This window comes from Mercenaria mercenaria, chromosome 4 (genome assembly GCF_021730395.1).
Source record: "Mercenaria mercenaria strain notata chromosome 4, MADL_Memer_1, whole genome shotgun sequence".
Lineage (NCBI taxonomy): Eukaryota > Metazoa > Mollusca > Bivalvia > Venerida > Veneridae > Mercenaria > Mercenaria mercenaria.
Window position 1 is genome coordinate 46,194,995 of NC_069364.1, and position 72,089 is coordinate 46,267,083.

The window sequence follows — 72,089 nt, forward strand, 5'->3', positions numbered from 1 at the left end:
GATTCTGTTTCACTGGTTATAGTGCAGATGGAATTCCTCTTCCCCCGTCTTCTTTTCCCTTTTCCGGCTTCGAGGGTAACTGTTTTAGTAGTAGCCGAGAGGCCGAGATTCCCCATCTGCAACCTATAACCAGTGACAGAATCTTTTTCTTTCCTCCCCCCGTTGCATAACACAACGATGAAGAAAGAATAATAAGAAAGAATATAAAAAAGCAATCGCATCGAATGGCTTCATCTTGTAATAGAACTAGTTTTAATTGTCTTATAGCAGTCACAAGGCACAGAGGCGTATAATTAAAAACAAGCGCTGCGGGAAAGCAACGTCCGTAAAACACAGGAAAGAGGGTCATGAGACGATTTCATAGAGAGACAAAATAATCAATGTTTAGTTCCGATGTTGTTTTAGCAGTTGCAAGAGCGTAAACGTTTGAATTTTGTGAGTAAAAAATGTCCTTTGAAATCGAAGAAATTTTTTATATATTATCAGGAACCAAGAGGAACTGTCAAGGTATTGGATTTTTATTTCGTTTTTGAAAGAAAATATAACTACATGAATATCTCCATATATGTAGTTCGTAATACGTCATTGAAAAGCACGAGAGTCATCTTACACCCCGGGTGTAAGATGGATTTTTCCAGCACTGGTAAAAATACCGGAAATCCCCGTCTGGTATGCAAGAATTACATTTTCTGCTTATTTCATTTGGACAAAAAATAGAAATAACGCATAATCGTACGAGAAAAAAACAACTTTTTTTTTTAAAGTATCTATGTTATATATAATGTTAATTTAATCTGACTTGTCTCCATTGATGATAATGTTTTTCTCATACCCTGTCTTTGTCTTGATTTTTCCTAACATACCGTAATATGCTAAAGGTTTGTTTAAACTTCATTCTATGTCATCTTTCAGTGTGTGCCCCATATACCAGATTAGTTTAATAAAATAAAAATACGGGATAGTGCATATACGGGAAAAATCTGGCCAACGTATATTTCAACAATACTGTTCCGTGTATTTCCCGTAAACGAAAAGAAAATTCAATCTGTATGTGACACAAATACGGGATCTGTATCCTACGTATATCTTGCATATACGGGAAAAACTCTGGCCCGTATATCAACAAAATACAGTTCCGTATATCCCCTTATATCAGATGCAAATAAATTCCGTATATGCCACATGTACGGGATCCGTATATTACGTATACCTTGCATATACGGGACAAGTCCGTAGCCCGTATATCAAAAAATACAGTTCCGTATATGCCCCGTATATGTCAAAAGTACGGGATCCGTATACTTAGTATATCATGCGTATACGGAAAAATATGATGCCCGTATATTAGAAAATACAGGTCCGTATATGTCCCGTATATTAGATGCAGTTGCAGTCCGTATATGTCAAAAATACGGGCTCCGTATACTACGTATATCCGGAATATACAGGCTCGTATACGTGTTCCGTATATTCTAAAATACGACAAGTATACGGGATAAATTTCAAAGACCCTTCGAATACATGGAAATAAAACCTATGTTAAAGCAGAACACTAATAAACACCATTTCTAATCGATTTTTTTTAAAAACTCGTATATTTAATATATACGGGAAATATACATGTATGTATATTCGGCGTATACGGGATCCCGTATATGCATGACAAATATACGGACTTCCCGTATACTAGATGTTCCGAATACGGGATTGTATACTAGGTCCGTATATTTGTAATATACACCCCGTATACGCCCGTATTTTCGAAATATACGGGACCGTACACTCCCGTATATTGACCCTTTTTTCGCAGTGAGTACTATCAGGCGGATAGCGCATTTATGCGATCCTCGGCATACACGCCTGCTATCTTTTGACGGATAAATACGACACGCGGTACTCGATAAGAGTTAAAATGAACGCATAAATGCGATCTGCGTCCTTAATGAGTTAAAAGGTATGTGCGATAATGCAAAAAGTTTCCTTCCAACATGGCCGCTTCAAATACAATGATTGCGTCTTTTTGTCCCGTGACTCAGCGTCTGTATTAGTACTCGTTTTATATTTTAATATGTTTTGGTTTTATACTTGTCTTGAATTAAAATTTGGTGACACTTAAAAAGACAGAGCTCCTTGAAAAATCGCCACTGCCTCTTAAATTTCAATGAAGTTCTGTTAATGAAATTGCTAGAAATATCTGTAATAACGGGTCCGTATTAGGAAGTTTTAGTTCTGTTATTCATCAAAATTTGACATCACATTATGATGTTTGTATCAATGATTATCCTTAACTTCTAAATGCAAATTACGTTCCTTTTGGAAGGAAGAATGGAACCAAATCTCGGTCAAGAAACACTGCTATGCTAGACTTCATGTATGTGAGAATGACAAACATTAACATGATCATTGTTGTTTTAAATTTAAAAATAGAACTTTTTCAAACGGTAGTTGATCAGAGTTTTGCACAAAGAAAAATATTGAACATAAATTTCGATAACCTATGTTTAATTCAACAAACTGTTAACAGTCAAGGGATTTTTTAAATGTTTATGTTTTTCATCTGTATAGAGTAGGGGATGGTAGTAAGAACATTTTGAACTTTAATTCTTATTTGTGTAGCCAACAGTTGTATCCAAAGTGTAAAACATTGGTCAATGATTTCTTAGATGTATGGATGAAATAATTGTGAAAAGAGAGAAAAGCATTTTTTTCCTCAAAACATACACGCCCCCTGTTTTATAGTTTGAAATACAGGAAGCACTTTGGAATCTGACATCAAGACAAAACTGTTTTTGAAGTTTTCGCACGAATGATTTTCGTGACATTTTTTTTGTCGAGGTGGGGGGGGGTGGGGGGGGGGTGAGGGGGGCAAAATTAATGTTAAATTCATGAACAAATATTAATACTGGTAATTAAAAAAAGGAAAATATTTCAGTAGAACTTGAACCCCCGTCCTCTCGATTGTGAAGCAAACAAACGTACCTTTAGCTTACACAGGAACAGTGACGCCACAACTTCTATCTACAAGTTACAGTTTTGGCGGCTTACATTGAAAATGTATTTTTTTTTCTACATAGAAGATATATCGGGCACTAATTTTTATTATCAACAATCTTTTACATTGTTTCTAACGGTTCAAAATTTATTTGTTTATTCTGTTGGGTTTAACGTCGCACCGACACATAAATAGGTCATATAGACACATTCCAGCTTTGATGTTGGAGGAAGACCCCAGGAGCCCCTCCGTGTATTATCACGAGCGGGCACCTGATTAGAACCATTGACCTTCCGTAAGTTAGTGGGAATGCTTCCTAACATGAAGAATTCAACGCCCCGAGTGAGGCTGGAACCCACATCGATGAGGGGCAAATTATCTGAAGTCAGCGACATTAACCTCTCCGCCACGGAATCCCCAAACTGTTCAAAGGAATAAGCGAGTCGATTTAAGCATCCGTCAAACTGCAAGCGTCTGCTAAGGTATGGATCTATTTTGTTCCGACGGAGTCACAGGATTTCTAAAAGAATCGAATAAGGATGTTTACCGAATATATATTTATTGGAGGAGGAGTGTTTGCACTGACCGGAATGTCTTCGACAACCATCTAAGAATAGCCAGGCTTTCCCTAAGGGAAGATAAACCTTGGTATTGAATGTTCATATAAAATCGTCCTAATCCTCAATGTAAAGAACTTGACTTTCGTATCGTAAGTTTACAAACAAAACATATTAAACCTATAACTATGAAGGTTAAAACAAAACACAACTGATTAGCACAGATAATTCTAGTGGAAGCGTCTTATTCCATTGATTAATCGATAAGTAATGTCCCATTCTATTCACACGTGATAGGCATGATTCCATTTGTTGAATGTCGCTTTCGCATAGGAAGACTTTTTTTTCTAATTCTGTAATTACAATATTTTAATAGCGAATTTCTTTTGGTCGATTTCTATTATATAAGTGATAACAATTCAAATCCATTTTCCAGCTTATATCGCAAATGCTTACTGCTGCTTTCTCTTTGTTACCCAATGACAACTCTCTTCATGCGAATTTGACGGTTCATCGAGGCATTCATCGGAATGTCCTCGGATTTAGCCTAGCAAAAGCAAGTTTTTCTGACGAGACTCTTGATAAAAAACTTTGTTTGATCAAATAACTAGGACATAAAAGTTAAAGTATTGTCAAAATGCTCACCAAAAGTACTGTTTTGTAGAATACTTTAAGCATGTTCACCAAAATTACAACAATACTTATCGCCATGTTTGAGATCTAACAAATCTTTTGAAACCTTTCAGCTGCTTCAAAGAATCTGATGACAGTCATTATTACGGAAGCGCGGGCTGTAATTAATGAAAATTAAAACATTATTTACCAATCACTTTTAGTTTGTGTTAATCACTAGAGTTTTCTTTTCACAAATATGATATCAGGAGCAACACCTACTCCTATAATTTCTTTCACAAAATCGTATCCTTTTGTTTCCATATAACGCTTCAAATCCTGTTTACCTCCTTCCCACTTATTGTGCTCTATTGAGAACATTTTAAGATTGAGTTTGTCCCATGGTATTGTACCAAGTGCACCACGTTCTGCGCCTTCAACATCCAGGCTGAAATAATCTATATTCATCAAGCCAGTTGCGAGCAATATTGTATAAAGGGGAAAACACTGTACTTCAACCAGTTGTTCTGCACTGTTTTTCATTTTATATCGATCGTCTACAACCCTTCCTCGAACAGGCTTCTTTCCAGTGGTAAATAATTCCTGAAAAACAAAAAAGAAAACGAAAAAAAAAAAAACAAAAACAAACAAGAAATTATCGTATGTAATTTGCACTGATTTCACCGATTACCACCAATAATTTAGACTTACCATTTGGATATTAGATAATTTAAAACCAATACTGTTTATGTAGACATTTTAATACATATATATAAATCAACTGAACTGAATTCCCTCTATCTTGCATCAATTTCAATAGCATGACTTTCGAGCGTTTGCAACTGTTTTACATATCTTCTTAATCACAAAATATGTTTGCTAGATAAAATGTTCTTAAAATACACAAACATCATTCCATAGTTTTGTCATATTGCAATTACTAACTATTCAAAGCATTTTGTAAAGTTTGGATATTTACATAAATCTGAAAGCGTACAATTTTTATTCAGATTCATTACTTGCAATGCCTTTGTGTTCACAAGTGACAGTTATTATGAGACAGAGTTTACTCTCGATTCTTTTAATATAATCTATCCATCTAATTGCAATTTTATTTGCGAAATACAAAATACATATTTTTATCTAGTAACTGTCTTGATATAATATATTTTACCTGTTAAAAGTGAGTAAAGGCTCAATGAATTTATTAGGAATGTATAGTTACCGCCCGGATTTAATATACTTGGGCTGCTAAAAGTGTGTGAAAGCCATTGAACAAATTATGAATATGCAGTTATACCATCTGGATGTAATAGACTTTGATTGTCAAAAGAATGAAAATGTAAAAATAATTAATTGTTATTATGTAGTTACACTCGGGATATGATATAGTCAGGATTATCAGGAGTGTGAGGATCAAAAGAATAAAATGTTATTTTGTACTAAATGTCGGGTATGGCGTGTATTTTGTTGCAATATCATTATTTTCTATAATTATTGTCTATGTTTATGAATATATTCATTGTCTTGAAATATTTATTGTGAAACAGAAATATTTGTTCAATTTTTCCATATATATTTGCAATAACTGATGTGAAACTAAATAATCTGCAATACGACTTAACATTAATTCAATGTTTTCAAATTAATTATTCGATCCTACAAAATTGTTTTGTAAAATAAAAGTATTTGTTCAATAAAAAACAATATCCATTGTATATCACTAAATATATATCTATATATTCAAACATTTAACATTTATATTAAAAAAATTAACATCTTACAAAAATGTGTTCGATACGACAATAATAATTTGGTGTAAAACGTAAACATTTATTATATCTGCTTAAATTATTTGTGCGAAACCGTTCAGGGTAAGCTGCTTTTTTGCAGACATCCCTATTCTGCGGCCACTAGCCAAATTTGCGTCCAATAGTTAGAGTTGATGATATTATTGATGTTAGTATGCTATTTTTGGATTTCATATAACTTTTATGTACCCTAACTTTCCATTCTCATATGCATATCATAGACATTGTAACTAAAAAATTAAAACCGGAATTTGTAACATTTTGACTCCAAATATATATTGTTAAGTGCATCAGATAATATATATACAATATTAAAATGCTGTGTGTTATTTTTTAAAAGAGATATTTACTCCAAAAAATTTAGTCCCCATAGCATTTTTGGAAATAGGATAGACAACTCCTGAATGACTATCTCATCAAATTTGCTGATATAAAAATAAACTTAGGTATTTTCCCGGGATACCCTCATTAAAGTCTGTTTCTTCATTTCATTCAGACATGGAATGTAAACAAATACAGGAACAACTTAACAGTTCAAGGACATCAAACAACCTATTTTATTTTCCTTCAGGACAGGTTCACATGTTAGGTCATACTTGTAATTAATAAACCAAAATGTAAAACAATTAATTAGCTCATCAAAGAAATGAAGACTAATAACTTCACAATATTTTATTACCTCCCTTCATTATATTTTTCATCTACATTCTACATATTTTTTTATGGAATTACCTCCCTTTATCTCAAATAAGCTTTCTTATATTGCAATTTAATCAGTCAGTATTTTACCTTAATTTTCAGACAAATAGATTTATATATTTTTAATCCATGGTAAGATGAAAAGCATAAATTATATTAAAGAATACCATAAAAGCATTTATCACACATGAATGCAAGGTATACACAACAAATAATTTTGAGCCTTGTTGCCAATGACAATGTTGAAAAATATTAAAGCTCAGATGGCATAACAGTGAGATAAAATCTTTTTAAGTTAAGTTAATAATTCCCATATTAACTTATGACCACAAAAATTTAAAGTATGTTGTTATTCCAATTTCAGTCCAACATATCTAAAGAAGTAAATACTACAAAGACTGTATATCAAATTTTTGAAAATAAAATTCCACCAACGTATTTTGTTCTTATTTCTTTTATATTGATTATGTAGTGTACTTATCTGGAATGATGAGATATTTTGAAATGTATATTTCTTTATTCTCCTGGATGGAAAAAAATAAAATATATAAACAAAACAACCATTTATACCAACCAAATTGTAAAATACTTAAGTTTCTTTGATGTTAGTAATTATATGTTGAGACATGAAAACAACATAAAATATCAACATAAACTATAACTAAAAAATTGTGGAACATCATATGTAGATTAGATTAGACTGTATTATACAAATATGTATATGAAAATATGTGACAACTCTGGTTAAATAGAATATTAGTTAACTTATGGTAAAATGTTGAACTGCTTTAACATTAATCTACAAGTGATGAATGAGTTCATCTTACCATAACTATGACATTTAATGTATTATTAAGAAAACTATAACATACAAGAAATGACACACAGACAGTATAAGTTGCTGAATGACTGGGTCAGTCTCCCACCACAAATACTATGAAACTTAAAAAAGTCCAATTAAATGTGTTTCTTTAAATTAGATTGATCACATTTTAACACTTCTATGAATGCAATTGTTAAATGCTTGCTTCTTACATGCATGCAATAATGGAAATAAAAAATGATTTAACAATATATGTATACAGTCTTGTCATGAACACATTCTGTACAGATGATAATACATAGAAAAGTCAACATATTTATTATATGGGTCCATCTCAGTTTACAGCTGGTGCATGGCTGTCTTGCACTTGAATATACATCTTGCAGCACAGTTGGGGTAAATTCCATTTCACATGACAACACACTTGTAGCACTTCTGGAAATACAAATGTAAAACTTTATTACTTAAAGAGAATAAAACATGATAGTTTTTAAAACAATTATAACATCATTTTAGACATTTGCAGATATTCTAATCTTAGAAATATATTATCAAGCAGCAAGTCAGGTAACTCTACAAATTGACATTTTGTCTAATTTCAACTTGTCTAAGGAATTACCTGTTTTAAGCAGCAAGATTGTGTTGCTACTTGGCTTGCTGCTTTATTTAAATTTTACATATACTTAGATCCACTAAATGACAAGTTATTTAATAGGACTGTCTGAAAAGATTGCACATTTTATAACATTCAATGTACATATTCAATAAAATGGTGAAAAAAATAAACAGATAAATCTGATGATGTTCACCTATGATCTCACTTAAAGCTCCAACAACAACCTACAACCTCTGATTAGTATATGATGTAATAATGATAAACTACCTAAAGTGTTTTTATATAGCATGCAAAAACAATGAACTTGAGAACTGCCAAAACTTCACCTTATGAGTAATACATGTTCACTTTTCCCCTTGTTGAAAGTGTTGTTTTTCTTAAAGCATTTGAAATCATAGATATTATAAGTACAATGCAACCTCTGTAGAGCAATACCCTGTGGGATATAAAAATATTTTAGTTATTTTGAGGTTGTTGTTCTGGAGAAGTAAATTTGATAGTTATATTTCAGCTTAGGGAAATTCTCATGATGTATTATAGAGAAGTTTTTGCTTCAGAGTGAGCTACTCTGGAAAGGTTGTACTGTGAAAATTGCTTCAAACTTCATCTCCTTCAACTGAGCTAAATGAAGAAAAACAACAAAGGATTTTCCAAATTTAGAATTTCCTTGTTTACAATTTGACATTTAATGTTAGGCAACTATGCAGACATATTTTTATGTGACACAATGCCGCCTTTAACTATCTTATTCCAATGAACAAATTGTCAGTCTTGACAAAATCATGTGAAAAAAAGATCACAGTAAAAAAATTAATCCTAATCATTTTATATATATTGCAAAATCAGCTTTACAGAACTCATAGGTGACAAAAAATTAAATTCAAATATTGCCTTTGTGATGTGCAGCACTGGCCATGTCTTTTTATCACAATAGTTTACCTTATTTATATCTGTTACTTTTGTCATAACTTTTATGTCCCTTCTGCACTAACCATTGTCTTCAAGTTCTGAAATATTGTAAAACATTAATTCATACACATTCTAGGAAATCAACATAAAATCAGTGTCAAAGCATTTGAATATAATTGTTTTAATTATCTTAATATAAAGATACAAATGTACTTCATGTTTTTTTCTGACTGATACAATATACTGAAATTTGTATTTTAATATTTATTATCAAAGTACATGTTCATTCTATTTTTGAAATGTTGACATTACAAAGCAATCACACATTTATTACTAAACCATATCTATTATCATTATTTTTAATGGAGATATGTACTTAGTAAATTGAGGGATACACAAAGCTACAGGAAAGAAATGTTTATGCCAGGCTGACATAAAGTCCAGAAGGTTCACATCTTGTCAGGAATATCAGTCTTATAGCTGTCTTGTACAGTTATTTCAGGAGCAAGAATGTAGCCATACAGCATATAAATGCTTTGAGACCTTTGTTTAACATACAAAAGCATAATACCTCCTGCATTTTTCATAATGGTAACATCTTCTTGGACTGCCACAGGGTAAGACAGGTCAAACAACTGTACATGTACATACTCAAACTTTTCCCTACCAAAACTGAAAATGAAAATTATACAACATTTTTTTTCCCTTTATTTTTGTGCAAAAGATGATCTATGCATTTAATACAGACTTTTTTACATTTATTAATCTAAATTTATTAAAATATCTCATAACTCATTGTATGATTAAAATTATAATCATTAATAAACTATATCAAACATGAACCTGAAGTGTTCTAATTTATAAAGCTGCAATTAATATTGAAAAAAATGCAACTATTGTATACAATGTATATTAAAAAAAAGTATCATGAACCTGATTATAAAACAGTCTCAGTTCAAATGTAATAACACATGATAACACATGACTGTCAGAAAATCAATGTATGTTGTACTTTAATGATATCATCATGACATGAATGCCATCAATAAACTTCATATATAACAAACTATACCACTATGTCAGCCTCTTTCTTGTTATTTCTACAGCTTCCAAAGACAGACTGCAACTACATGTATCAGACACTGTAAGTAAAATATACAAATAATCACTACACAAGAGAATTTTTCATGTTTGGGAGTTAATTAAATGCAATCTGAGAATTTTTGCTAAACATAAAGGGAAGTAATTATCAATAAGATGAATGAAGAAAAATGCATATATAAGGGAGGTAATTTAGAAAAAAACAACAACTTCAAATGTCAGTATAATGATAGTTGACATTGACAATGACCTATATCAAGTATGCACAACATAAGAAACAGCAAGCACTTGAAAAATGCATTATATTTCCTTGCAATATCAGAATATTTTGACTGTATGTAAGGGTTCTCTACATGCTGTTATACTGAAAAAAACTTTTAGTCTAAATATAGCTTAGATCTATTTATATCTTCAAAAAAAGGAAGTCCCAAATTCCACAGCTATTCACAGGCTGAAAATTTTTAGGTACTAATATCAGCAAAGAGGTTGATATCTATACTTTTTAATAACTATCGTCAAAGGTAGGGAAAAACTTACTGGAAAGGCATAAACTTCTGATCTAGTCATTTCAATACATTTTCAGCTCATTTGCATATAAGAAGAAATTTACAGAATTCGCCCTGTTTCTCTTCATTTTCAAATAAATCTGTAAGATGGATATAAACCAAAACATTCTCCTATGTGTCAGCTATCAGATATATATTTCAACAAAAACTGTCAACTTACCTTGTTTTTAGAAGAAGACAAAATTCCAAGGCAACTTTCGCTTCCCCGCAAAACTGTACCGGTGCACACATAAAAAAAAATCTCAACTGTGATTTTCAAAATAATACAGTCAGACCACAATTATTTCCCTTGACAATAAAATGCTCTAGGTAAATGCCTACATATCACTGATTACTAGTATGCATCAGTACAATACGTCTTTTGGTATAAATCACCGAGGACAGAAATATACAAAGTAATATCTCTGCCAACAGGGCAATATACACCCGAAAGATTATATCAGAGGAAGAGGAGGGCACAATTTAAAGAAAAAGCATATGTAAAGATTGTTTTTGGTTGGGCATGTTAAGGGATGGGAGGGTTGGGAGAAAAAGGTTTTTGAGCGAGGTGCTGGTAACTGGAGAAAGTTAAAGAACAAGAAATTAAATAAAAAGAAATGGTGGGGATGTGGGGGTAGGTGGGGTCGGTCTGATATAATACTAAGAGGCGAGGAGCTAAATAAAAACGAAAAGTCAAATTGGTGGTGCGAGGGAGTGGATGTGATGCAGGGGGCGGTTTGCAATATAGATTTAGTTTGGTTGTAAATTAAAATCATATTTTTGGCGGGGTAAGGAGCTGCAATGTAGATTATTACAGTCTGCATCAACACTGCCTATATTCCAAGTTTCAAATCAATATCTTTAATAGTTTTCAAAATATGCTCTGGACATGACGTATGATAGGCATATTTGACCTTGCTTTGACCTTGACCTACCTACCTGGTTCATGCATTCTGCACAACGTATCATCACCACATACCTACACCCAAAGTTTGAAGTCAATAACTTGAATGGTTAATTAGTTATGCTCTGGACATGAAATAAAACTTACAACTTAGATTTTTGAGCTAAATTTGTAACCTTGATTTTTCATTTACAGTGCCGGTTTAAGTCACTGGCACCAGACCAGAAAGATAATACCTCTGCAAGTGTTATACCTTACCCCTATGTATCATGTAAGAACCATGGTCATGAACGGGAAAATGCACTTACCTATTTCAAGCGCACATTTCTCACATAAAACGCGCAGTTCGATGAATGGATACCTAGCATATTGAACAAGCGGTAATTGATCTTCCATCGTGCACCCGTCACATTGTCTCAATATTTCATATTGCAGAGATACTTCGCATATTTTAGGCTTTCGTCAACGTTACAGAAAAACCTTGCGTGAACTTCCCTAATGAACATCCGAGGTCACAGCATCTGTAACGTTGATGAAACTATAAACTACGCATAGTTTCTCCAAGATAAGAAATACTGAAGAAGTGTGACCGGTACACAATGGAAGATAGATTATCACCTGTTCGATATCTATAGTACCCATTTATCGAACTGCACGTTTGAGAAATGAGCGATTGAAATGGGTTAGTGTATTTTCCCGTTCATGACCATGGTTCTTATATGATACCGAGGGGTAGGGTATAATATGTACAGAGGCATTTTCTTTCTGGTGTTGTGCCAGTGGTTTAAGTGATCTGGACATCGCCACCTACCTACATGCACAGTTCGAACACAATACTTTGTACGATTATTTTGCTATGATCCAGAAACGAAATATGTTTGTCAGATTTGACCTTAAAGCTCAGATTTGACCTTGACCTTTGACCTATAGAGCCTGATTAAGTAATCTGCACATTGTCACATCGCCATTAATCTATACGCCAAGTCAATACCTTTATAAGTTATGTGCCAGACACGAATTATGACGGACGGAGGGACAAAAAGACGGACGCATTCGCCAGCACATAATACGTCCGTTTTTTTCTCAAATTTGGCATACTGAAAAAATGTGCCGTAGTTGATCGACAGGCAATATATCATTTTGACCAGAATTCTTGTGCACAGATATTTTTAAACAGTTAGAAGAATTATTTACTTTTTATACAAAATTATTATTATAGCATGGTACTAAATATTTTGTATGATAAAATAAAAATATCAATTTTTTGATAAATATTTTCGAATTGCAATATTTTCATTTTATTGAACAAATATTTTTATTTTGCAAAAAAATATTTTGTAATATCGAGTAAATAAACTGAAACATTGAGTAAAACTTTTGTTAGCATTGCAGATTTCTTTTAGTTTTACATTAATTACATTTATTTAATTTAATGTATTTCAAGACAAAGAAAAAATATGTAAAAACATTGAAAAAAGCATTTCCATTTCTGAACAAATATTTTAAGACATTGAATAAATATAGTGTTATGTATAATAGATATTTTTTTTTCATTTTTTCTCTTAGGCAAAACATTGTTTACTGACCTTGTTTTAAGACATTATTCAGTATCTCAGTGTATGTCAGTTAGTTTTAGAAAAGACTGTCCGGAAAGTTCTTTTTATTCTTATTGTTACCTGAAAATTCTGGAATCTTCCATGATACAATATATAGTCAGATGTTTTAGATTGAAACAGAACCTAAGAACCTAAGAAGCTAAACTGTAGATATTGATGAAACTTTCCTGTATTTCTTAAAAACACATTATTACCAGTTTGGATATTTAATATTGGAAGGATTATTTGAAGGATTTATATTAAAAAGTTCTGTGTTTAAAAAAGTTATCTTTGAAGAGAGGAATTATAAATTTATGATATTACTTTTGAACTGTGTGAAACATTGTGGAATTCATTCTGACTGGATTCAAATTTGACCTGGACAGGACTTGGACTGTTTTACTTATTAGATTGGATTTTACAGTTTTTTTGTAATTCTCAAAGGTATTTGGAATTTTACTTAAATTCATGAAATAATTTTTGCTATTGTTATAGTAGCTTGTTTGTCTTTCTGTTACTTTTATTTACTGTAAAAGAAATTGTTACCCTCTGACGTAACAGGAATTGGGGGCTCGTCCGGGATCAATCATTGACAGCTATATTTTTAATTTAATATTTTGAATTTAATATCTTGAAACTTTTCAGCTAAATTTTACAGATTATTTTGTATTGGAAAAATTCTTAGACTTGTTTTTTATTTTTGGTACATTATACATACCAGCAGCTAGCAAAATGTCATTTGATTTTGATAAGTTTGTGGCTGAGCCACCCCAGGAGATGTTCAATTTAGCTAAAATATCTGATTTACTTCTGCTTGCCAAGCATTATAATATTTCTGAAGTAAAGTCTTCCATGCTCAAACAAGAAATTAAGCATATTGTTGTTCAGTATTTCATGGGGGAATACATTTTTATTCATCAGCTGAGTCACTCATTGTTGAGACTCAGTCAGATTTAAAATTAAGAGAGATGCAATTAAAGTTGGAATTTCAGTTAGAAGAGAAAAAGTTAGAAATGGAGACAGAAAGAGAGAGAGGGAGAGAGAGAGAGAAAGAAGAAAGAGAGAGAGAGAGAACAAAGAGAGAGGGAGAGAGAAAGAGAAAGAGAGAAAGAAGAAAAACGCATGCAAAATGAATTTGAAATGAAAAAGTTAGAATTGGCAAGTAGAAGTGCAGAACCTCCAAGTCCTTCTCACTTTGATGTCACCAAACATATTAGGTTAGTTCAACCTTTTCAAGAAAAAGAAGTTGACAAGTATTTCATGCATTTTTAGAAAATAGCTGAAAACCTTATATGACCTAAGGAAAGCTGGAGTCTTCTTTTACAAAGTGTTTGATTGGCAAAGCTCGTGAAATTTATATACAGCTGTCTGTAGAACAAAGTTCAAATTATGATTATGTCAAAAATTAAATCTTAAAAGGTTATGAACTTATTCCTGAAGCTTACACGCAAAAAATTCGAAATTGCAGAAAGGAGTCTGACCAGACTCATGTTGAATTTGCACGAGTTAAAGAGCAGTTATTTGATAGGTGGTGTACATCAAAGAAGATAGGTACTAGCTATGACAAACTTAGGCAGTTGATGTTAACTGAAGAATTCAGAAGTGTGTTGGCACTGAGGTCAAAACTTTCTTGGATGAAAAATAGGTTGAAAATTTAGGACAGGCTGCTAGATTGGCTGATGATTATACTTTAACTCATAAAATTTCCTTTAACAAACCAAATTATTTGAACAAGAAACCATATTTTCCACAAAATAATTCTAGGTTCTCATCTGGTAATAATTCTAATAAAGAAAGTTCTCAAAATGTTCAGGTAATACACCTGCTGAACATTCAGGTAATAAACCTGCTGAAAAAAACCTTGTCTCTACCTATTTGCAGTTACTGCAGGAAACCTGGACACATTATCTCTCAATGTTTTGCTCTAAAGAGGAAGCAGGGAAGAGACGAGGCAAGACCTACTGGCCTTACCTCTCTTAAGTCTAAACCCCAGCCTTGTTTTGATATTAATACTGTTATAGGGGTCAAGGACACCAGGTCTGATTCTATTATGGAGATTTATTAGCCATTCATATCTGATGGTTCTATATCACTTATCGGTGATTCTACCCGGTCTACTCCTATTAAAATCCTAATATTGATGAAACTTCCTGTTTTCTTAAAAACACATTATTACCAGTTTGGATATTTAATATTGGAAGGATTATTTGAAGGATTTATATTAAAAAGTTCTGGATTTAAAAAAAGTTATCTTTGAAGAGAGGAATTATAAATTTTGGATATTACTTTTGATCTGTGTGAAACATTGTGGAATTCATTCTGACCGGATTTAAATTTGACCTGGACAGGACTTGGACTGTTTTACTTATTAGATTGGATTTTACAGGTTTTGTTTATCATTTTCAAAGGTATTTGGATTTTTACCTAAATTCGTGAATAAAATTTTGCTATTGATATAGTTGCTGGTTTGTCTTTCTGTTACTTTTATTTACTGTTATTAGAAATTGTTACCCTCTGACGTAACAATAGAATTTGTTATAATTATAGAAGATATAATATTGCAACACATTACACTCAATAGTCGGGATATGATATACTTATATTGTAAAAAGTGTGTGATTGGTGAAGGAATAAATTGTGAATGTATAGTTACAATCTTTTACCAAAAAAAAAAACAGTCTGCTTACAGGAAAAACCATTCTTGCGAATCAGCATTGTTACGTCTAGTAAATAATTTACTGGATGCTATGGCGAAGAAAGAAGTTACGGCGCTAATTGCCATCGATCTCAGTGCCGCCTTTGATACTGTAGACCATGACATTCTTGTTGATGTGTTAAACAAGCAGTATGGCGTTTGCGGAACAGCACTGAGCTGGGTTGATTCCTATCTGTTCCTCAGAAGCTGCCGTGTAAGTGTCAATTCAGCCATGTCCTTTCCACGCCAATTAAATTGTAGCGTTCCACAAGGGAGCTGCTTAGGACCGTGGCTCTATTTGACATATACGGGGACACTGTTTGATGTTATTCCACCATCGATTTCAGTTTATGGCTTTGCGGATGACCACACTGCTAATAAACGCTTTAAAGCATATTCTCCAACAGTAGAATCCCAGACAATACAAGAACTTGAACAATGTGCTAAAACAATCAACAATTGGATGAATGAAAATAAGCTCAAAATGAACACTTCCAAAACCGAGTTCATCATGTTTGGTAGTAGGCAACAGCTCTCTAAGTGTGCAACTGACAAAATATGCATTGTAGGTGTTGAAGTGAAATTGAAATCAGTGAGTTTTATTTGATATCTAGTTGCATATCTTGATGAAAACTTGAATCTAAAAGAGCATGTAAAACGACAGTGTAGAACAGCAATGCTCAATTACTTCAGAATAAAATGTATCCGGAATTATCTTACCAAAGAGGCTACCGAAACCCTTGTGCTGTCATTGGTGATATCCCATTTAGATTATTGTAATGTCATTCTGTATGGTATTGCTCAAAGCGAGGTAAACAAAATGCAACGAATTCAGAACATGTGTGCAAAACTTGTCCTAAATCGAAGAAAATATGACAGTTCCAAGCAAGCGCTCTATGATCTTCACCGGCTATCCATCAAAGCCAGAATAACATTCAAAATGCTCACCTACATGTATAATTGTTCAGTTGGAAACTCTCCGGAATATCTTTCAGAACTTCTCATTAAACAAACACAGACTTGCGTTCTTCAAATTTCGTTACTGGGTGTTTCGTTGTTCCTTTCAACAAGCGCAAAACGTACAGCGACGTAAGTTTTGATACTGTTGGACCTAAACTTTGGAATGAATTGCCTCTCGAAATAAGGAACACAGACACAATAGATGTTTTCTAAAAGAAGTTGAAAACTCATTATTTTGGAAATTACTTTGCACTCTTTTAGAGACTGTGACTGTAATTTTTAAGATATTGTAGTAACATGAACTGGATGATTCTATTGTGTAAATACATTCGAATATGAACATTTTTATAACAAATACAAAAATACAGTTGTTTGTAATAACTTATGGACATGTCGCAATAACCCACTTCTACTTACTTAACCACAAAGCAGCTATCTTACTATATCTTAATATTCTAATATTTTATTAGTCTTATCTGATGCCTGATCTTTTGTTTAATGCTTACTAAACTGTTTATTCACAATGATATTTATGCTCATTTTTTTCATATATCATTTAAAATGTCTTAAATTTTAGACTAATTTTTATGTATTTGTAAAACGGCATTGAATATGTTTTACGTAAATATAGGCGTTTAATCAAATAAAGCTGTTTCAGTTTCAGTTTTTTTACCGTCTTGATATATTACATTTGGACTGTAAAAAGTGTAAGCAGGCAAACTGTAAAACTTCTTGTTATGTAGTTACCGTCTGGATATAACATATTTGGACTGTTAAAAGTGTATGAATGATAAAACAAAGAGAAAATGTTGGATTTTGTAGTTACCGCCTCGATATGATACATTTGGACTGTAAAAAAGTGTGTGTAGACAAAAAAAAAATGTTTGATTATGTAGCTACACTCTCGATGCGATACATTTGGACTGTTAAAAGTTTGCGAAGGCCGAATAAAAAATGTTTGAATATGTAGTTACTTTTTCGATATGAAACATTTAGACTATTAAAAGTGTAAGAAGGCCAAAGGAACACATGCTTGATTATGTAGTTACCGTCTCGATATGATACGTTTGGACTGGATTATGTAGTTACCGTCTCGATATGATACATTTGGACTTTAAAAAGTGTGTGATAGCCAGAGGAAAAAATGTTTGATTATGTAGTTACTATCTCCATATGATACATTTGGGCTGTTAAAAGTTTGCGAAGGCCAAATGAAAAAAAGTTTGAGTATGTAGTTACTTTTTCAATATGAAACTTTTGGACTATTTAAAGTGTATGAAGGCCGAAGGAACACATGCTTGATTATGTAGTTACCGTCTCGATATTGGACTATGAAAAGTATGTGAAGTCCAGAAAAGAAAAGTTTGATTATGTAGTTACCACCTCGACCATTTGGACTGTTTAAAATGTATGAAGGCCAAAGGAAAAAAATGTTTGAATTGACGACTTGATTGATTGGCAAATTTCACTGGTCACCGAACATCTTCCACTTTTAAGGTATCTGTTTTTTTTTTAACTGTGTTTCGGTATTTCAGTCAAACAAGTGGATAAATTGGTAAAAATCGTTCGCGACGCTTTCTTGTGTTAGCCCTAGGCGAATAGGTTTTACAAACATACATTCCACATCAACGCTAGATAAGTCAATATTTTTGACTTATACTGACTTATAGGGAGTCAATATTTAGGGCATAAGTTAAATTACAACTATAAGATTGACAATTTGGCATTTATTGTGTTTTTCTAAATAAAACAATGAATTAAGTAAATAGATAAACTAATAGACAATTAGACAAAGCGTCCCTTTCTTACGTACATAGGTGAAAACTCAAAGGCAAAACTATAAAATACACACAATACAATTAAAGCAAACGATGTGGCAGGTATTGTGCATTCCATTATTGTGCAAAATTTGATTAATTAAATAAGTTAAATAATAAGGGATAGCAGTTACATTAGTACATTAATAGCTGTATAAGCGTAAATCATTAATTCTATAATTGAACAATAATTTCGATGTAAGAAGCACACAGGAAAACAATGGTTACGAAATCTAGCAGAAAAACATGCCATATGGGGCATTACCCGGTATAACACGTAATGCCAAGGTTACAGGTACAGCTATAAAGCTGCTGCGTGTAGATTTCGCCCCAGTGTGTGGTTCTACACGGGTCAACGATATGGAATCGCTAGAGAAAATCACTGGGAGGAAAAGAACGAGGGAAACATCTTTAAATTCTTCATCACGTAGCACAGCAGGACAAGCCATATCAGATTCTGCTGATGGATCCCTGGAACTAACCGAAATAAGGATCCCCATAGTAATGTAACATACCCGGCACCTAGTCCGATGCATAGTGTTGGCCACTCAAACTCTAGCGGGAGCGCTGGGAGGTTTTCAATAGATCGTAACACATTTCCTTAACAGAGGACAACTGACATACCAACGACAGGAGGGGAGAGTAACCTGATAGGCCCCCAACACCCACTTCATCAAGGTTTAAGGTCCAACAAGTTCAATAACAAACTCAGGGAACATGTATAACTGACAAGTTTTCATCACCCTGTGCAACAGGTACTAATCAACCTGGGGAAATGTCATTTAATGATGATCATCCTGGTAAACCCATACCTGAAGGGTCTAAGTATTTAGAAATGTATATTGAACATCATTTAACATTGTGACATCATAAAAATGAGCTAGTAAATAGATGCGAAAAAATATAAACATCTTGAGACTAATATAAAGAAAAAACTGAGAAGCAAATTATAAAAGGAAATACTATTGTTATACAATTATATAATTTTGAACAAAATTAATTATGATAGGACAGCATATGCACAGTCTGTAGATCACAATTGAATGCTAGAAGCGGTACAAAGCAGGGCCGTACAAATTGTTATGATTTCATATAAAACGGCCCAGCTACCACTAGAACTAACAAGTGAAAGATGGACTTATACGCCCAAACAGTGGGCAATGTGAAACACTGTCCATTAATGATACAGTCAAAGCATTGAAAGACTGCCCCAGTACCATCGAAAGGCTTTAAGACCGTAACACTAAAAGAAAACAAATGTTAATACACAGTCGTTATCTCGAGAAGTTAACAGGTTACTAGATAAATACCAACTAAATGACATAAATCCACCAGCAAACTGGAAGTATTACTACAAAAGGCCGAGCTCTTATTTGATCTATCAAGAGAAGCCAATATGCTCAAATATTGGGCAAAGTCAAGCGCCTTAGTAAAACACTGCCCATAAATAATACAGTCAAAGCACTGAAAGACTTACCCAATACCATCGAAAGGCTTAAAGACCGTTACACTTAAAGAAAATATAACTCAATACCCATGCATATTCTTGAGAGGTTAACAGGTTACTAGATAAATTCCAAGTAAATGACATAAATGTGCAAGAGCCGGTCTTTAATATGATTCTGGTATTAAGGTCACGATGTCTGATATCAACCTTTAATGTTTCATTAACAAGGAGACAGCGCGCTCGACTATTTCGATGCAAGATAGTGAAACTGGGCACATGTGAGAAACTTGGACCTGTCACTGAAGTGTTTAATTAGTCGAATTGGACAAAAGCTTAAGTCAGTGTCAAATGTAACAGTTTGTGTCTTACAGGGATAAAGAAGTATCTCAAAAATAGATTAGTATAAAAAGGACGAAATTCGTGGAAATATCTGCAAAAGTAATGAACTAGAACATTGTGTAATCTCATGTGGCTACTAATGCGGAGTAACTATTTGAAGTTGTAATAAAACATGTGAGATAGAACGGAAGTGTATAACGGAAAGTTAAACCTGAAATCCTAGTAAAAAGGGAATATAACTGATATCGTTTTGGTACCAACCTTATGAACATTGTGTCATATGATGTTGGTGACAATGTGGAACCACCGTTTTAAGTTTGAGTAAAATTCATGAAGTAGCAACAGAAATGCAGAGGAAAAGCTTCAAAGTTAAACATAACATCTATAGTAAGTTAAGTGGCGTAAGCCGCTAAATATTTGTGCAACAACTATTGACCTTTTTGTCCTATGATGAGGACGACAATGTGGAAGAACCTTTGTAAGTTAGACTCAAAATCATTAAGTAATAATACAGATTAAGTGAAGGTGCACTGACATTTACCTGAAATTCTAAGTTACAAGATGGCCCTAGGTCGCTTACCTAACAAACACATCATAACAGTGTAAACATGTTTGACCTAGTGATTTCATGGAAACAAATATTCTATTTTCTCAGATATGACCTAGTGACCTACTTTTTTACCCAGATGACCCATAGTCAAACTTGACCTAGATTCACCAAGACAATTATTCTGACCAAATTTCATGAGGACAAATTGAAAAATATAGCATCTATCGCATACACAAGGTTTTTCTTTGATTTTATCTAGTGACCTGCTTTTTAACACCAGATGACCCATATTCAAACTCGACCTAGATTTTATCAAGGCAGTCATTCTGACATAAATTTATGAAGATCAGTTGAAAAATACAGCCTTATTCATACACATGATTTTTCTTTCATTTGACCTGGTGACCTAGTTTTCTTACCCAGATAGCCCATATTCGAACGTGGCCTAGATTTTATCAAGGTTATCATTCCCATTAAATTTCATGAAGATCAATTGAAAAGTACAGCTTTTATCTCACCAGCCATTTATCTAGGATAGGTATAAACGTTTCCTTACTAAGTATTCCGAGTCATATAGGCTTTAGAGGAAAGCAAGATCCCGAGAACGGACACCAGCACAATATCAAATTAGATGTATACTATCAGAAATAAGTAGTATAATAAAAACCAAATAAAGGGAGCTTTTAAGCAGAGGTGACTTCATCAAGATAAAATGTTATGCGTCCTCTCAGATCACATATCTGGTAAGGTGCAAATTTATTGCAATGACATTCGGCATGATAGGCTTTTAACCAAAAGTAGGCTTTGGTGGAACGGTCTTGACCTTGAGATCTTCTCGAACAACAATGTACGCCCACCCTGTCCAGAATACAAAACATTCAACCATTTTCTTTGACATACATAGAGTGTATTTCAAATGACAAACAGAGATTAGAATTTGAATGTCGACTCCTGGAACTCTGGTTGGTCTGTATTGACAGAAAAACGTTCCTCTTCCCTCCACAGGAAGTCCAGCAATAAGTCTACAGCCTCCTATTACAACTAATCACAAATATAGGATGTTTGAATAGAATATAAACAAAAACAAAAACAAACAAAAAAAGATAACAAATGGCGGGGACCCAACAGCGCAACACACGTTCTTATATTCAACATGGATATCACAAAGTACTAAGGGTTAGAATCTCAATATGCATCCCGTCTGGACATACATGTACAATATAAGTCTTTCAGCTTTGGTATCGACATTAGAAGTAATATAACCTCAAGAAAAAGTGCATAAACGTTTAAAATTCCAAATTTACAGGTAAAAGTGATAGCATTAATAATCGGAGGAGAGGAGTTGAACTCATGCATGCAGCCCGTCTTGAGGTAGGATGTAGGACTTGCGGCACTAGTAACAGCAATATATCCTCAGGGTGAATGGATCTGTCCATATAAGTTGAAGCGGTCGAGCCTCAGTTTGTGAACAAACACAGAGTATCAATTGCTGACTTAAATCATGAGCACAGCCTTTAAATTCTCGAAGAAGCTATAATAGACATAATAGTTTAACTATTGTTAAATCTATCAATATAACGGCAGTAACTGCATTTTAATACGTTCACTTTTTTAAAACAATAATCTAATTTTTAACTTATATATAATTTTACGTCATAAAATGACCGGTTTTAGACTAAAATTTTACAAATCAGGATACTTTTCAGTCCTCGCATACATTTAACATTTTGGCAAGGACGGGTGTCTTTTCCTTTTTTTGTTGCAAAATTAGTTATATATGTTTTGTGGGAACAGATTCTTATTACTAATTTGACAAAGTTTTCGTTTTTCGCCAATTTTTTATTTCATTTTATCCAATTATAACTTAATTAGAAAATTAAAACCTTAAGAACAAGTTTAGTATGACCTCAACAATAGCTTTCTAAATACAATAAGAAAATGTAAAATAGAATAAGCATCAAGGTTAGACCAGCAATCAATTATACAATTATGTATACTAGGGACTATTGGTGGTATACATCTGTTTGCATGTAAATGAAAGAGAAAACCAGCACACACACACACACACACACACATACACACACACACACGCACACGCACAAAACAAAACAAAAACAAAAACAAAAAAACGCGCGCGGTGCATTCATTATTTAGAACTATCGGTTCAAATTTTTAACACCGCATTGGAAGTATTACAGCTTGATCATTATAACAAAATATCATTATAATATAAGATATTACGGTGTTCCGTTTGGACAATCGTGACTTTTTATTTGATACTAAACCGCGATGCAAGATGGTACGATGACGAAAACGCGATGGCGCGATGGCACGATGATGAAACAACGATGGTACGATGGTGAAAACGCGATGGCACGATGATGAAATCGCGATGGTGCGATGGTACGATGGTGAAATGTCGATGTAATATCGCGTTTTCATCATCGTTCCATCGCGTTTTCACCATCGCACCATCGTGCCATCGCGTTTTCATCATCGTACCATCGTGCCATCGCGTTTTCACCATCGTACCATCGCATTTTCACCATCATGCCATTGCGTTATCATCATCGTACCATCGTGGTTTCACCATCGTACCATCGCGTTTTCGCCATCGTACCATCGCGTTTTCACCATCGTGCCATCGCGTTATCATCATCGTACCATCGTGGTTTCACCATCGTACCATCGCGTTTTCACCATCGTACCATCGCGTTTTCACCATCGTACCATCGCCTTCCGGTTAGAAATGCGTAGTCCCGTACACTTGTATTTTTGTCAACAATAGATGAATGTATCTCAATGTATTTTGTGAGACGAAATTTACCATTTAGATTCTGCTGTTTTGCAAAATGTTTTACAAAATGTTCAGTGCTCAGTTCATTAAAACTGTAAATCTTCAAGGCCACGTCCTTTGTATTTTATGTATGCATGAAAGTAAATAAAAAGCTGGGTGTAATAGTCACATGGTATTATTCAGTCTCAGCTTATTCTCGTTAGGATGTAGAAGGTACATAGAGCAATGTGAAAATGAGATTGTATAAAGCCTGTATTTTACTGACAATATACTGTACCACTGCGCATGACCACCGGAGGCGATGGTACGATGGGAAATGCGATGGTACATGGTGATAACGCGAGGTCGATGGTGATAACGCGATGGTACGATGATGAAAACGCGATGACACGATGGTGAAAACGCGATGGTACGATGATGAAAACGCGATGGTACGATGATACGATGGTGAAAACGCGATGGTACGATGATGAAAACGCGATATTACATCGTACCATCGCGTTTTCACCATCGTACCATCATTGTTTCATCATCGTGCCATCGCGCCATCGCGTTTTCGTCATCGTACCATCGTGCATCGCGGTTTAGTATTAAATAAAATGTCACGATTGTCCAAATGGAACACCGTAAGATATTAATAGAAATGTTTAGGAAACGCCTATAAAAACGGTCGATTTTTTCATAAAGTACCTGTACAATTATTTCATACAGCGCGATCGTAAAAATATAGTTCGTGCTAATCGTAAATACATGACCTACTTAAGGTATAGGTCCATGTTACGGAGAAAAAAGTTCGAACGTCTTCAATTCATAGAAAGAAAGCATTGTTTTACATGAAAATTTAACAGCATATATAACATTTATATTATTTTACATAACCATTGTCAATTTATGCATATATTTATTGAATTCCGGAAAGGGACTGCATGAAGGGGCCACACTTCTGGACAGTTCAGCGCCTTTAAAAACTCACCATTTTTAAAAAGCTGTTACATGTCTTCGTTTTGATGCATTTGCAACATCGTGCGAGAGTTTAAACTTTACATAAGTAGGTAAAACATCGTTTTTGACAATTTTTTACAGTTATTTCTTTACAAATTGCATTCTTATTTACAGGGGGGACAAATAAATTTTGAATAATTTTAAATATCCAACCCCTGTGGGACTGACAGTTAAAAACATGTATTGGACAGATAAGTTGTGTGTCAAGATGCTGTTCATTTATTCATTTACTAAAAAATCTGTTGTTTTGTGATATACTGCTAAACCTTAACGCGACTGATATCGGATTCAGACGTTTTTTGGGGTTTTTTTGGGGTTTTTTTCTTCTACATATTATGGGGAAATAAGGATTTTCATTTTAAATACCTCTTGATAAATCTTAAGATAAAAATCAATTTAGATATAACAGAAGCAAGAATCTTATTTTCAATTTTAGTTTATAGGACTGCGAATTTGTTAGATTAAATTTTCCTAAAAAGTTTTTTTTCTTTTTTAAATGTCATAACTTTTAAACCGTAGTAAAATGTTATAAATGGGGAAATCAAACTGTTAAGACACATAAAGATGTATATATCATATGTAAGTAAAGAAAAGCATATAGTACACCTAATTTCAAGGTTGTAAACATTATAAAATTAAGAACTTTAAAGTTTTTGATTGTAAAATATTAAATTACAGTCTTAAGTTCTTTGTTATTGAAGTATCAACACACTGGGGTCAAAAACACTTCTGTCCCAATAAAATCTGAAAGAAGGGGTTTGGTATTTAGACGCTTAAAAACACCCAATTAAACATACGATAAAGCCCAAAAGTTTGAAAATTTTCCGAATTTTAAAAGGTAAAGTAGGCGCTCCAGTACAGATTTTCCCAAAATTTTTAAGATACAAAAAACCCTATCTACGACGGAACAATACAAATTTAACTTTAGCTCTAAGCTTTTTTCCCCGACAAACATATATAAAACAAGTTTAACAATGGAAGAAGCAAAAAGGAAAACAAATAATGTTTTAAGCATGTTTAAACGCACACATTTTGATAAGATATTAAAGATTTGGTTTAAAACGAAAAGGGGGTAAATATAAGATAATATGTAAATTTGGCCCACTAAAAAATTTAAAAGTATGAAAAACCTATTGAAATTTTAAAAGTCTTAAACAAAACAAAGATCAGAATCGTTAAAATAGACCAAGTTTCTGGTACGACTCAGCCTTTAAAATATCGAGGTCCGTGTTTTTTTTTACCGTTTTTGACGGTTTTACACACTACATGTTCGTTTTTCTTTGGGGAGACGGACCGGTGCCCAAGCTGAAGTTTTGCTGAAAAATACGGTACTAAAATGTATTTTTCAGGGGAAAATCATCTTGAAACCCGTTCCGGCTCATTTTGAACCCCCCTTTTTTTCCCTAATATTTGACCTCACTTTTCTTTGAAGGAAACGGAATTGCGCGCTCATCTCTAACCAACAGTCATCAGACAGATACACAGGAGATTTTTTCTAATCATGAAACTGATAACTAAAAGTTTTTTACTATTAAATTCTTATTTTTCAAAAAAAATAAATGTTTGGGCCCGCTCTAAGCAAAAGCAAATTGAAAGGGGATCTAGACTTTTTTAATGATCATTAGATCTACATGTTTGACGGGAATGTATTTCGGGGATTTTATTCAAGTTGATTTTGATAATCGACATTTTTAAAAAAGAAAAATTGAAATCAATTTGTTTTAAAATTTTAATTTGTAAGTTTGCCAAATTAAAAGCAAGATAACTCATGCGCAACTAGTAGACACGTGTAGATATTTTGAAGTAAAAATTATGACGTAGTTCGTTTAAGTCTCTGTGACGCAATCAGTACGCGTGACGACTGAAATGAAATTATCTGCTGGGGTTTAGGGTAGCATACGAATCCCAACAAACCCCTTAAAAAGTTTATTTTTTATTCAGTAATGACAGAAAGTACTATTTTGACCATAATCATCATTGATGGTGAGTTGCAAACCATTTTTAGATTTTAGATTTTTAGCCGCGTGTTCAAATATTTTAAACAATTTATCCATGTTATTTCTATACTAATTAGTCAAACATTCAAATACTCCTTTTCATCGCCGTACGAAGTTTCTTAAGTATGCTGAGTCAATAAATGTCTTAAATGTCATTTCCCATTCAAAAGTTTTATGTAGAATAAAGAAAAAATATATATTGCCTTTTTTAAAACACAGTCGTAATCAAATTTTTGGGTTAAGAAAACTAAAAAATTTGAAAAATGCGTCATTTATCATCGAATTTGTTTTAAAATTTTAATGTGGTCGATTGTATTTGTTTTTTTTTTACGTTTTTTTTTCGTTTTGAATCCCAAACAGTAAAAAAACCCGTTTCGCAAATAATTTTCAAATTCCAACCCTTCTGAGAAGGGGACAAATGTAAGTCCAATACCCTTATTAAAAATGTCCACGTTTAATTAATTTTTTTTAAATTTTTTACGCGCCGTATTAGTATTTAAAACTTTGCACATTAGATAAAAAGAACCTTCTGAGCACATATCACTCGTCATGAGCTTTATATAGCGATCACTTATTAGCTATTACGTGCGCACCCGCGAAAATATTTCTTAGACTTATACGTGCGTACTGAGCAACTGTGTCCGTTCTTTATTACTGCAGCCGTTTTTTCTCGAATCTGTCTAGAAAGATTAAATTGCCTTTGGATTCTAGAAAGGAAAAAAGGGTAATCCGAAAGCCCGGGGCGCTGTTTCTCACTGTGCGACCATGACCTATTTTTATTTTGCAAACAATTGATACCTACCGCTCTAATGTATTCAGTGTTTAATAACATTAAAATAAAATGCGCGCAAAAAAAAATGTTATTACATGGATATTTCCCAGGTCGAATTACAAACTGATTATAATATAAACGCAATATACAATAGATGCAACAAATTTAATTGGGAAAAAAACATAATGGGTAAAATCAAATAACTTTCTTTCATCTTAACCCAAAACCTTCGCGGGGAATTTAGAAGCTTTTACGTTGAATATTTCATATTTGGCGGAAAAAATGCACGTGCCTCTCGTTAACTCCTTTTAATGATTTTCATACCTAATGTTTTTTCATTCTTTCATATCGATTCATTTTTCGTGAAAAAAAGGAAAAACTTCTTGTTTTAAAACCAAAAAATTAATTAAAAAAATTACTGATATGTTTTCCGTATTTATTAATGGACCCAAAATTCTTTTTCGGCGAGTTTCTGCAGGTAATGTTTCAGTTATGTGGTAAAGTTTTAAAAAAATATTCATCTCGTTATTTTTCATTCAAGAAGATAAACATTTTCTTTTTTTTTTAAACTTCTTGATAAAAATATTTCATTACATATTTAAAAAAAAAATTCCCAAAAAATTGAAAAAAGAAACTTGTAAACAAAGTACATCCTCTGATTTTTTCGATGAAAGTTTTGTTTTATACTAATATCTTTTCCAAAAGGGGCGTATGGTTGAACAAAAAATACAAAATTGAATATTTTTTTTTTTTTTTTTTTTTTTTTGGGGGGGGGGGGGGGGGTGTGGTTTAAGGGCCCGTTTTTTCAACAATTTGCCCGTCATGTACGGCGGACTTTTAACCAAAACCGGGTTTTGGGCATTAAAGTAACCTGTTCCCTGGTGTCGTACCATTAAAACCTATTCCCTCAAGTACGCCAACTTCCACATAAAATTTTAAAGGGGTGGAGGACAAATGATTTCAGATCAAGTCTTTCATCAAATCATCACGAGAACATACGCCTTGTCCGGGATCGAACTCGAAAAACCCCGAAATCTGTAGCCCCAAGCTCTCCCTCGAGCGAAGCGGGCGGGCTTCAAAATATAAAGGATATATAAAAAAAAGATGTTTCAAAAAGTATTTTTGCAAAGTTTTACTGTAAAATAAGAGATAAATTTTGACTCGTCCCCAGCGGAATAACAAAGAGGCTCGTAAAAAGGGTTTCTCAGGGGGTTTGTCCAAATATACTCGACGTTAAATAACCTGATAATAAAAGATCTTATCTTTTTATGAAATACACTTTAGTAGTGTATTGCTTTTTAAAACTATATATATTTAGGTTTTTTAAAAGGCAAAGATTAATGTCAGCTTCTTGGTTGTTACACGTTGTATTTATTAACTTATTTATAACCATGTTTTATGTGTAAATTGATATTGCAATATTTTGTGGTAGACTCTTAAAGTTCAAATTTGAACTGTCATGCACTGATTATATTTGTGCATTGAAATGTGATTTTATATCTGTGATATTGTACATAAATGAGACGTAAATAAAGATTAATATTTATACTTGCCTTGTGTTGTACTGCTGTCATGCTTTCCAATCTGGCAATAGGCCGATGGCGAGGGAAAATCAGACTCGAAAGACACTACGAGATTATTTAAAAATAATAAAGAAAAAGTAAGGCTATCTAGAAGAGAACTGAATCAAGACAAGATTGGGAAGAGAAGAAAGCGTGGTAAAATGCTGAAAATCTGAATAGCAGTAATACCCCAACGGCCCCAGCCCACAAGCTAGAGCAAAAAAAAAATACAATAATAAAAAAATAAAAATGAATAATAATAATAATAATATATCATTAACAAAAGTATAAAAAATTGAAATGTGAATGAAAACATTATAAACAACACGAACTGCAATGACCAAGCTAATCGTAATGCAGATCAAAGCATGGCAGTACAACAGCTAAAACAGGCTTAGACGCATCCCCACCCCCACCCACAACAAATACACCAGATACCTAGTTCATAACGCAGTATCATGAAATAGTTCAAATTACTGACTTAATGAACTAACAGTAACGCAACTACATGTCAAATGTATGATATGAATAGTATGTATAGACATAATTACAACAGCAGTGATCTAAACAACGCACAACAGGTAAAGGCACAGAGGCCTATCTACCAGCAAGCACCCCCAATGACACAATAGGACCGAAATGAACATCCGCCATGGGTGCATATTCAACAAGGGATAGGAGCAAGGCTAGACAGGGTATTAAATGGAATTGAGTCACACCTACCGAAACAAGGAGCACAGTGGCAGAGCAGAGCGTAGAAAGTATAATAAGGACATAGGACACAAAAACAAATACACTAGAAACCAATATGCACGACACAAAACCCATTCAAAAATTCAGTGACAAGGGTTGATCATCAAGTAAGTGTGTTAGAGGAAAATGTGAAATAGCATGTAAAGCAAGTGAATAACAAAACAGCAAAGCAGTTGTAAGTGACTTGTATGAAACCCTAAGTTTTGAACAATTACAACCCAAAGGTAAAATTGATGACCTGCAAAATTAGATAAATAAAAAGTGCAAGGATCAAAGCAGAACCAACTTGAACAAAATAAAACAATTTTAAATTTCGTGTGCAGAAGTATGCAGGAAAATCACATTTTCAATAATATAAAAGAGTTGCAAGAAGGCCGGAATAAAGATACTGAACAAACATTACAATATATAATTATAAATCAAAACCAAGAATAATTATAGCAAATTTAAAGATGAAAAAGATAGAGACCTAATAGAATTTACCCTCCCCCCCCCCCCACCCCCCCCCCCCCCCCCCAGAAGCTCTAAAAGAAACTAATTATGGAATAAGATAACAATTTCCATGAGAAATTGAAAACCGCAAGAAACTTCGCTATCCTAAGATGAAAGCAGTCAGAGGAAAAACAAAGGGTGTAACTTGTAAGAGATAAGTAGTTTATAGAAAATGAAAGGTTCGTTCCACTTGTAAGTACAGATACAACCAGTAGTGCCAGGAATGAAAAATGTTCATGAAAAGAAAAGAAAGAAACCACAAAGATAGAAGCCATAACATGAATAAACCGATCGAAATGTGTATTATGGAAAATTCAGGTGTAACAGTTAGTATAGAAATCCCGAACCAAGAAAACAAAACAAGACAGTATTACTTTATTACTCCTATTTCCAGTAAATCTAAAGTCCTAATAATTATGGACGATGATGAAAATGAGTCATTACACAATTTATCTGGAAAGAGGGTAGCAACATCAACTATAGACTTGCTGATTGCTCCCCAGATGATTGTCCTGAAACACAAAAGAGCTGGTAGAAGTGCCAAAAATCTCAGTGTATGAGCCAGGCCAGAAAGACAGTAAATTCTAGCAGGGGAAAGAGGGCAACTTGCTTCCTAGGCAAGAACATTGTATATTAACGACTAAGTCATAAAGCCATGTTCAGTAAATGTGTGGGGGTTAAAATCTAGGTTGAATTATCAAGAGTTCATAGAAGATATCAACAATTATGACATCTTTGGAGTACAAGAAAGTAAACTGGATGATTTAAATACAGATACAATTATTGAATATCAGATTTATACAAAAAAAAAGAAAAAAATGAAAACTCTAGATATAGGTCTGATGAAATATGCCTGATTGTTAAAGCTGATTTAATACAATTTTAAAAAGTGAAAGCAAACTTGTGTTATGGTTTAGGCTTGATTTTTTAACACCTGTATGGAAATACATACAGAACAACAAGTCAAGCTAGAATACCTGTACGAATTCTTTAAAAACATAAATTTTAATAAAAGTTTAACAGATGACAATATAAGTAATATAGAACAAGCAACAATAAATTAGTTAAATGGATATAAATAATCCAATAACAGGAAATGAGGAAATAAGAACAGTAAAGACACTAGAAATAATAAAAGCCCGATTGTAGATGATATTTTATATGTACATATACAAAAAACACCCTAACCAGAATGTTAACATTATATGATAAACTATATATTAACATAATATTTGATCATGAAATAATACCTAAATGCTGGACTAAAGGTAATGTCATAACAATAAATAAAAATAAGGGAAACAGCAGATCACAAGAAAACTATAGACCAATAACACGTTAAAGCTGCTTTCACTTTTTTCTTGAAAAGTTATTTACTATTATTATAAACAATAGGTTAAATAAAGTTACTGATGAGTATGACCTTATAGAAAACGGTCAAGCTTGATTTAGAGAAAAAGTCACTCGATAATAGATAATCTATTTTCTTTTACCATGTCGTTTAGATATGCTAGGCGCACAAAAAAGCTGTTCTGCGTGATTATTGATTTCAAACATGCATTTGATACGGTATAGTGCCAAGGACTTTGGACAAAACTACTAAACCATCGGATAGATGGCAAATGTTTTATTATTTTTAAGTCATAATACATCCATATCCCAAGAATAAACTTTCCGTGAACAGAAATTTAATTCAGTTTCGCTTATCACAATTTCACAAAAAATATTAATTCACTACTTATTCCATAAATATTTGCACGTTACATCCCGTTATACCAACATTGGTATTTAAGCCACACATCTAAATCCGTTACACATCGAACCAATTACACGCTTCATTTAGGGAAATATTATGTCAAAAAAACATGATCTATCTTCTTAACTCTTCTACAGATACTACTATTAATTATGGTCAAAAAAGACCGCTTCATCAATAATGTCGTAGTTACTTTATTCTATAGTTGCCATATTCGCATTCACCTTCGATAAAGTTTTTTATTATTGTTGCCCTCAACGTATTATGTCTTAGCTATGTATATCAACATTGAAACAATGAAAATGCATCATGATATATATATATATATATATATATATATATATATATATATATATATATAATTTTTTGTTTGTTTGTTTTTTGTTTGTTTTTATTTGATTATGTGCTGAAATCTTTACATACCGTACAAATGTTATGTGATTATTTCGTTATATGTTGTGATTTTGTGGCAATATTATGAAATTTTTAGTTATATTTTGTAGATACTTCTTTACATGATGTAGACAACTTATGACATTATCTGCATTCTTTGCTATATTTTGCCCATACTTTATTACATTGTTTCCGTTATATATTATATCATGTCATATATAATTTTATCTTCACAGTTTGTGCATCTTTTAGTCGATGCCAATCTTATTTTATTATGTGATCAGCTATATTTTTATTATATTCTGTCAATACTGTCTAATATAATGTAATGGAGTTATTATATCTTGTGCAAAATTTATTATGCAGTGGTAACTTTACTATGATTTAGTGGATATTTTCTCCTTTTTTTTCTCAAAATAATCGGCGTTAACTATGATAAAACCCTTATCTTTACGCCTTTGATATGACAACTGTGACAAGAAAAGAGTAAAAAAAAAAAAAAATAATATTTTTATCGTCTACTAGCTTACTTGTTTGCATAATGCTGTAATGCTGTTTTTAAGCGCTTTGAATAGATGCAGGCATGTGGCAATAAGGCAGTAAAACAGTCAAAGTTTGCATAAGGTAAGCCAAAGACATCAACATTTGAATAATAAGAATATTTGAATTCCACGTGAATATAAACCTAAATAAATATGCTCCTGTATTGTGATTTTCCGACCGCGAGCTTCCCCACACAGTTAACATTTTATTTCCGATTTATACAATTTAACTTTCTTCTATGTTTTACGATGAAAAAGGAAGCCGACACAGCATTGTTATGCTTCTTTTTTCATATTCCCTATAACTGTAAGGTAGTTGAATGTTCTTTTATACGTAGAATATTTATATACGTGAAGCAGCGTTGTAATAGTTTTAATGCATTTAGGAAGGGGGGTATTGCATATAACACCAACACGCGGTATATATTTAGCCCCGTTAAATCCACGGGTCCCGAAATCAAAACTTGGACCCCATCGACCACGTAATAAAGTTGTTCCAGTGTTATAAAACATCCAGAACGATAATATAACAGAAATAGCATTAACAGAATTTCGATTTATTGGGTAAATATGTATTATTGCGAAACAGGAAACATAATATAGCATCTGTTTATTTAAAACAGTAAACTAAATAATTGTTGACATGTGTATGTGCAAAAATTAGATAAGTTTAATGATACTCACAAGTGAAGGATATTTTTTTGTTGAAAGGCAAGCATTCAGAGAATATGCTTTTCTGTGTTTCTGTCGCAGCAAAGCATATGTTGTAGGGTTAGGTTCAATAATAATGCCAGTCCAGTTGCGATACTGTTCAAGAAACAAACTGTTTGATAAATGTTCTCCATCGAAAGCTCCACAGTCGACATAAAATCCATTTCGCTGAAGTACAAGAGTTAGACTTATATCCATTAGCAAATTTCCTAATACATAACAACAATTTAATTAACTACACAGGAAGAAGCAGGTAGACTTTTGTAATAGAAATATAACTGCACAGTAAACATAAAATCCTTTTTGCTTAAGAACAAGACTTATATCCATAAACGCACTTCATATTACTTAAGAATAATATATTAACTACACAGGAAGAAGCAGATAGACTTCTGTAAAGAAATATATTGGTTGTATATATCGCTCATCAGATTTATATCTATTATTATGATGTCTAAAAGAGGCAAAGCTTAAGATATTTATTTTTCATATTAAGCATATGATTATCTTAATTGGATTGTCTTTTCGTAAGTTTACATTTCTGTGTTTCTATATTATTGAAAGATCAGCGGTAAAAGCATACCTTTTGATTCAAATACTCATCTATAAACTGAGTTTGCCCGGGTGACGGATTCTGTATTTCAGGATGAGAAAGGTTGTACGGCAGCATAGACGGAGGTTCTAAATAATACTTCTGCAGGACAGATATCAACGTTCTGTCGTTAAAGGCCACCTTATCTCTGTTCAGTTTTGAAATCATGTCTTTATAATTTATATTTTCCAATTGTGCTGATTCCATCATGTCTTTATGATTTACAATTTCCCACTGCGAAGTTTCATTTTGCACAAAAATCCTTTTACATATCATAACTATCAACACTGCCATGAATAAGATTATTAAACAAAACCACAGCTTTTGTTTAGCACTCGTCTTGTGGAAAATGAATGTTACCATTTTTCACTTCTTTTTTGAAATCGTGGTGATTCTCTTACAAAGACAAATTAAACTTCCTGTAATGTTAACAACCAAGTGGAAGGCTAATGTGTGTTGTGACAATCAGGTTTCATTCCATTATATCCGTACAACTGTGAAACGCACCAGCGTGAAGAGCCTTACCCTAGTCATAATACTGTCCATGTTCTGTGGTATGGTTACGGTGGAGTTCCGATAGATTTCGGCGCTTTTGAGAAACAAGTCGTTATTCGTTCGCTAACCGTACGTGCAAAAAGAAAAAAAAACGAGAAACGTGTATCGAGCTTCGCATAAGAATTGGTAAATGAGAATCGTGAAACGAAAGTTTACTGCGCCTGCGCAACGAGAAAACAACGGTATGCCTGAAAAATCAAATCTTTTCAACCACTAGTGAAATTAAGAATTCAACAAATTTATATATTATTGTATAAATCATTAAACTTATCTAAATTTTGCACATACACATGTCAACAATTATTTAGTTTACTGTTCTAAATAAACAGATACTATATTATGTTTCCTGTTTCGCAATAATACATATTTACCCAATTAATCGAAATTCTGTTAATGTTATTTCTGTTATATTATCGTTCTGGATGTTTTATAACACTGGAACAACTTTATTACGTGGTCGATGGGGTCCAAGTTCTGATTTCGGGACCCGTGGATTTAACGGGGCTAAATATATACCGCGTGTTGGCGGTATATGCAATACCCCACCCTTCCTAAATGCATTATACATATTACGAACGCTGCTTCACGTATATAAATATTCTACGGTATAAAAGAACATTCATCTACCTTACATGTTATAGGGGAATATGAAAAAGAAGCATAATAATGCTGTGTCAGCTTCCTTTTTCATCGTAATTATAGAAGAAAGTTAAATTGTATAAATCGGAAATAAACATGTTAACTGTGTGAGAAGCTCGCGGTCGTGAAAATCACAATGCAGGAGCATAGTTATATAGGTTTATATTCACGTGGAATTCAAATATTCTTATTATTCAAATGTTGATGTCTTTGGCTTACCTTATGCAAACTTTGACTGTTTTACTGCCTTATTACCACATGCCTGCATCTATTCAAAGCGCTTAACAACAGCATTGCAGCATTATGCAAACAAGTAAGCTAGTAGACGATTATAATTATTCTTTTTTACTCTTGTCTTGTCACAGTTGTCTTATCAAAGGCGTAAAGATAAGGGTTTTATCATAGTATACGCCGATTATTTTGAGAGAAAAAAAGCGAAAATATCCGCTTAATCATAGTAAAGTTACCACTGCATAACAAATTTTGCACAAGATATAATAACTCCATTACATTATATTAGACAGTGTTGACAGAATATAATAAAAAATATAGCTAACCACATAATAAAATAAGATTGGCAGTGACTAAAAGATGCACAAACTGTGAAGATAAAATTATATATGACATGATATAATATATAACGGAAACAATGTAATAAAGTATGGGCAAAATATAGCAAAGAATGCAGATAATGTCATAAGTTGTCTACATCATGTAAAGAAGTATCTACAAAATATAACTAAAATTTCATAATATTGCCACAAAATCACAACATATAACGAAATAATCACATAACATTTGCACGGCATGTAAAGATTTTAGCACATAATCAAACTAAAACAAACAAAAAACAAACAAACAAAAAACATTATATATATATATATATATATATATATATATATATATATATATATGATAAAGTAGTCCACCTTCGAATTATTTGATTGCAATCGGATATTTATATAATTGAACATGCCGTTTAAAAACAACCGCTTAAAACACCAACTGGTGTAAACAAAAGCAAAAATTGTCAATATTCTGTATAAAATATGACTAACATCTATCTGTTTAAATAATATTTATCCAAAATCAAAAATAATGGGGAAGAGGGTGAGTTTTGCGCATGCTCACTGTCAACACATGAAGGTCTGACATTGAGCCACTTTTCATTACTTGATCCGGAAATGACTGTTGAAGAAGTTTCCGGAAAGTTTTAATATAATACTATGGAAATTTTTTTTTAATAACACAGTGGTCGAATTTATCATCAGTCAACGTCCGTATAGATCCCATTTTAAATACCTCTTTCAGGGCCTCACTTCGTGTTAGTCTACTTACTAAATATAACTTTGAATTATGTCAATGTTAAGCTTTATTTTGATACCAACCATTGCTAATTTGCAGAAATAAAAACGTTACAGATTAAAAACGTCATTTTCTGTCCGAGTTTATCTTCAGTACCTGTATATTTATATACGAAATTTGTTAAAATACAAAAGGTGTGTTTCTTTAACGTAGAAATGACGTAAAATCAGTAGGTAAATAATTATTCTTAACAAGAGTAAATTCAGTAATAGCCATCCGTATCTTGTAAAACTGGAAATCTTGATTTAACAACTGTTTTTGAAATATAGAGATTTTGAACGCTTTTAATATGTAAACATAGAAAATGGAAATGTGAAATGAAATAAAACTGGCAATACAGTCCTACCAAAATGTCTGAGAAGGTTACTAAAATTTAGCAGGGGCTATTCAGCTAGGCAAATAATCTGTAACTGTTAATATCCCATAAATCTCCATGGCCTGCTGTGCTGACTGACATCCTCACTAATCATAGCAGAAATTTATAGAAGTCTTATATTGTGTTACATATACAAAGCAGGGAATGTTTCTTTTTATCATTTCCAAAGAGCTATGAAATAAATTTAATCTTATTTATTATTTCTTACAGGTGAGTAATTATATATTTTTTGTATCCATCAATTATATTCTTGAAATAAAATTTATCTGGCAAAACAATTGGCAGTACAGTACAGTTTTTTTTTGAGAAAGTTTGTTTAATTATGATACACAATGAAACTAAGAAAATTAGTATTAGTCTCTTCCTGTTTCACCAAAGGGTTTTGTGGTTTTACTACTTCCATCCGTCTGTCTGTCCATGCTTTAATACGAATTGATACTTACGTTGCTACAGGAGACAATACATAATAGTAAATTCAATTAATTCCCTAATTCTTAGATCGTGACTAAAACGTTTTTTAGGTGGCTTAAAGTTATAATCCTGTTAAAAATCACCGTTAAAATAAAGCAAATAACTTTGTAGATTTGTAGAAAACAGTCTAATGAACAAATTCGCCTCTTAGTTAGACTTGGATGGCCAAAAATTGTTGAGATACGAATGGATATAAAACCATGAAATATTTAATGACCAGCTGGTCACTTATTCACTCGCCAGGCTTCGCCGAATTCCGTAAACCAACGAAGACAGCGTCACGTGACAAAAATTCAAATACGTCGAAAACAACAATGGCTGATCGGCCGTGATAGGGTTTTGTGTAAAGACGGCGGATAAATGCAGAAATTTACAAATATTTTGCTTTTCGATGCCATTTCTACAAACAATACATTAATGTTATAAAATTAAGCCTGTTGTTAAATGAAAGGAAAGGCAGTTTACCAGAAAATGCGATACGAATGTGCTAGACATGTTGTTGTTTTGTTTCTTAAAACAGATTAGCGTGGCTCTTTGTACGGTCCCATACGAACAATCATTTAGCGTGGCTCGTATTACGGTCCCGTACGTTTCACAATCAATTTGTCTACATCTGCACAGTAGTCCCTAGCTAAAAGTTCAGCTCAGAAATGTTTATATAATATGCTGTTACGGATCTCTGAGCTAAAATGAATCCCGTACTGACAGCAATTTCTTACACAAAATTGGACAATCAAAACGGTGTAGACTTAATCCTATTGTGTTATCAAGGTTAAAAGATTTGAGAATATTGAAACAGTACAGAGGAAAAAGAGCTGGTCGCCTGAAGGCACAATCCTTGAACAATAGCAAAAGTGGTTACGGTAAACCAGTGGTTTTCAGAGGTGTAAACTTAAGCAACCTTATATACCCTAAGAAAAATGGAAATAAATTGAATGGACAAAATGAACAGCTTACATGTTTGACGCTAAATTGCCGCTCGGCAGTAAACAAGGATGTTCTTATTGGTCAATTATTACGCGAGAAAAGATAGATTTTGCTCTTCTTACAGAGACTTGGTTTTCGGACGACAAACAACACCAATATGAAACGTCTGATCTCAATCAAAATGGCAACAAACTGAGTGTTACGAACAGGCAAAATAGGGTGGTGTGGTTGCACTGACATGAAGATCTGCTGTAAACTCCAAATACCAAATTTATTTTTGTGCTTGTCTTGTGAAATACACGATATGACCTGTCATGAGCACTTCGTAGTAACTGATGAAAGTCACTCACTGACCTACATTATCGATTTTTTTTCGCCATTGGTGTCGTCACATATTTATTATGTCACTATCGGTGCATTTCATTTATAGTCATGTACTGTACAGGATGGGCACAACGTCTCAGGCTGATTCTAAATGTATAAGCGCAATATTATCTGTAAATTTACTACAATTAAAAGTTGAATTACAGAATTTTTATATATTCTCATGTGCGTGTTCCTTCACGAACACCTGGAATAAACGTTGGTGAACAAATCGAGTACGACTTCACACTGTGCTTGTACGTGCATGCATATATTTGATAGCAGTTTTTCTATAGTTTTTTATGAAGAACATATCAAATAGCGTTTCTGTTCACGAGATAAATGTATTACTAACGGCAAATTAAATATTTCTTTCGTTTTTCATAATTTATTTTATATTTAATATATTTATTTAATTTGTGATCCTCATAATTTATGTCCATATTTTAATTACTAATGATAACGACTGTGTTCGGACGTGTCTGAGTTGGACGTAAAATCAGACTGAAATGATATGAAAGTGATAATTAGTCACGAGTTGGACTAGCAATTATATGACAATTCCGGTTACAATGTTCAACATTGACACTGAGCTGTGGATGCTATCTATGTTTCCATTACGACAGTCGTGTAGAACAATCCGCAACCAACATATTGAATCTATATAGATCTCTCTCTCTCTCTCTCTCTCTCTCTCTCTCTATATATATATATATATATATATATATATATATATATATATATATATATATATACAAGAAATATTTTTAAAGATGGTCGGCGAATTGTAGTAATGCAAGAAGTTATGACGTTTTTATATTTTATATCATTTGTGTTATTCTATCACGTGTCTAACACTTTGCAATGTTTTATAGCAAATCTAAACACTACACTTTAACACTTTTAAAGGCTTTCCACAAAGGTTTTGTATATATTGGTTCGTTTATTCTACGACGAATAATTACAGCGGTCGGCTAATCACACCCTTATTCATGTGATACGCAGACCGTATTCAATTACTCTATTTTGGAATTTGAAAAGGTATTATTATATTTATTAAATTTACTTATTATTTTTAGATATATCACTATTCTTGCTAAATATACAGAGCGGAATATAACTTTAAAACTGTAAACAGCATCATTAAGGATTTACGCTTTGTCTGAAATTTCACTCAGTGTAACTGCTTGCATTATGTAGTCTGATTTGCAAAACGTAAGATATGGCATGGGTCGGTCCAGGTCACGAATTAATTCTTTGTACGGCATTTGCAGGAAGAAGAAAAAATGCTGAAAGAGTTTGATAATATTTTAAACAACTCATTGTCCATATGCCAATGCATGCCTAAAAGGCGGTTGTAATCACACAACTTGTCTTTAGTGTAACAATTATAGACCCTCAGTATATAGTCATGTTAAGCATTCTTAAATTCGTACTGCAGTAAAGATGGTACAAGAAATGGGAAATCTGAACTTCTGGCAAAAGCTATTTAATTATTAATGCCCCATTTGGCCGGGAGACTTCGGATTGTTAGGTATTAAATCATGTGAAGGCTAATGGGACACAGAAAACGGTACCACAAGGGGTGTTTTGCTTCTTGTTTCTTATCCGAAAAAGCATCGAACTTTCTTCAATGGTTTGTAAATTTTGATATTTGTATGGTTAATTCATATGACCTAAGGCAAAAAGCAGCATCATTTCATTCGGGTAAAAATGGACTAAGATCTGACAATCTTGGGTAGGTAGACCTTTTGAATAAAAGATCCGCTAAAAAGTTATGATACCCACGACATTAAATGGTACTCATGATTCTTGAGAAAAATATTCAGTTTAAAGTAATACATGTAAGCGGGAAAAGAATGTGATTTGTGACACTATTAGTCCCGACTCATTCAGGCAAAGCCTTCAAAAATACTAGGAATGTATAATACAGTGATAAATTATTATGAACATTTTTGTAAACAAGTAGGAGAGAGCGCTGGCCACCAAGTCTCGAATCTCGGCTATAATGAACAAAATAACTTCCTTGACAACACAAAGGAGGGAGCCGATATTTTTGCAGTAACGCCATCCTTAAGATGGGTCTGTTGATCATAATGTTATATCATTCATGGCTTCCTTTTGCTTAGCTTCGAATCGGAGAGTTTCCTGTTTCGCACAAACGTTCAGACAGCTAATACGACTTTATTTCAAAACCTCTAAAACTGACTGAAGGAGGACCGGTTCTGTTGGTGATATTGCGATTAATCTACAAAACATGGTTTGTATAGATAATGTACGTACGTATTTGAAATACCGATCTAAAGCAAATGGTCCTCTTTTTGTCACTCTAACCACTTACCAATTTATTGCTGTCAAAAGGGCCTTGGATTTTTCTGGATTAGAAGAACGTAATTTGAAATCGCATTAATTTAAGATTGGGGAAGTCACCACTATGTTTAAAGATGGCTGTGGGATAAATGATATCAGTCGGAAGATAGAGGTCTGATGCCTAAAGGTTCTACATCCGTTAAGGTGCGAGTCCGTTAATGGTTCGTACATCTTGAAATAATTTCAGTGATGAGCGGCAGCCAGACCCTGATCAAATGTTAATCCTACATTTTCTATGTAATACTGAGTCCTATATATCAACACATATAACATTGTAGCCTATGAAATATGGATACGGATGTATATATTTTTATGTATATAAGGATAAGGATATAAATATAAGGATAAGGATGTATATATAAGAATACAAATATATATAAGGATAAGGATATATGTATAAGGATAAGAATATATATAAGGATAAGGATATATTATGTAAGGATAAGGAGATATTATATGGATTCATATAAGGATATATATGAGAATATATATATATATATATATATATATATATATATAAGGATGTATATATAAGGATAAGAACATAATATATAAGGATAAGGATATATATATGGATAAGGATATATTATGTAAGGATAAGGATATATTATATGGAAAAAAAGAAGAAGAAAAGTATATATATATATAGCCCAAAATTTTCAAAATTATAAGGATAAGGTGATAAAAGGATCTGCCATATTGCCATTAATATACTTTGATGTATAGGCCCGGCGATCCGCATTTGGCAAAGTAATCTGTCCATGTTAGCCCACTCTCTGTTACCGTTGCCGGAACAAAGCGTAAATTCCAATAAATCCAATACCCACCTCCCCCAATATGTTTTTTTCATATAATTGGCTACCTGCTCTAATACAGTTGCAACATGTATTTTGATAACATCTACTTTAAATATTAAAGCGATATTTTGCAGACTTTATGTTTTAATTGTTCACTAAGTAGTTACCTAGTCCCCACTTCTAGCCTTTAATACAAATCGTTTAATTTCGAATTTGTTTCACAGACCTATCTTTAGAAGTTATTAATCAATGCTTTATTAGTCCCCTACTGGTTGAAACCCAGTTTCGGGAACTATAGGAATGCGCTTTTCCGTCCGTCATTCCGTCCATCCGTCCGTCCTTCCGTCCTTCCATCCTTCTGTCCTTCCGTCCGACCGCAATTTCGTGTCCGGTCCATAACTCTGTCATCCATGAAGGGATTTTTATATCACTTGGCACAAATTCAAAAATGATTAATATTACTTGGCAAAAATGTTCCCCATGATGAGATGATGTGTTATGCACAACACCCAGAACCCTAGCTTAAAGTTCAAGGTCACAATTGGAGATCAAAGGTCAATTGGACATTTTTCCTGTCCGGTGTATAACTTTGTCGTGCAAAACAGGATTTGAATATTACTTGGCACAAATGTTCACCACTATGAGACGGAGTGTCATGCGCAAGAATCTGGTCCCTAGGTCGATGGTCAAGGTCACAGAGGCCAAAGGTCAGATACAAGAATGACTTTATCTGGAGCATTTCTTCTTAATTCATGGAGGGATTTTGATGTTACTTGGCATAAATGTTCACTACTATGAGACGGATTGTTGTGCGCAAGAACCAGGTCCCTAGGTCTAAGGTCAAGGTCACACTTAGAGGTCAAATGCCAAATTCAAGAATGACTTTGTCCGGAGCATTTCTTCTTCATGCATGGAGGGATTTTGATGTAACTTGGCACAATTGTACACCATCATGAGACAGTGTCATGCACAGATCCCTTTTTTAGAATTACTTCCCTTTGTTATTACTATAAATAGCTTATACTGTAACTTTTTCATTACTAGTCATAGGGAAAAATCGAGACCACTTTTCTGTAGTACAACATGTATGTTACATCCAATTTTGAGGTGTATTTTGACCTATACCTACCTCGGGTAAGGATTTTTGTGTGGACTTAGAATTTTTTTTGGGATTTTTTTTTTAAAGATTAACTTCCCTTAGTTGTTACTATAAATAACTTATATTGTAACTTTTTTATAATTGACTGTAGGGAAAAACCAAGACCACTTTCCTGTGGTACAACATGGATGCTGCTTTCAAATTTTAGGCGTATTTTAAGGTATCTCTGTGTGGATTCAGAAAAACAAAAGAATTACAATAATTACTACACAACCACAGAATTAAAATTCCATTTGCAAATACAGGTGCTAGTGTAAAGAAATTTGCTATGACGGGCGTATATTGTGACATTCTGGCACTCTTGTCTTTTTTTTTTTGGGGGGGGGGGGGTTATTTACAAATTATATGATCCCTTTTTGATAATTGGCCAAACTATAGGTTTTTATACATGTATACAGATTTTAATCCAAGTGTTTTGTTATTACATATTGTATATATAGTACAATATTGTTTATACATTATTGACAGATATCAGTTCATTGTGTTATACTGCAGTAGAGAAAATTAGTTGCCTTCCAGCATGTCAATACTTCATTCACTTGTTTTTCTAAAATACTCGCTAGCGATATTTCAGGCTCTAGTTGGATAGTAGGGTCTTACCTAATACAGTATGTGCCATATAGGGCTTTCCAACCGACTGAAATTGAGAATCTTGGCCTTGATGTCCATATGTGGGCCAATTTGTTTGTGGAAGGCTTAATGGTATGAAAATACATAATGTGCAGGAACAGCCCGGCACATTTTGAATTTTAAAGATCCTCCAGAAATTTTGATTTTGCATTACATAAAACCTACAATAGAAATAATTTGGGAACTGAAAAGGTTGTTCTAGACACCGGAACTTGAAGCTACAGCTTACGCAAGCCTTTACCCACGTCCCGTCCATTGCCACGAAGAACATGGCGCTACATTCAAGTTAATTCCGTTGCAAAAATAAGACAGCGGGTCAATAGTTGTAGTACCTATGTAAAGATAAAAAATTTATGATAAAATAATAAAAATAAATGGAGGTGCATACATTAGATATATTTAGATATATTAAAGACAACCCAGCGATTATGCCCGATGACATCCGTTTAACTCCATAAAGATATGATATTATGCTGAATACAATTTCAGATGCAGTTCCTTTATTAGTTACAACGGAAACATGAATTCCCCTCCACGTCATAGTGTTATTTGGTTACAGGCCATGGCTGTTGACTTCATTTTTATGCTTTCCCGCTTTGGCGGAAGGTCCACTTACAATGCTCGTTTTTTTGTAAGTGTACCTTATGGCGTTTTTAACGCAAACAAATCCGCTCTGCTACCGTTTCCGGAGCAGAATTTTAGGTACAAAGACTTATAGATTATCATCATTGCATTTATTCATAAAGTTATTCAAAATTATATATTCACAGCCATGGCCAATTTATGCCACTATTTAAACATAAATTTCATCAAACATTATTTGTAGTCTGTTTCTTGTGTTGCTGGATAATATTGAGTTTAATCGCTAAAGATTAAACTGTTTATCTAGCACAAACGAATTATTAGTTAATTGGTTTTTAATATGATGACGTAATATAATGAGAAGATTAGCACGCGCTTATAGCGCCCTCTATAATGAGAAGATCAGCACGCGTTTGGAGCGTCCTCTTTCTCGCTGACTTCCAACGAAGGTAGACGTGCTTTTAGTGCTCTGTCAAACTATTTCAATTTAAGTCTCTTAAGAAATACCACCCACCCTCCCCTATTTTGTTTCAATAGTTTGTTGTCCTTTTTTCTTTTGTATATTTCAGCTCCAATCCCACTTTGTCATGGCTGGATGCGTCATAGAAATGCATACTTTCTAAAAAGATACATTGATCTACTTATGGAAGAACAGAAAACAATATATACAGACTATACACTTTATAGGTTAAAATTTTTGCTTCCGTTGCCGGAGTAAAAAGTGTGATAGAATCTAGTGCATTAACAAAAGAACATTAGCTGCAAGATTTATGACATTTGTTGGCGTTTTTAACGCATAAAAATCCGATCTGCTACCGTTTCCGGAGCAGAATTTTAGGTACAAAGACTTATAGATTATCATCATTGCATTTATTCATAAAGTTATTCAAAATTATATATTCACAGCCATGGCCAATATATGCCACTATCTAAAAATAAATTTCATCAGACTTTATTTGTAGTTTGTTTCTTTTGTTGCTGGATAAGTGACATTCACATACCAGTTTAGCATCTGAAACACTGAATTAAATGTAAATGGTAAAACTATAAAACACAGCAATTTGACGTCAAAAGTGAGTTAAGTTTGTAATGATAAGATAAAATTGAAGCAGCATCTCATAACTGAGAAATATTACTAGGGCGGGAAGGGGTAATGTATTACTGAATTTTAATTATACTATACATTGGACCTGTAGATCCTCTATTTGATTTGAGAGGAAAGAAATTTCAAGTTTGAATAAACATGTGGTGTCATGACAAAAAGTAATATCTTTGATGCATGAAGTAATAGAAAATGGAAAATGTATGTTCTTTTCTTAATAAATGGTTATAATTGTAGTTTCATAAAATCTCTTTATTTAGGCATACCCCAAGTGTGAGTTAGAGGGGTGGACTGAATGTCTGCTATTTTGTTAATAAAAAATATGTTGATAATGTGCATGTAATTGATTCTTTTGTTTTTGATTCAGCTATCAAATTTCAAGTGATGAATTACCACCAACTTGAACAAAGCTTCTCAGATATGAAACTTCTACGATCAATTCTTCTCTTGATATAGTCAATATCATCATTTCGTACTGCAACATAAAAAAAATTAATTAAGTCACCATTAGTGTCCAGTTGGATTTAAATTTCAGTTCTCATCTTCTTCCATTCAGACATTAAATAGTTTCTGTAAAACATTAAAACCCTAGCTGCAAAAGTAAAAATTTATGTTGTTGCTTTTCTGCGATTGCAATCTTTCCATGGATTTATATCTTGTTTTGCAATTGTTACAAACGAATGAAAAGTGTTCGCAATGACAAGAGTTGGCGATAAACACAACTTCAAAAGTCTTGTATAACAAAAGCTTGAATCCAAGAAATCTAAAAACAAACAGGATTTTAGAAAGATTTTAATTATCCTGTTATGTCACTGATGTACTGAATGGGATCGAACAATTTTCACTCTATTGCCATGGTTGCCAAAATCCATCATGATGTATGGGGTCTGCACGCAAATCAACTCCTGGCATTTGACATGAAACCAAACCTCTCTCATAATCTTCAAGTCTTTGAAGCATATCTTGTACTATTTCAGGAAAACTTTCAGACAAATCGATTTGTTCAAATGGATCGTTCTCAATATTAAACAGGCAAACGTTTTGAAGATCACTAGACTGCTTCTTTCGCGAACCCGGACCTAAAACATAACAAATCTTGCTGTCTGTATCTAATCATTGGTAGAATTAATGCAACAATATTTAATTCAATTATAATTATATCAAAATATATATTAGAATAACAAAGTAAATATAAAATCTCTGCAACTAGTGAGCTCATTAAACAAGAGGATACCAACATATGAATTTACACTGTAATAGATAAAATACCAGACGCAGTATTTAAAACACATGCAGTAGAATAAAAACAATTAACCTTATCGAGAAGTGTTCAATATGTCATTAAACATTATGAACTGACATCCAACAAGAATGTATGACAATTTTGAAATATGCATTGAACTCTACTTTTATAAATAAAAATTGTACTCGCATTTATTTTTGAAAAATAAGATAGCAGAGCGCTTTGCTATTTTTAAAAGTACACGTAGACACGAGTAAATAGACTTGAATTTAATATTTCATTACGTCACTTGCAAAGTATTTGTTAATTTGAATTACAGTGTACAAGAAGTAATAGAATGTTTACGGATATAAAGGTAAATAATATGCACATTCGTTCGATTTCTGGCTACTTTAATTACGTCCTGAGCTTGGGCAAGGCACTTTAACGCTAGTTGACCAAACTGTAAATGTGCACCAGCAAATTGCTAGGGCGGGAAGCGGTAAGGTATTACTGGTTGTAACTGTATTTGAAATTGGATCGCTTAGATATTCTGCAGTATTTATGTTCAATGTTTTACAAAGCGATGGCAAATAAGATTTAACGTTACTCTAACCCTTGCAATTGAAATCTAGACAGTACAAATAAGGACTGATATTAGAGAAATTGTAAGCTTCATCAGCCCGGAACTTCATATATCAGTAGACTCAACAGTTCTGGTAATATTACCGGATTTTGAACACTATATGGTCCTTTTAGAAACAAGAGTATTGTCTGCACTTATGCATGACATGCATTTAACAGGATCATGTTTACAATACCTGTAATGAGTTGCCAAAATCCTAGCAGCAGTTTCAGAGTCGGGAAAATTTGTTGTGACAGGCAGACGAATGATCAGTCGGCCTAATAGACGGAGCAAATATATGGGGATACATAATAATAAAATAAGGAAATTTGATATGTTCCGTAAATAGGAAAACAATGAAAACATTTAAAGTCGGCAAGTCACATTTAATAAAATAGATAATATTTAAGACATTTTTCAGGATCTGTACATTCTGTTTGAGATTTAGTTAATGGAACAAAAAGATTCATTGCATAGAGTTAGATTCGTGTTAAAACCGGTTTAAGCTCCCCAGTGGTGATTTTCCACTGACCGTTCCAAGGCGGTGCCCCACTGTGTTCCTTTGTTTGTTCGTTTTGTCCTTGTGTGTTGACTTTGTGTGCGCGCGTGTGTGTATGCTTATTATTCGTCTTGTCCTTATGTGTTGGCTTTGGTGTGTGTGTGTGTGTGTGTGCTGTTCGTTTTGTCCTGATGTGTAAGCTTTGAGTGTGTGTGTGTGTGTGGTGCACGCGTTTGCGTGCTGGGGGGTTCGTTTTGAGGAGGCTGCGCTTTTGGTGCGTGGCATTCCCTGTTTGATATTTTTCTTTGTTTTTTTAGCAATAGATATTTATTGATTTTTATAAAACGGTATAATTACCCCTCTTAAATATGTAAACAAATTAAAAGAATTAAGCATTCTTTTGATTTAGATACAAGTTCTAGCTTTTTGTTTGCATTTGATAGATATCGTAATACTTCAAAAACCTAAGCCAATAATTTAAAGTTGCATGTAGCTTCTAATTTCATTTTTTTTTCACTCTAGCTTGGTTGCGCACAAACACAAGTAAAGGGAGGTAATTATTAAATTCAAATTTGCATTTCTAATGAATTTCAGCTAAATATTTAAATGTTCAAATTAATATTTCACAAGCATAGTACAACATATCACATTTGTATATCATTCCTTGGGAAAAGTCTGTTTAATAAATTATAATCGATATGCTAAAATAACACTTAATGCCGGTTTAGAAACGAAAATAGAAAAAAAATATATACTTTACTTCCAGTAAAATGCATACTTAGGTATTTCATAATGTGTAAAATTACAAAATCGTGATTCCATAATCAATTACGATACAAAAGATAATAGGTAAGAGTCGACTTCTTGGAAGCACAGAGCACCAAAAACAAAGCCCTAGAGCCAGGCATTTGCAAAGTAGGCCCACAACAAAAAGAAGCTGTAACGGAAAATGTTTCAGACGGGTTGCTCAAACATCCAAAAAGTACATATTAATTTATGCTAAATATAGAAGGAGGGGAAGGAAATGGTAAGGGGCAAAATGGGACCGGGGAAAGGGAACTCGAAGGTGAAAGTTGAACAAGGACGCATAAGCAAAGGGAAAGGCTCGTTCCTTAATAACAGTCATACTACAACGTAAACCACAATAGAGTAAACATTCATGTACCAAAGATAAACACACAGCAACACCCAACTAATTTACATAGAAAAACGAACAAGCAAAACATAAGAAAACGGAAGGGCAGCGTTTTAGACTCACAAGCATACAAACGCACCCACACAAGTAGGGAAAAACAGATCGTATACCATCTTAGGATTTCGGCAGCAAAAACAAAGGGAAGCCACGAAAACTTACATAAAGGGGAAGGGGAGGCAAAAAGTAGGGGAAAGGAGGGTGCAACAGGGGGAGTGAGGGTGAGGGAAAAACGCTTACAATAAACAAGAAAACATACGCAACACACAAAACAAGACAGACAAAAAAAAACAGTTGAATATAGGAACACCGCCTAGGAACGGTCAGTAACCTATATAAAGGAAACTGTGAGTTTAAACGTGTTAAGGGCATGCTAACCTCGCACTTACCCTATTCCCAATAAGTTAGACAAGACAATACTAATAAAATGCCAACAACAAACAAGACTACAAACGCAGCACAAAAAAGTATGCGATGGACAGTTAATGGAATACTAACAGCAAACAAAACTAGATACGCAGCACAAAATACGAGACAGAAAACAAGTTGAAAATGGGGACAGCCTTGGAACGGTCAGTAACCTATAAAAAGGAAACCGGGGTTTTTAACGCGTTTAGGGCATGCCAACCTCGCACTTACCCTAAAACATAGTGCAACAACAGTAGTTCTAAACTGCATAAGTGCAAACTTACAGTCGTTCGGAAATGGTGAAATATTAGGTCTAGAAAACATATGTATATTGTGGTATGCAGTATGAGAACAACTTCTGGTTTAAATTAAGCTAGGTCAAAATTATTTGAAAGTGGTTAGGTCCTGTCTCAAAAAGCTTGTTAAACTTATCGTGAAATTTGCTTTTCAGGGAAGTAGCTTTTTAACTATATCCTTCTGCATGATAGTCAGCTCTATAAACTGTAATATACTAGTCACAATAATGAATTAAACGGTAAAACGTGCTCTAATTGTTATTTATACATTTTATTAATGATATTTATGCATAGCTCATCATAAATAAATCATTCTGTACCATAGGCAAAAATGCGGTGTTTAAATTATTTTCAAGAAAGAATTATGTTCAAGACAATCGCCATAGATAAAATAAAACGCCGACAGTTTTTAAACAATACACTATATTTCTTCTTCACATCACTTATTTATTGTTGTGACAAAATTATAATAGCGAAATTATAAATAATCAAAGTTTTCAGAAATCTGGTGGGGCTGAGAAATTGTTTTGCTATGGTTATTGCAGGGAAAACGATATCTATAAACGTTATATTCAAGGAACTTGTGTAAGACTAGCAAATTTACATGTATTTTTTTATATTTCTAATTTTTCTAAGGATTTTATTGTAGATTTAACGTTTTACGTAGTTTCTGGCTATCTCAAAGGCTGAAATTGTCCTTTAAAGGTATATGTACAGAGGGAAAATGTCATTTAATAAGATCTATTTAGTTATCCGATTCCAATCATGCATTTGATAAATTCGTCTCGACTGAACCCAAAATGTGCATTTATTATATACGCTAACGTTAACGATACAGAAATCCGATCACAAAGAACAGTAGTAGTTTTCATTGCAAGCCTTTCTCCGTTCCGTCCCGTTTTTCTATCACAGAAAGCACACGATTCGCTGGGGACGGTTAACCGTAAGTCTCCGTAATGTTAAATTTAGCCAACAAGTTTATTAAACAAAGGCTGTAAAAACAAAATTGTTAAGAGATAAAGTTCCAGATACCATTCAGCACTTTTTTGTTGCATTAAGGAATGACTCATTTTTGAAAGTCTGTTTAAAATTATGTTAGCGCTGAGGCGGATACTCCGCCCCAAAAATGTAGAAAAGGTATAGTGTTTCACGATTTCCGACTTGCTTGGCACAGCAAGGATAAAAAATTAATAAAGTTGGGTGCCATATTCCAAAAACTTGCTATGCATAATAAAACAATAAAACATCGTAGTATTTAAAATATAAGAGGAAAGGTTGTCTTTCTCTGCATGCATACATGTGCATACACTGGTTATCTGATAATCAGAGCTTACCTCCTCAAACTGGTCATAAATTTAGGTGTTACAAATCTTATCTTAACTGGTTAACAAAGACTTGCAAACTGAGGCATCAGACAAATTGCAAAAGCTTCAAAATCACTCGCATTACAAACAGCATAAAGAATGCACTAGCTAAATAAATCATAGTAAATTTCCGTGAATACCTTAGACAGAAAGGCATTGCTTTAGTGCGTTATTACTTAACAACACAAATTGGATACAAAAGATCTTCCGGCCTATTTCTCCGAATTCTTTATCCGTTAAATTTCGTAAACGTCCAGCAAATTTGGTAATGCTTATTCGTTTAAACCATTTCACGATCAAAAATATGGCTTAAACGTCAACAACAAGCTTCAAACTGTAGTGTAATTGTGACAATCGGGATGATTTAACTGCACTAATGTAACAGAAGTTATAAATCATTAAAACCTGTAACATTATACCGAGCTGTCCAATTACAATTTTCCATGCCCCTATCCTTATAGAAGATCTTCTTGTATAAAATGTAGAATTATACAACGGGTCAATGTTATGAAGTATTTCCTGTCGTGGACTTCGAATACCATACCTGTAAACAAACACATCAAGTAAAAACATAGATAATGATAATATATCATAGATTATAATCATCGTCATGTATGTAATCTATTATGTATTAAAGTTTGGAATGTCAACCAGAAACGATTTTGCTCCTCGCGTACTCGCCGATTTTTTCGATCAAATACTTAGTTACTGGTTTAAAGTGGTTTGCGTAACCGAAATAGGCGAGACTCGGCCGTATTTAGCATTTGTTTACTTTTAAAGGGAGATTATTCAAAATCATTAGTTGTTAAAGAATGAGAAGGTATAGCGCTTCTGTATGTTATAAAGACATACGAAAAATGAGTATGTTTTAATAGCTCATGTAATATCGTGATCGGAGACTTATGTAACAGAAAACCAAACTTCTGGAACAAACTGCGAAGTCGGCATAAAATTGGACTAGTTTATTTTCAAAAATTATAAAGGATTTGTTCTTTATGATATACCGCTAATTTTAACGTTTGCACACGGACGTGCATGGTGAGATTTTCTAATTGTTTATGCTATAAGCCGTACTGCAATAAGTGGCAAAAGTACAATTTACAGCGATGACGATTTTCAATTTGCAAACACTTGGTACCTGTCAGGGGTCATTATTGACCATTGTGCATCAATGCATACCTTCGTGTTTGTAATATGGGTAATTGATCGAAAATATGACAGGTAGATACGTTGGTGTCGTTTAAACGGCCGCGTTAAAATTGGTTTGCTTCTAGTTTTTTTTTTTTTGTTTTTTTTTTCTTTCTTTTTTTTCTTTCTTTTTTTCTTTTTTTTTTTTTTTTTTTTTTTTTTTCGAGTACTCGATTACTAATTTCGTAATCGATACTCAGAACACCAAGCGAGTACCCGCTTAACCAGTTAACAGATGACATGCCTAATTAAAATAACATAAAAACTTAAGTAGCATTTCTTTATGCATCAGCATACACAAGCTTTTGCTCACTTAATAGTTTTCCACTGGTCATATCCATCCAACTCTTCTATGTTTTTCAAATCACCACCAGCAAGATTGACGAGCGTGGGAAACCAGTCGGTAACATGCATGAGCTCATTCGAAATATAGCCGTTCCTTTTGTTGCCTATGAGTGAGCTGTGAACGAATCCTACAGCACGTATTCCCCCTTCCCATAATGTACTTTTTGTTCCCCTAAGAGGCAAGTTGCTACCTCCGACGTTTGGGTTTCCACCATTGTCTGCAACAGCAAACAAATTGCAGTAAACTGTGTGCAAATATAATATCCAAGTGATAAGCTAGGAAATCCGTACACCAGGAAAATCCACATTCAAAGAACGAAGCGGCCCATACAGTACTCAACACGAAATAAAGTTGTATGTGAAACAGTATGAACTAAAAACAGATGCAAACAAAAAGTAACAAACAGACACAAAAGATTAATGAGAAAAGAACATAGTAGATTCATTGATAGAAGTACTATGCGGGAGTTTGAACTAGTTAACTGCCACCAAACCGACCGAACTCATTAGACCTTACCATATTCGTATATAATCATATAGTGTTTAAACTACTCCCCGCCAGGTATATCCCTAACAGAGAGCTGTGTGATGTCTCTGTGTTCGAAAGCCGTCTCGTTCCACTGTTAACACTCTAAGGTCAATTTTAGCCAAATCGTAAAGAAACATTAACAAAAGGTTAGTGCAGTTACTTTAAAAATGAATTTGAAACTGGGTTAAGTCATGTAAACTACATCGTAAACACTTTACTAGATTATATAAACTCTGTCCTGAATATTTGTTTTAATGAAATCTAAATCAAGTTGGAAGTCTGGTTATATATCTGTGTATCGGGTGTCACAAAACTAGTCTCTTGATCAAATTGTACAAACAACCTTGGTAATTATAACGCATTATATTTTGAGCTAAATTAGATTCTGATATATATAAATGAACAGGTTTAATAGCCACGTAGATTTTGAGACAATTACGGACCCTGTAGTGTTAAGCTTTTACGAACTGGTGACCTAATATTTCAATTTTAGCAATTTTAGTGTCTCACTTGGCTTTGATTCAATTTTTAACATAACGAGAACGTTTACAAGGTTTCAATTTGATCAGGTAAACAAATGGCCTCTAGAATGTTAACAAGATTTTACTATGATACGACTTGACATAGTATTTTGAGCCAAGATGATTAGGTTTCGAACCCGTCCGAAATATGTAGACAATCATTAAAACTAACTTTCATTAGTAATGGGCTGACATTGTGACGTCTGGAACGTTAACTAATACTGTCGGACGACGACGCAACACACATTTTCTGTAATGGACAGACGAAATGGCTAACTGATATCCCGTACCGCGATATAAGAGCATACTAAGCCTGACCCGATCGTTGTTACAGGCTCGTTAAATTATGTTGAGGTGAGCCCCTTGACATTTCTATCGTCAAAGCACTTCTCAACTGTCTTTGTCTTAATTCACAAATGTTGAATTGAAGCAGAGGACATAGGCAATGACACTAGTTAACTCTTACTGGTGCGTGCTTTGCCCAGCTTACTTATATCATACAAAGAATCACAATATGCAGTCTTCAAGTGTCAAGTGCAACAATAGCTCACGCCTAACAAGTGATACTTAAGGTGTATGTACAAATGAATCCTCCGTTCTATTTCTATCAAAACAAAATCATATGACTGCAACGTATAGCGCTGTTGTGAAGTGTAAACAATGAATGCCAGTGTAGTTTTAACAAAAGCATGAAATCAAAACAGTCTCGAGCTATGTGCTTGACAATTTCTAACAAGATATATAATCCTGTAGTATCTTCTTTTTGTCTAACGCTGGTTTCAGGAAGGTCTGTTTTGAGATACAGTACGCAAAAACATTTTTATAATATATCAGATAATACATCAATTTTATTTCAGAAATTTTGTTGAAAGTAAAAGAGCAAAAGGTGCCCCTCCCAGCATAAATTCATCACCATCACAGGCGGGCAACTGGATAGAACTAAAGATGCGCTTAAAGCCAGCTGGATGACATAACTAGTATGAATATAAAAAAGAGATGTTATCTGTTACCCAGATGGTACAAATAAATAGACACAAAAGGATCGGGTGTGTGTATTTTATACGATGGTGGTACGAAAGAAAAAGCTATAATAATAGTATTACTTTATTAGAATAATAACTTTTGAATACTAATTCAAACGGAAGACCCTAACATATAACCGAAATACTATTCATTACATCAAAAAAATATACGATAGATATAGAATTTTTACCAGAATCCTGTTTTCTAATAAAATCAATGTTTTAATTAAGTTGAAATAATTTTTGTATGCTCATGTTATCGAGTAAATTGATTTTGCAACACGTCAACTTACTAAAAAGATTGAAGAAAGAGTGTCCCAAGAGATGTTAAAATAGCAGGAAGTAGAAAGTTTGCGGGGTTAGCAATGTCAGGTGTGGTCTGTATTTTAGTGTACTCACCACTATATATCAATCAGTTATCTATCGTTCTACCCAAGATTAACAATAATCTTCAACAGTTATGCAGAGAAATACAATCGACGTTACAGTAACAAAGTCGAGCCCTATATTTACAAGGAGGGCCATAGAATGATAAAACAATATCATTAAGTATAAAAATTATAATATGACTAGAGCTACAAATGTAGATGATTCATAACTCTAATGTTAAACTTGAAATATTGTTAGTTTAACCGTAGGGATTAACAACTTCCTATCATAGAGTCGTCAACCTATTCCGTTAGACAATCAAAGAGGTAATTGTATGGTACAGATGTAAAACGGTTAAACACTACACGACGTCGTGTCTCAACACGGTTGGGTCATAACCTATTTTAATTAAGAAATAATAAATATGTTCCCATATTTTATCAGTTAATAAAATATGGGCAGGAGTTCGGATGCGCAATAATTAAATCACGAGTGCGTAGCACGAGTGATTTAATTATTCGCATCCGAACGACTGCCCATATTTTATTAACTGATAAAATTATTGGAACATATTTATTATTTCTTCTTAATAAATATGTTCCCATATTTTATCAGTTAATAAAATATGGGCAGGAGTTCGGATGCGCAATAATTAAATCACGAGTGCGTAGCACGAGTGATTTAATTATTCGCATCCGAACGACTGCCCATATTTTATTAACTGATAAAATTATTGGAACATATTTATTATTTCGATTCTAACCACGCAAATACTTCGTACTTTACAGCACTACATTTCAAGCTCAATGCGTCATTCGGCAGGCTGTTACAATTTACCTCCCACGAGTAGAAAGCGTTTTTTGAAAAAGGAATTTACCGATATTTGTTCTTATTTTCTAAAAAGAGCACACGTGTCATCGTATGTACACTACACACCAGGACAGTTTTTGGCATAGAAAAGGAAAATAAAAATAACTACGTGAAATACTGAATTCTGCACAAGTCGAACATGGAGTTTAATTTATTTACTGTTATAGTAGTTGATATTAATTGTGCCTGCATTAACTGCACCAGAAAAAATGTGAAACTCTCGACCAGACATGACCCTTGAGCATACAGATGTTGAACTTGAAGAAGCAACTTGAAGCTGGCTACACTGGTCCAGTGACTGGAGTTGATCCTTAGGCTCTGATGTTTCAATTTCTACTACTGGTTCTGGTACGACCACAGAACTTACTGGATTATATGGCTTGACCTCAGAAGAATTCCTGCTTTTGTAGGTGAGTGCATTACTAACGTTATGTTTTTCATCATCATGTGGTTTTATGTAAGATGTCAGACTTTGTACATTCCTGTGTCCAGTAACAGCCATGATTGCTTCATTCGAAAACCCTTTGCGACTCGAATGCGTTGACACAAATGCCCGAATACAATGATTAGTGTACCTTTGTGACAGTTTTGCTGCTTCCGATAGCCTTGCCATAAAGCCATTTATTTTGTTAATGCCCAAGGGAGAGTTTTCAAACCAGGTTTCAGACTCGGGACCTGCAAATACCCGCTGTGGCCGTTGAAATAATCTTCCACATTGTGAGTGGAGCTTTGAAAGGTACTTCTCGAAGCTTTTAAGTGAGCAGAAGTCATCCCCCGTTTCATACATCCTTGGCTTCTTACTTTTCTCTCGGCTGTCAAGTCCATGATGCGTTTTATCTGCCTCATTATAGGCCATTGTAAGGTAACGCCTATCTTTTACATCTTTTTTTTTTATCACAAATGATTCTTTTTTTAAGTGTTTGCAAACCTTCCCTGCCACGGCGTCCAAATTGGGAAATTATTTCGTACATTACTTTGTTCTGCAATGTTTCAGGCTTATGTTCTGAAAACACCCCACTTTCATATAATTTTATGTGATCTTCCTCAGAAATGGGCTCTTTGTTTTTTTAAATATCTTTACCTTCTCTTTTCAGACCCTTGATCAGGCCAGTGAGGACCTGATTAGATGCCATGAATTCACGATCCTTCATTGAATTCAGCAGTCTCGAGAATGGTGGCGCTGTGAGGTGACGGTTGATACCTGCTCGGATACCAGCTAGTGCTGATTTGGAGTAGTTTCCACCTTTCCTGCTCTGCAGACAAGCATAGAATTGCTGAAGAAGCGTATCCAGTGTTGTCGGATCCAGGTCTTCAAATGATTCATTCAGATACCCATTTTCAGACATCCAGGCAGAAAATTCAACAAAACAAATCTTTTACTGGAGGGATTATTTATGAAATCATTAGAAGTCATATTATAAAATTTAGTGATTTTTTTATTCTGATGGAAAAGTGTTGGATTAAAAACATTAAGAAAAAAAATATTAAAGTAAGTGTTAAACAAAACTGATAAACCGTTGGTATAGACTGGATCACTCATGAATGCATTAAATTGGATTGTCTTATTAGCCTGTATACGGTAACGCCACCTGTCACACAAAATATACCTTTTGAACATTTACGGTACTTTGTGCACACACTGAACTGTCAGTGTTTTGAAATACACTCAAATTGTGCACTAAATTGTTTTAGATCTAATTTCTACATTTATCAAAGTTTCACCCGTATAGGCATTACGAGAGCTTTCAGACTGAGAAATGGATACGCATGTAAGGATTTTGAGCCCAAGTTATGTAAAAGCTCATTATCTCCAGGGTTGGTGCTTTTTTAGGAATAGTTGTGGTACTTTATGTTAAATTTCCTTTACTGATTTTTAAAATTATATTCTTAGCAATCAATATAATTTAAGTATTATCAATGAGCATTGTTATTTATACTAAATGTCATATGATAAGGCCTAAAAGATTCTTTGTTTCCGGTAACATGCTTGGTATGTCGAAATTCTTTTGATATTTTTTTCAATTAAGTGAGACTTCTCGAAAATTATTTTTGTGTCAAATAAGAGTGTCATGCCTTTACGGCATCCGTAAGTTTCAAACATTTTAAGCGTAATAAGTGCAGTTTTGCAACTTTTTGTCAAAAAAAGTGATACAAATATTCTTTAAAGCTATAAAACTTTTAGGGTCAGGCTAAAAATTTAGGGTAGGTTGGGATACTGGAAAGAATTTTTTAACACCTTTGTCAATTGAAGTCAGTAGATACCTTTTAATAAGCCAATGGCCCATTTAGTGCTGCTGTCAGTGGTTCTCTCGGTGTTCTTAGCTTTTAATCTTGTTATGTCTGATTCTGAAGCACTCTTGAATCTTTTATTTGGCTGCTCTAAGTCTTGAGGTTCAGACTCTGCAGTGGTTGGCTCTAAACTACTAATTGCAGAGTTAACAGTTTCCATTTCTATTTCATCAAGTTCATTATCAAGAAAGAAAGTCCAAATTTTCATCAAGACCAATCCCAGTGGCAATTTTAAAGAATTCATTTATTCCTTTGTATGTGGAAGTGTACTTTTCGAAAACTTCAAAGTTGAACAAACATCTCACTTCACCAGAATTCCTTGATTGGACAACATATTTCATTACCAGTCCATCATACTGTGAGCCAAGTACTTGCCAGTCATCTTCAGAACCCCTGACACTACATATTGTGCCAGTTTTGTACTGGGCCATTGTAAACAGGATAGATATTTGATAAATATGTATTTCACGCTGGATTTAAGCTTTGCAGACGTACAGGAAGTAGATGCCGGTCAAAATTACTACAATGTTTACGTTCATTCATAGTTGAAATCACATGACATTGTTTTCATTCATTAACCGGAAGTTAGTACTATTTTACGGTAGCTCTCCTGCGGAACATTTTCCCACGGTGCGAAAAATGATTCTTGCGTGCAAATAAATACCAGAACATAATTATTTGTCTCAGAAAGTCTTTTTATACTTTGTAATTAAAAAAGAAATAGCGCTGAAAAAATGACTTTCTAGACTGCATATCGGAAAAAGAGGTGGAAATTCTTATGTTACAATTGGCGGGAGTGAAATGTAACAGCCAACCATATTTTATCGTAGATTCATGTATAGGCGATTTCGCTCTATGTTTATATAGTGATTGCTGCGGATCGTGTTAGAATAAACGTTTTATAATGTTACAAAATAAAATTGGAAAATTGCAGTGATCATAATCTTATGACGTTTGTAAACTACATACCTATAAAAATTGGGTTTTGATAGGCCTCCTTGCTGAAGCGCCTTTTAATAACTATTAAATTCTGAAGTCAAATCTGAATTACGATAGTCAAATGTAGCAAAGTGTAAAGGTAAACGTACAGTTTCTTGTTTGACGTGGGAAGTCGACGAAAGGCCCCACCTGGAATGAATGGAACAATTTATTTCCAGTCTGGCCTACGGCAAACGTCATATTTACCTCCCCAGCATCCTCCTTTAATAAGTGTTCACGTACTTTATAATAACCAAAGCCTTGCTGAAGAAGCTTTTTGTAACATATTTAGTATAAGTCTTGAGGACTTATCTTAATATTATTAAGCAGTCTCCTGAAAGTCATTCAGCTAGGCAGACTTTTATACAATATATATATATAAATAAATGAATCCACTTCACAGCCAAACAAATATTTACAAAATACACACCCGACAGCAGATCAGAAATATACGCACACACGAAATTTATATCTGAGGCCAATTAACAGCTTTCAGGTTTCCCATACGAGGTATGCACTTCACTAAGAATTTTCTAAAAAAACAATGAACTTTAATGGACGTTCTATTTTCAGATTTGTACTCGCTTTTCGCAGCCACATGTATGGTAAATTATTCAACCTGACACAAAACTAAATAACTCAGAAAGGGTACGACGGTTTTCAATAAAAATTTGAAGGATTCGAAAAGTACTTTATGTATCATCCATGTAAAAGACAAGTTTATTGCGTGTCAAATTTCTTAGGAAGCACACGATTGTAATTATTTTCAGAATGGGCCCCGTACAATAAATGGAAATGAATTAGGTCTCTTTTGGGATAAACATACATGTACTTTTACACAATAAATACCTGACACCACTTTACTGCTAAGCAGACTTTTCACACAATGAAATACAGAGGCCATTTAAGAACAAGGCAGACTTTTACACAATAAATCATTGAGGGAAACATTGTGAAGTCATAAGTTGAACACAAACGTAGATAACTGGCTCTTATTGTAAAATCGATTGTACAAAATTGAGTAGATCATCAGTCACATTTCGTATTTTTATAATAAGGGACATGATTTTACAGGTTAATTGCTCTGTTGCCTTGGACACAACTAAGCGTGTTCGGATAAAGAAACAAATCTTCTTGCTTTGTTTTGCCTGAGGGATTTTTTCTTAATGGTCAGATAAATTTTGCTTTTCCATTTTTTTTTTTGCGTTTCAATACTGTTTAAAGTGATAGAAAAGTGACAAATTTACATCTAATTAAAGTTCTAACAGAGATCTTTCATTATCTGTAATGGTCATATTAAATGAGTTTATGGAAAAGCAGACAATTGACTTGAAAAACGATTCTTCTTTGCATTCACAACATTTCAAAATATTGGATAATTTGGTGATATTAATTGTATTAAGAGTTATTGGGTTACTGTGCATAGCTAAAGGTAAAGTTATTTTAAAACACCTTTCTTTATTGTGTAACTATTGCGACCATCATAACAGGAAGGGGTTAAGGTCAGCCCAAATCAAATCCCAATCAAAATAAATAAACAAAGAGAGAGAACCCTAGTTAACAAACAAAGAGTAAAAATCCTAGTAAACGAACACGTTCAGAAGTAAGCAATGACTGTATAAGGGATATTGCTGCCATTCAAATGCAGTTAGATACCATGACTCAAGAACTAATTAAACTGAGAGGAGAGCAATCATTTTAAAAGGGGAGAAAACTTTTTTCCGACGTTATTTAAAATAATCGGAAAAGTGTCCCCTTTAAAATGAATCCCATTTTACTAAAAAATCGGAAAAAAGTTGCCCCCCTTTGAAAATGAAGCCATTTTTAAAAAAAAGATAAACAAACGCGATCAAAAAAGGGTTTTTTCAGTCCGAAAAAAAACTTACCCAAAATCACTACTATGCGGGGGAAACAAATAAGAAACTCGGGAACGCTTTGAAACGATATGCACTGAAAAGGGTAATGAAGGGGTTTAAACCAAGATTTTCCTACCACTCTCGAGTTAAAAAAAAATCTTCGCCCCGGGGTTCACTTAGTCCTCAATAATACATACTTTTTCAAGACATTTTAAAAATACTTTTCATTTTTTTCAAAATTTACTTCTTTCAAAGGAAAACCTTCAAAAGTTAAAAAATTAATTGTATTTATTGCAAAAAACTTCTTTTCCATAAATTTTTCTCCATTTTTTCCTTTTTAAAAAAAAAAAGTAAAAAAAGGGAGACCACACCCGCAAAGGGAAAGCCAGAAACTAATTAGTAGTTTTAGTTACTTCCCTTTTGTGAGGGGATAGCCCAAAAAAAACAATGGAAAAATTTGCCCCCAAAATTTCAAATTTTTCCCCCTGCCGCTTGCGCAGGGAGCACACACGAAGTTTGGAAACGCGAAGCGAGGGAAGGGTTTAACGCAAAAAAAAGGGGGGGGGAACCCCCCGGGGAACGGCGCGAAAAAAAACCACCACACAGCAAAAAAAGAAAATTTTTCACGCCGAGGGTTCCAAAGAAGGGGGTTTTTTCCAAAAAAATCACGGGGGATTTACGTTTTTTTAAAGAAAAGCATTTCTTTTTTACGAAACAAAAAAAACGAAACCCAAAAAATTCAAACTTTTGACCGAAAATAAAAAAAAAAAAAAAAAAAAAGGAAAAAAAACAGAAAAAAAAAAAAAAAAAAGGGGGCAGCAAAAAAACAAGGAAAAGGGGTTTGTAAAACAACCCGGGCGAAGGCAATCAACGAGGCGGTAGTTTTTTTAAAAGGGGGGGACGGACCTAAATCATTCTTGACGTACTGAAGAGTGTTTGTGGTAAAAGAATTACTGTATCACTCTAAAAGTGGGGTTTTGACTTTCATTGCCAAAAGGGTTTTGTGACTTTAGATGTTTTGAAATCAATGGGGAACCGCGGTTTTTGGGGATAATTTTTGTTTTTAAAAAACCCAATAAACAAAATTAGAAGATAGTTTTTGGGCTGGAAACTTTTTGATAAATTCAACAAAAACATTTTCCCCTATCAAGTTAATTAAAGCGGCCGTTACACCCCACCTTGTAAAAATTTTTTGAATTTGAATTGAACTTTCAACCAACTCGACAGGAGCCTCTGGCCTACCCTGTCCGTTAAAAAATTTACTGCGTATTTAAAAATTGAAAGTTTTAAATTTTTTTAATGGAAAACTTATTTTTTCATTTTATTTTTTTTGTTAGTATAACAGTTGTTGGCAAACAGTTAAGTTTTTTACCTCACCACGGGGCGGGAGCCCGGGCTACCCGGTTCTGTGGGGAGGTTATTTATTTTTTGCATAAAAATAGTTACATTTTTTAACTTATGGTCATTTTTTATACATTTGTTTTATAATAAAATGTTGCAAGCAAATTTATTAACATAAGGGACATGTGTGTTTATTTTTTATTTCAAGTAATTTTAAATAAAAAAATTACTTTCTTTTTAAAAAAATTTTTTTTTTTTTTTCGAGAAATAAATGTTACGGGTCCCGATTTTATCGTTATAACAGTAAAAGGGTTTTTTTTTATCAAAACGTACAACATGCATACATGAAATATAACACAACAGGTTAAAAACAATTATGAGTTTTTTCCTTACAGGAAAGTCAAACGATGATAATAAATATGAAAACAAAAGAAAAAATCGCAGAAGAAAAAGAAAAATGTTTATTTGTACAAAAAAACCCCCAAAAGGGTCATTTTCAAAGCTCAATATAACAAGTGAGAAAAAAATTTCAAGCAAGACAAGATGGGGGAGATAGCATGTTTTATTTGCGCAAGTTCCTTTTTAGGATTTTGATTTCTATAGGGTTTTCGAAATGAGGCAACATTTAAAAAAAAAAAAAAAAAATTTGAAGACACTTTTACAGATACTCGTTAGGAGAGGGATGAATCAAAAAAATACAAAAAAAACAAAAAATAAATTCCTATTTAGAAGACTTTACGCGGTGAAAACCCCCAAAAATATTAAAATAACCAAGAGGGATTTGCCTTAAAAAAAAAAAAAAAAAAAAAAAAATTTTTCAAAATCTTTTTAAATGCCATCAACGGCGCGTTTCCACCCAAAACGAAAATATAGAGCCAGCTTTTGGGGATAAGTACTTAAACAATAAAATTTAACAACACTTTGGCTTTTCAGCAACGAAACATTCTCAAAACAAATAATCCATTTCAATCTAACTAACATTAAATTTCCCTAACATTAATCAAAAACAATCATGACAGAAATATACCTCATTCCCCAAAATTTTTTAATGGGATCTATAACCTATAACACCAAAGGGGACTGTGCGCTCTTGGGGTTTTTTTAAACCTGAATGCAAAAAAACTTAGATTTCGTATTTCGAAAAATTTTCGATGTCATTAAACAATAAATTTAAAATTTCAGGGGTTCCAAAAGATTTCTGATATTTTTAAAAACGCGTTTTTTTGAATATGTTACATTTAGTACAAAAAGGTACCGTCCCTAGAACGTTTTCAAGGGGCATATACGCATTAAAAGGGGCACAAACCGGCTTTCCTTCTACCAAATTCCCAACCCCAAACTATAAGACATTCAAACGTGATAAAATATCTATATTTCAAATAGGATAAACTAATATTTTGCTAAAAATAAAGCTAACTTTTTCAAAGAAACGCTCTTGTCGATTCTTCCAATCTGTTTTTAAAAAAACCACCAAGGGGCTCTTATTTTTTGCCTTTGAACGAAAAAAAAAAATTCTTTTTTCGACCCTGACGCCATAAGTTCAAAACCTAGCTTTACAAGTATTCGCTTAACATTTGCCCATTTTTTTATGTTTTTCACAAAGTGTCATTTTTTTAACATTAATATGTTTGTTAAAATTTTTTAGATTCCCGGCATGGCAATTTTTCACCAATATTTTATAATATTGAAAAACCTATAGAAATACTTGCTTCCAAATTCGCCATATACAAACCATTTTGTTTGCGGTTTTTTAAAACCCAAAACTTTTACAAAAAAATAAAAAGGGTTTCACCCCGGGGCTTTTTTAGAACCCCACCCTCTGAAAAAACTTTAAAAATTGGCATAATTAATTTTTCAAACAGATCTAATGTGTGTCTAGGTGACAAGTCTGTAAACTTATATAAATACTTATTCATTTTGAATATCGCCTTTAAAGCTTGTCCAGCTAACAGTTTTTCATGCTCGTAGTATGAGCCACCTCAGGTAAATAGCACACCCAGATAATTGAAGCTTGATACAATCTCTAATTTTTGATCGTTATACATAAAACATAAGTTCTGTGGCAATCTGCCTGATTTTCTAAACACCATAATTTTTGTTTTCTTTGCGTTTACTAGTAATTTCCATCTTTGACAATATTCTGCTAAGATATTTAACGAATCCTGTAATTCAGCTGCGCTTTTTGCAAATAAAATGATATCATCGGCATATAACAACAGACATATTTTTATCATACCAACATCAATACCCTCTATACCTTTACCATTAAATGTTTGTTCTAAATCATTCAAATACATACTAAAGTGAAAGAGCGATAGACTTTCACCCTGTCGTACCCCTAAACTGTAGGAAAACGCATCACTTACATTATTATAGTTTTTCATTCGTGACCTGACATTATTATACATAGATTTTATAACATTTAATATATTTCCTGTTACACCATATTGCAATAATTTATACCATAAGGCATCCCTAACAACAAAGTCGAAAGCCTTTTGAAAATCAACAAAAGCACAGTACAAATTATCCTTATTATTTAAACAATGATTCATATACATCAAAGAACCTCTCTTAGATTAACGATATGTATGCAGTTGCTTTAAACTGCAATACGAACAGTCTACGCGCTTTTAAAATTAAATTGATGAATGTAATGTGACACTCCGCTAGATACATGTATAAATACAATAAATAAATTACAATAATTGGGCAAAAGCAAACCAAAAAAAAAAAAAAAATAACCTCGATACACGTGGTATAAAATGCACATTTTTTCTTATAATATATTTGTTAACATTTGAAGTATGCTTTTTTAATTATCATCAACAATAATGACTCACACGATATTATATATTTTCATAAACTGGATATTATGTATTACCAGTGGGAAGATTTAATTGTTGTTCAAATTTAGCTTGATATAATATATTGGTTAGATTAGCATATATAAGAATCTATTAAATGTTAAGTCTAGATACACTTTTGAATAACTTTCAGCAATTCGTAATGTGTGATTTGTTTAATTATAGCTAAAACATTAACATCTCGGACCATTCTTTACATTTATAAGAAAATATTTAAAAATCTACTTTTATATACTAAGTATAATTGTAGCAAACCAACTTAAAGGAAATAGACAAGATTTAAAATAACGGCGCCGTTTTATTTTAATTCCTACTATAGTCTTCGTTTTCGTGATTGAAGTAAAAGTATCATTTTAAATATTATTGCATTTAAATTATTAAAAGTATATTTGATAAAAGTAAAAGTTTATAAAGATACATTAATTAGTTTTTAAGATATTTGCGATAAACGCGGTTACCAATAGTTCGAAAATATCATTCGTTAAGTGTATAAATATGCGCCTAAGCAAACCTTACCGAGATTTCGCGGCGACTGCCGGTGATTCGCCGCGATCCATCGCAGTTCAGCGCAACCCGCTGAGATTTTTCATCGCGGGTCGCCGTGGACACTTTATCTATTATAGATCGCGGGGTCTTACAAAATCATCGCGATTTATCACAGTCTTCAGTAGAGATTCAATGTGAAAAATCAGCGCGATTTTCCACTCAGGGTAAATATTTGTGCCGGTGGTAACGCGGAAAAAGCAAAATCCGCGAGCCAGGGACTGTATGTAGCATAAAGAATGCAGTAGAATACCACAGTTTTGATACCATTCTCTAAGTGTTATGACTCGAAGATGCTTTTGGTCACTAAGTCCGGCTCTTATAGAATAGTAAGATCTAAATTGCTTTGCGTTGCACAAAATATATCAGTAAATAGTATAAATGTTTTTGCAGTAAATATTTAGTTACGACTGCAGTATAATACTATAGGTTTGATGCCATTCTCTGAAAAAATGGTATTACTCGAATTCGTTTTGGGCCACTAGGTAGGGCTCTTATAGTTAGGTAGGACCTAGATTACTTAACATTGCGTAAAAGGCATTAGTAAATAGAACATAGTTTTCTGCAGTAAACATTTAGTTAAAATTGCAGTGTAAGGTTTGATGACATTTTTTTTTCTCAATAAAGTGTTATGACTCGAAGTAGCTTTGGGTCACTAGGTCCGGCTCTTATAGCACAGTAGGTCCTAGATTGCGCTGCATTGCGTAATGGCATCAGTAAGTAGTGTGAATCCATGCTGGTCGCATAGCCACTATGTTGTTTTTTTTTTTCAATGTGCGGGCCATTTTTTTTTATGCTAGAATAACGTTAGCGCGTGTTCATTTCGTGTTATAACATTTTCATTACCTGTCATGAACGAACTCGATTAAGTCTGCTTACATGTTGCTTGGTGGTATTATATGCTTCCGAAGGATCTCTTCGCAGGTTTTATTGAAAAAAGTAAAGTACCCATGGAAATTTAACAATGATTTACAACAAAAGCGATATCAAGAGATGACAGACAAAATGACTTAAGGAGGAGTGCGACCTTTAACAAAAATTAGATAGATATATGAAAAATAAATGGTGGGAAATTGAGAATATGTCTGATTTATTCTCGTTTTCCGTTTGACAGTAATCCAAGCCACATTTCTTTAGTACGCTGTCAAATTTTTTGGGCGTCATTTCTTGGCGTCATTTTCACAGTTTCTCCAAGGTTTTTAGCATATCCCTGTTTTAGTTGGAAGCGGACACGTACGAAATTAATATATTTTTAAAAGACTTAAAAGTCTTATCCTGTTATATAAGTTTCACGAATGATCTATGACGTACCTTAAGATTACGACGTATCAAAGCGTCAGACTAACATATAGCGTAACGTAGAGTTTAACAGAAAAAAATGTCAGTTTTTAGCGTATAGCCTTTTAACAAGTGAAGGAATTTTGTTTAAAAATTTAATCATAAAGGTGAAAATATGTTTGCGTTTGATAAACAAAAATTTGTACGTCACCGATTTCGTTTTTCCAGTAGGGCCAATTTTATTTCCCAACCCCGAGCTTATACGCAACGTTATTTTGTGGTATTTTTAAAGCTTGGCTGAAGGTTTCGGACGATTTCAGAAAACGTGTGCTATGAAACATGCTGTCGACATTTTATCTTAAAATATACGTTTAGTGGAAATATAAACTGAAATACAACAAACTAACACTTATAATTCGAAGTATAACAGAAAAAAGAAGTCCAGACTAGTTTTGAGCTGCGAACTTTCGGTTTTTACTTAAATTATAATTATAACAATTGTTTCTGTCAAAAAGCGCAGCATAAAAGTCTTCTTTAGCTTTATTAGTATACTGTGTGAATTTGTGATTATAATGGAATACTACTATTTAAAAAATTTCTAAAGCACAACGAGATTGTACATACATGTACGATATCAATGTAAAACAATATAACTGTGCACCATAAGTGTCAGATTGTTGCTATATGTATGAAAAATAAACATGGTAAACGGAAATATTATAAGTTGAACTTTTACTGTCAAATGAGTTTGTTCATTGTCCGTTATTAGTTTAAAGAAATTAAAGAAATCCTTTATACTTTTTTTATCAATGATTTTCTGCTTGTAACTCGAGCTCGATTGAACATATTGTCTTAATATGAATTTTTTTTCAGTACATATCAGAAAGAAAATATATTAAACAGTAAAAACTTACTTCATTGCACTGAGACAAATTATGCCAAACATTCAATTAAAGTAAAAGGACACAAATGATATCGCAGAAATTCTGCTTTCAGAAATTGGCTGCGTCAGCTGATATGTAATGGGAAAAAACCCGTTTTATCAAACAATCAATAAAAAAAAGAAAGCTGTCAAGCGTAGTACGATGGCGAACCGCTACAGTACGATGGTGACAGTCCGAAGAACTGTCGCGCTTCGCTATCGTACTGTCGTGCTACACCATCTTTATTTATCTGGGGTCAAAAACTAGGTCACTAGGGCAAATCAAATAAAAGCCTTGTGTATGCGATAGAGGCTGTATTTCGTAAATTGATCTTCATGAAATTTAGGCACAATGATTGCCTTGATGAAATCTAGGCTTACTTCAAATATGGGTTTTCTGTGATCAAAAACTAGGTCATTAGATCAAATCAAAGAAAAACCATGTGTATGCCATAGAAGCTGTATTTTGCAATTATTCTTCATAAAATTTGGTCAGAATAATTGCCTTGTTAACTTCTAGGTTGAGTTCGAATATGGGTCATCTTGAGTAAAAAACAAGGTCAAGAGATTAAATCAAAGACAAACCTTGGGTATGCAATAGAGGCAAATGATTTTCATGAAATTTAGTCAGAATAATTGCCTTGATGAAATCTAGCTTGAGTTTGAAATATGGGTCATTTGGGTCAAAAAGTAGGTCACTAGGCCTAATTAAAGAAAAAAACCTTGTGTATGCTTTAGAAGCTGTACTTTTTTTGTAGATCGAGCTCGAATATGGACTATCTGGGGTAAAAAACTAGGTCACTAGCTCAAATCAATAAAAAAACCTTAATAAAAAAATTGTGTATGCGATAGAGGCTGTATTTTTCAACTGATGAAATTTGGTCAGAATGATTGCCTTGATTAAATCTAGGCCGAGTATGAATGTGAGTCATCTAGGATAAAAAACTAGGTCCTTAGGTCAAATCAAAGAAAGAACTTGTGTATGAGGTAGAGACTGTATTTTTCAATTGATCTTTATGAAATTTAGTCAGAATGATACAACAAAGACTTAAAAGTATTTATGAAGAAATGATATTCTCATCCTATTTTATAATTATTTCATAGGTAATTTCTTATACTTGCATTTCGTTGAAGAATATTAATTTTGGATTAATTTCATGATTTTCAGTTTCTTGAAATAAAATAGATGGAGGAAAAAACATGTAGGCGTATCCATACTGTACATTTTGACTTTGTCATTATAATCTGTATACATTTGTTTTGAACTCTTCTGATGGGTATTTTCAAGGTTTACAACAATTTGTTTAATCCTCTCCATATTTCAATGTAAGAATGCTTCTAACACTATGTAGGAAGAGGTCTGGGTTCAAGTCTCAGTAGAGAGTAATTTACTTCTGGGTATAAAATATTTTAGAATGGACAAAAACATACCTTCTCTGCAAAAAAAGGTACTAAAAAGGAAATGAAAAAATTATAGTGTAATCACCTATACCCCAAATATACGAAAGTCAAAAGCTATACATAGCTTTAATATGTTTGTAATGTTATATTCAACATTATTCAACTAGTTAAAAGTAAAGTTCGCACATAATTATGGTTAAATGTCAAATTTTGTGTACATTTGATCACTTGTAAAGGTTCCCCAAATATTTAAACATAATGTGTACAATCTGTGCTGTTCAGAAACAATCGATCCTCCAGTACTTTCAGTGCTTTGATTATAGTCTGACTTGACCCTGCAATCAAAAGACGTCTTTTTGGTTGTTATTTTATGACGTCTTTTTTAGGCGTCTTTATGACGTCATGTCCTGTTGTTTTTGAAAGGTGTGTTCACGTCTTTTAGAGACGACTTAAAGACGTCTTTCTTAGATAGTTTTGAAAGGCGTGATCACGTCTTTAAGAGACGTCTCTTAAAAGACATTTTTGTCGTACATTATAAATGATGTTTTTATGAAAAAATAAGACATCATCTTTTCGAGGGGCCTCCATGGCCGAGTGGTTAAGGTCGCTAACTTCAAATCACTTGCCCCTCATCGATGTGAGTTCGAGTCAAACTCGGGGCTTTGAATTCTTCATGTGAGGAAGCCATCCAGCTGGCTTACGGAAGGTCGGTGGTTCCACCAAGGTGCCCGCTCGTGATGAAATAATGCACGGAGGTGCATCCGGGGTCTTCCTCCACCATCAAAGCTGGAAAGTCGCCATATGACCTATAATTATGTAGGTGCGACGTTAAACCCAACAAAATAAAATCATCTTTTCGAAATGTGATTTCCAACCATAATCCATTGAATGAAGAACTGGCATTTTAGGCATTGACTTTATTTTTTTATTTTTTAATTTTTTTTTTTTTTGCTTATCTACATGTAGCACTTGTAATCAACATGTATTTCTTTACCTTTATTTCATTGATATGTTTAACATAGTAAGTCCAATAGGTAATCCAATAAGTCAGTAGCAATTCAATAGCTTAGTTCTCAAAATCTTCATAAAGGCAAAACCACTCGACCTGGTATCACCTGAAATATATTAAATTCAAGTGTTTGATACTTATCATTAATCATTTTCCCTTAAATAAAATAAAAATGCAAAAACAGTTTTGATAAATAAAGTATTGATAAAATAGGTAATGGAAGAATGCTTAAAGTATTTTCAACATTTTCTGATTAAGATACGCTCTCTGACTTTCTATGAGATATTTTAAGAAAATACAGATTTAAGTAAAGCAGACCGCCTCGGTATCCTAGTGGTAGAGCGTCCGCTTCGAGTGCGGGAGGTCGTGGGTTCGATCCCCGGCCGCGTCATACCAAAGACGTAAATAATGGTACTAGCAGCTTCCTCGCTTGACGCTCAGCATTAAGGGGATATTGCTAGGACTAGTCAGTCCGGTGTCAGTATAATGTGACTGGGTGGGGTATCATGCCACGTGTCTACGGCGTGATATTCCAGTGAGGCAGCACTATAAAGTTGGGCATTGTGCTCACTGCTACAAGTAGACACCGTCGTTTATATGACTGAAAAATTGTTGAAAAAGACGTTAAACCCGAACACACACACACAGATTTAAGTAAAGACTGTATGATGTTAAAATAGATATTTTATAAATACGTCAGTCTTTTTAGTTATAATATTATTGATGAATATAATTACTATATTATAATAATTATTAAAGTTTTGTACTCACTTTTTCTGCACCACACTTTTACATATGATGAGTGAAATAGTTCTGCCTTGCAGCTTAAACCTCTATCAAATTAACTAAATAGTGTGTAAACCATTACTAGGATACAGGCGTGATTAATAGATAACATGTGTATAGTAGTGATGGGCAAATCGGTTATATTTGCCAACCGATTAATCGGCATAATCGGACAACCCAACCGATTCGATTAATCGGATATAATCGGATAATCGGTTACTCTAGTTGCATATCTGTAAGTTCACCTCACTGTGTATGTTTTATGTCATTACTTAAGAAATGAACCATACAAGCCTCAATTTCACCAGAGACTCTTATCCAGTGATATATTATGTTATTAAATTAAAATCATATGGAGCAAAAAAGTATTAACGAATTATTGATTCTTAATAACGACTGGAATGAATTCAATTCTACAAAATCAAAAATTGAAAATACTTTTGCTAATATTCTTGCGTAAGTCTTACAGCATGCTATGCATACTGCCATACTAATGTCAAGATTCTAGGTTGATGCTTTTCCAAGCTTAATTTTGTAAAAGCCATATATCTTCCAAAATCTGGGTGATCACAGATGAACTCAATTTCTTTCGAGACTTTGGAGGAAGACATTTTTACATAGAGTAGTTTCCCTTGGCGTAATTGCCCTCAAGAACCGTAAATACCAGAAAAAAGGTCAGAAACAACTAAATT

General features: G+C 33.4%; 2 protein-coding genes and 1 long non-coding RNA gene across 3 annotated transcripts; all 3 read right to left on the reverse strand.

The window, feature by feature from the left end:
• Positions 1-2,888: 2,888 nt before the first annotated feature.
• LOC128556344 (protein Star-like) lies at positions 2,889-35,189 on the reverse strand. The gene is made up of 3 exons (XM_053541083.1): positions 34,333-35,189; positions 33,723-33,917; positions 2,889-4,764 (listed from the first exon to the last, which is right to left on the reverse strand). Exons 1-3 carry the CDS (start codon positions 34,702-34,704, stop codon positions 4,399-4,401), a joined length of 933 nt encoding a protein of 310 aa, XP_053397058.1. The 5' UTR covers positions 34,705-35,189; the 3' UTR covers positions 2,889-4,398.
• Positions 7,588-10,928, reverse strand: LOC128556345 (uncharacterized). The gene is made up of 5 exons (XR_008370586.1): positions 10,847-10,928; positions 10,092-10,161; positions 9,591-9,691; positions 9,050-9,117; positions 7,588-7,929 (listed from the first exon to the last, which is right to left on the reverse strand). It is a non-coding gene; the product is annotated as an uncharacterized LOC128556345 (long non-coding RNA).
• Positions 35,190-44,420: 9,231 nt separating the features above from the next.
• On the reverse strand, positions 44,421-56,983 carry LOC128556617 (arylsulfatase I-like). The gene is made up of 4 exons (XM_053542169.1): positions 56,375-56,983; positions 52,785-53,092; positions 51,703-51,827; positions 44,421-46,756 (listed from the first exon to the last, which is right to left on the reverse strand). Exons 1-4 carry the CDS (start codon positions 56,981-56,983, stop codon positions 46,524-46,526), a joined length of 1,275 nt encoding a protein of 424 aa, XP_053398144.1. The 3' UTR covers positions 44,421-46,523.
• Between the last annotated feature and the right edge of the window lie 15,106 nt (positions 56,984-72,089).

Coding starts and splice junctions, on each gene's coding strand:
- LOC128556617 (XM_053542169.1), bottom strand. CDS start 56,983: ATGGCCTATAATGAGGCAGATAAAACGCATCATGGACTTGACAGCCGA. Junction 53,093..56,374: donor CTTCTTCAAGTTCAACATCT/GTATGCTCAAGG, acceptor CGGATTTCCTAG/CTTATCACTTGGATATTATA. Junction 51,828..52,784: donor GACCAGTGGAAAACTATTAA/GTGAGCAAAAGC, acceptor GTTTGTTTACAG/GTATGGTATTCGAAGTCCAC.
- LOC128556344 (XM_053541083.1), bottom strand. CDS start 34,704: ATGGTAACATTCATTTTCCACAAGACGAGTGCTAAACAAAAGCTGTGG. Junction 33,918..34,332: donor ATGAGTATTTGAATCAAAAG/GTATGCTTTTAC, acceptor CTTGTACTTCAG/CGAAATGGATTTTATGTCGA. Junction 4,765..33,722: donor CAAAAAAATATCCTTCACTT/GTGAGTATCATT, acceptor TTTGTTTTTCAG/GAATTATTTACCACTGGAAA.